Source organism: Mizuhopecten yessoensis, unplaced genomic scaffold, assembly GCF_002113885.1.
Source record: "Mizuhopecten yessoensis strain PY_sf001 unplaced genomic scaffold, ASM211388v2 scaffold4033, whole genome shotgun sequence".
Taxonomy (NCBI): Eukaryota; Metazoa; Mollusca; class Bivalvia; order Pectinida; family Pectinidae; genus Mizuhopecten; species Mizuhopecten yessoensis.
Window position 1 is genome coordinate 1189551 of NW_018405342.1, and position 58936 is coordinate 1248486.

Here is a 58936-nt window from a genome sequence, read left to right on the forward strand (position 1 = left end):
TGATTCATTGTTGCTGCTTTATGTAGACTAGATACACGATTTACTGTGAAAAGCATTTTTTGCTTTGTCTTTTTCATACATATTTTGGAATTTATCAAGGTGGAAAAGGTGTTGTATCAGATGTTTGGAAAATCTTTCATAAATATGACTTACATGATGCATTGTTGGCCTTCTTACAAAATGGATCATTTCCTCCGAAACAATCTTGGAAACGTTAACGAAGGGTGTTCTAAAGCATAAATACACTTCTAAGTGAAGGCAGCGTCTCCTTCTCAGCAGAGACTTTCTAGATTTATGTATCTGCAATATGATATCAGTCCTTCGATTATTTTGTATTCATCTAAACGTTTTTCCTGCTTTTGTAGAACATGCGCTTATGTTGGAAAACTTTGGACTATTTCTCCAGATTGTGAATTAGCATGTGCACAATGCAATACGCTTGTAGCTGATGCAGTTGCACATTGTATCTTGGACTGCTCTGGCGAAGAGGTGTAAGCTTTACGCAATAACCTCTTCTCCTCCAAAGTTACCAACGACTCCCCTGTTCATGTCTACGTTGCACTGGACCAAGCGCGTCGGGACCTTCAAATAGCCACGCTTCTTGGCCCCTCTCCTGATTTTATTAGAGTTATTTTGGATAGGACGGCGATGTTTTCTTGTCTTTTGTACTAAACTGTTATATTTTTGTGGAGAAAGCTTCTGCTCTAACCATCCAATGATACTGGTTGGAGGCTGGGCGGCAATTGCTAAATGTATAAGTTTGCATCTTTCAATTAGCTTATTTGTTCAGTCATTATACTGTATTTTGTAACGGTATTAATGTTCTTATATCTATTGTTTATTTAAAATATGTATTTTATATAACTCTTCATGTTTGGAGGCATAAATATATGAATGAATGTCTCAATTGCATAATGAACCATTGAAAGGAATATAAAATTAACTGATGATCGTTTGTCTGTCTGTGTTTGTCTGTGTGTATATCTGTCTGTCTGTCTGTCTCATGTATATATGCATGTCTGTATGAGTATAAATGTGGATGTATTTGCATGTGTATTTTGTCTTTTGTGTATACTAATGCTATGTTTATCATTGTTTGTAATATCATACTGCATATGGAATTTGTTAGGGTGTGAAAGAAGTATGTTTTGTGTTCTTGTCCTGTATTTGCAAATATTTTATTTTCCCATCGCCCTTCCTATTTATTTATTTGTTGTTTGACTGATGGATGTTGAATGAGAACCCTCCTGCGTGAGGACACCTTATTGTTCAGGGGCTGACTCCAGGGATCCCCAACCCTGGCATCCCCTATCAAAATATTCAAATATGTATATATTTATATCTGCTTGGAAGCAGTATATGTAATTACATTTTTGGCAGTGAAATATCTGATTCTATCAACTTGATAAAACTGATATTTCTCACACTGTGACAAAAATCAAAAGTGATATTTTCTCTTTTTGATATTGACCAATCAAAACGGTATCTCCTATTCGCTGCATTCAAAGGCAACGATGTTTTGTTCATATTCAAATGAAGCGACGGTAGAATAAGAGGTTGTTTTGGTAAATGTTTGGTACACACACTTAAGTATATACATATATATACCAGTAATGACATTTCTAAACGCAATCATACCAGAAAATAGCAGAAAACGTCGGAATTGCGTTGAGAATCCCATTCAAAATGGCGCGCAGCCTTGTTGTCGAGTGTGACGTCATTAGAATATGGCGCTAATAATTACGCTTCTGATTCCCGCCCTTTTTTAATGCATTATATTGTTCATGTTTTATGCTTTAAAAATGTAATAAATAGAACATTCAACAGTGTCTTCAGTAATAACAAATATATTTCACTTGTGTGGCTAATGTTTTGATATTTTTTACTCGTGCTGCGCACTTGTGAAAAATATCAAAATATTAGCCACACTCGTGAAATATAAATATACCATCAAATATTCTCTATATATATATTTATGAAAAAAACGGCTGGGGGGAATAAAATATAAAGAAGTGTGTTTTTTCTTGGTGTAATATGAAGGACTTAGATTTTAAAGGCGGGTGTCGTCGATAAAGCAGAAGACGCTTACAAACATGTTTGTGTCATTTTAGGACGTGTCTCCATATATGTTAAGTAAGCGTTTATGTGTGTATGTGTGCCAGAGGTAGGGCATGTTGGTGTGTTTGCCTCTTTGTCATAGCGCGGATCTAATGCCAAATTTATAGTGCTCTCTCACTGAATTACCATGCCGAAGGCACCCATCACAATATTCCACCGATCGCATTATACTGACAACGCTGAACGTCAGACAGGGAATACAAACTTCCTTATTTAAGACTTTGGTATGTCTCGGCCTGGGGACGTAGCCCATTCATTCCTCACCTGGGCGAACCCTCAACATTAAAGCCAGAAGGGAGGTATTGTCAAAGCAACGCTCTATGAAATAATAGGTAGTCAGAAGTAGAAAGAAGGAGAAAGTTCCCATGTATTGCAATGGGTGCAGCTGATTTATTTTAGTCGCATTTGTGTCCGCAAGAAGAGGGCACAAAGTTCCCACATTAACCGCCTTTTACGATACATGCTGTTCGTAACAGCATGCGTATTATTTTCTCGATCCCCGACCTGAAGGGATGATTGTATTTGGAAGACGCGATTTACTTGTGACTGTTAATTTTTGTTCTATACAGTAAATTAATGATGATGATTGCATTTGTAATTTACACGTTTGAAGTACACATTGGGTTTTCATTGAAGTTTTTTTTATACCATAGTGTATTGTGGTTTCAGTATATGTCTGACTCGTGCTTTTCATTTACATTACAAAACATAGACAAATGACAGGACACCCGTATCACTACAGGCTTGTAACACTATTTCAACATTGAAAATCATTTCAACGTGAAGGCGCGGTAGTCTAGTGGTAGGACGCCGGGTTCGAGTCACGGCAAGCCACTGTGTTGTATCTTTGAGCAAGATATTGTTGTATATAACGTACATTTTTTAATATGCTTGACCATATGGGAGACGAGTCTTTGACTCAATGTGTAATTAAGTTTAAAGATACTTTACTCCGCTTGTTCCAGTCTACTCGGCTGTAAATGAGTATGTGGTTGGGCAGTGCTAGAATTGTTGAATGCTAGCTGTGAGCGCCGAAATGGCAGCACCGGCTGTATGCTCCCAAGGGAGTCGAAAAAGTTATTGGCTAGTTGCAAAGGCCCGATAACCACGGATAATAATTTTTGAGACGACCTACGAACTAGGTTGTGATAAAGCGTTATATAAGAACCTCGAAATATCATTATTATTAGTAAGTCGACTAGGCCATTTATATTCAATGATTTATCAATTAATTATTCTACTATACACAAGTTATCATTTTGTGGACTAGCGACATGAGCTGGATAATGTTAAACGTACGTACATACGGTAAAAGCCGTTAAAAACCCACACGTATCATAAAGTATATCCTCCCTACCCAGCATGTTAATCATTTGCTTCATTCGCGTAAAAACGCGTGTACGTTTTCCGTGTATGGAGACTGCGATTTCTTTAATAAAAAATATCAATTGAAATACAAAACTTTTTCAGCGGATGTTTGTCTTTTCTTTTTCACTTTTTAACCTTTTTGTGAACGTATTGACGTTTCTTGCCAATATCTGCACTTGGCAAAAAGGTGGTAAAACCAACGGATAGAATTAAGCAGCGTACAACGATATCGATCAATTCTGACGTCATTATCCATAATTATCCTTTCAACCCCCCTCCCCTCGCAAAAGTAACGCGCATATTGAAGCTTTATTTTAGCAGATTCAAGTGCCTCCCGTTGGATCCTGTACTAACCCTGACCTCTCAAGATAAAAGCATATGTCCATGTCTTACATAATTAACAAGTAAGACAATGGTTGGATGAGTCAAGTATTGTTTTCGTGTGAACACTATTGTATACCATGATCGTTATAATGTGGTCGGTGTCAGTGGTAATTATTTCTGGCGCTGTTTGGTACAAAATACGTTAAAATACCGGCCATAATATGGTTTATAACATATATACAAGGTTCACTTCACACAGGTCATTAACAAACATTGTGTTCTTGCCAATAGACCTTCCTTTTGAGAAGTCGCTTCATACCACATTGACCAAATTCCTTGTTCCGTAGTTTGCTGGTTACTGCCTACAACAAGGGATAGTCGTCAGTGCCATACAATAGTATTTGATAAAAAGATATTACAAATTAGTTTGCTCCTTGAGAGTTTTCGTAAAAATCACTCCTACATGTAACACACACAGGTGATTGCACCTCCAAAATCTGGCACTATGTCTATATGACCAAACTAGTCAAACCGAATGCAGGTAAACCCGTTGGCATTGTTCTAGAAGTAGTTGGGGTAGGGTAGTGTGTAATGTTCAGGGTCCTGATACCCAAGAACCCCATCTGAATACCCTGCTGATCTATCGTAGAGCTCTTTTCCTGCTATGTGTTTGTACCTTTGTGTAATAATATGTTGTTACATTAAAGTAGCCCAAGACTGGAATAAGTGCATAAGCCATAGCACATATTTCTGTGTTTTTCCCCATTTTGGTAATTTCATTTGCATTGAAATCACAAGCTGAAACGAATTGAAACGAGTTTTAAAATGGCGGCCTCTATAAACGGAAACGTGCACGTGCTTTTATCAGAATTCACTGATGTAGATAATGCTTTTAGACAATACCAATGTTCGTTTCGTTAGCATCACCATTGACTTAGCAAAATAAATAAAAACATGTATAAATCCATGAAATATTGAGGACAAACGATTGTGACCTCTAATTTGGCACCATGGGTGAAACCATGCGAAAAGTTATTTTAATTTCAAATACAACATCATGCATTTGAAAATGGTATTGCCTGGGAAAGAGTTTGCAATTTTGCAAGAATATAATAAAAAAAAAATGCCTATAAACGAGCGCACATAGGTCAGTAACCTTTGTGATGATAGTGTTGATTTCGGGCGTCTGCGGCGCCCCAGCTAAGAACTGTAAGGTAACAAAACGAACAGAATCCCTCCTTAGGTCATACGTGCGTTGAATATTCTTCCATGAAAATGAAATTAATGGTAGTTAAAAAAATGTCCTTGTTCACCAAATCTGGTTACTCCAGGTGAAATAACATAGAAGATATGCCCCGTACAAATATTTTCAAAAGTAAAAGTCAAAGGTCAAATCATACGTCACAGTGACCTAAATCTTGCACTCTGCTCTCCTCCATCCCAAATTGTCATTGGACATCAAATCTGGTTACTCCAGGTGCAATAGTAGAGACGGTATGCCCCGGACCAACATTTTTCTAAAGTAAAGGTCAAATGTCAAAGCATAGGACACAGTTAGGTCAAAGTGACCTTTTTCTTGCATTCTTCACTCAACATTCCAAGGAAGTCCTTGTACATTAAATCTTCGGTAAAATAGTAAAGAAGATATGCCCCATTCCAACTTTTTCAAAAGTTAAGGTCAAATGTGAAATCATATAGGACACAGTGAGGTCAAAGTGACCTTGCTGCACTATTCACTCTGCCATCCAAAGATGTCCTTGTACACCAAATCTGGTTACTCCAGGTGAAATAGCATAGAAGATATGTCCCTGGCAAACTTCTCGGGCTGACGGACGATGTGCAAACCTATATTCCTTTGGGGACTGAACAAAATATAAAACAATGTACTTTTTTCAGTTCATGAACATCTACATGTTTGCCTAAATTGCCAAGCCCAATGCCCCAGGCTTGTAAAAAATGTCAATGTTTTCTTTGAAACATAAGTTGGGCTTGTATTTGTTTTTTCGAAACAACCTTCAAACTATAGTTCACTAATTACTATGTTGTATATCTCGGCCATGTATGACCCCCTCGAAGGGGCGAGCATGATTGTATTCCTGGGTGGTAACAGAAATGGGGAAAACTTTGGTAGTTGTCTATGGATTGCCAGAAGGCGTTTTTCATTATAGGACACTAATTTCAACCATTTCAATGTTATAAGGTCACCATGCTGGAGTGACAGGACCCTAGGAGCAATTACAGTTAGTACGAGTGTGTTCATCTTTTTATAACCTGCAAAGAGCATGGTAATTTCTAAGTACACACAGACAAACAATAAAGAACTGATGATGTTACAACATCTCTCATTTCCAAGCTTTACCTGGTCTGGAGGTGATATGCAAACGCAATAAAATTAGCTCAAAGATGATTCTAAATCAGTATAAAGTAGTTATGAAAGATTATTCTAAATCAATATTTTAAAAGTAATTAAATTATTCCCATTTTGTAACTCTAAACCAGCATTCAGTTTCTCAATATTCAAATATTGGAGAATCAATGGCTGTAATATTCATTCCTTTTGAATAACTAAATGATAAAACAATTTAATCATTTACGTTTTAATGTAAGAAAGCATTATATCGTGAACATATTTTGAACCTAAAGCATGATACCACAGTACCAGTATCTTCATCCACAATAATTTCTTCAAATTCTTTTATAGAACATTGATTCACAAAAATTGTAGAAATAGTGCAGCTAAACACACAGGGGATTGAGTGAAGGGGAAAAAAGGGGGTTTAATATTGCCATATCAACATTGCTTTAAATATATTCTTTTTTAAACTATGAGAAGGATAATGGAATAGCATCCATATTTGCCTGGAAGCATTGTGAGGAAGTGGGAATTCAAAATTGTACAAATAGAGGGGCCAAAATCCCCACAAAAACTCCACATGGCTGAGTGGCCTTCTCCTAGCATAGGAGCAATTTGATCAAAGTGGTTCAGTGTTCAAACTTAACGGTTAAGACCCATAGGCAATCATAATGGTGTGTATATGGTGACTGAGTGATTTAACTGAATTCTTCTTTTGATCTTGGACAGTGATTTAAAGTATATATAGTCAACTTACCAAAGGTCAAGGTAATATGGTCAAAGGTTAATCATAAGGCCAAATTATGTTTATGTTTACAAAGTTCGTCAGAACTAATTCGGGATCTGCGTATGCAATTAGTAATGATGTCCGTCTGTTTGTCTGTTACCACTTGGAGATTAACTCGGGAATCAGAAGTTCAAACTGAAATTTCACATGGTTATACATTGTGATACAGATATGCTATAGTTTTTTTTTAAATCCTAATGTCAATGCAAGGACTAACACTAAAATATAAAAAAAGGCTATGACCGTCTTTTACACAATGGACTCCAGCTAATTTTTCAGATAAAATACCAAACAAACATGAATTTCTCTTAGTGTTTTACTTTATATAATAATGCAATTACTTTTAAGGTTGTCAAAGCTTTGAAATCACAAGTTGAATAAATAAATTTGACTATAACTTCTGTTCTATAAACATAATTTTGTTCATACTTTTAATGCATATGGAAGAGGCTACACTTCCGCATATGTGTGTGTGTGTTTGTGTGTGTGTGTGGGGTGGGAGGTGTGTGTGTGTGGGGGGGGGGTAATCTAAATAATCTAGTGTTTCTTCAGGCATATTCTTTTTACTTGGAGTCTTTTCTAGAAAAAATAGCTAGAGGTACCTCATCTGAGTTTGAGTTACAAGTTGATGAAATAGAAAACAATGGTGCGGTAGCCAGATTTATCTTCACTGTTTTGTTATTGTTCTACATTAGTATATAATAAAGTTATTTAGTACTCTTGCATTAGGGAAGAATGATGAATGATACTTGTGACTTGTGTATCCCTACAAGGCCACAAAATGTATAATATGGGGGAGGGGTTATTATGTTGTTAGGTTGTCTGTCAATGCATCTATATATCTGTCTGTAGACAAAATGAATATGAATAAGAACACGAATTGGTACCTCCTCCTAAAACACTGCACCAATTTTAATCATACTTGGTACACATACTACTTAAATGAAGGATGTGTTACTAGAGTATGTAAAATGGATTACGTTAACCCCCTTTAAAAGCACTGTTTGCAATACTAAAGAAAACATACTTCACCAATTTCAATGATACTTGGTACATATAATGCTTACATTGATCATGAGGGGACATGAGTATTCGGGAATATAGAACAGAGAACTCTAGCTCCAAAATTTATGGAGTTATGTCCCTATGTTGATATACATTGCCTGAGCTACTAATTCTAAAATAATGTACTAATTTGATTGATCCACTTACACAGAACCCTTACAGCAAAAAATAGCAATTTTAGTAAACCTCTCCTATATTTCCCCACTCAATAACCATGGAGAGACAGTTATGATGCATGTGCATGGCAACTAAGTGTTTGGATCAAATCATGGAACGGTTGAGACCTCAACTCTTTGACCATATCCGTGCAGGCTTGGCTTTAAAGGACGAATACACTCATGCTTTTATGATAGCCTGCTGGTTATGCTGATCCCTTAGGATTCAATCTCTTGGTCATTGCTTTTGCATGGAAATCTCTTGGAAAGAGAGTCAACCATTTATGTAATTGCTGGTCATGAAGATATGGATACTCTAGTCTACAACAAGTACTTCCAGGGTGCAGTCCCGCCCATAAGGCCTTAGTACAGGTTTATAACATTGAAATACATGCATTTGATATTCATGCAACCATACAACCAAACGTGTGCTAGCATGGCATAAAGAAACAAACACAATCATGGATGCAATCTTGGGTCTAGCCCCATTATCAGATAATTATTTGCCTAGACTGGCTTTTAATGAAAACGTTTTATCAGGATTGCTTAAAAATCACAGCCATCTTACTTTTGTTAACAAAAACATATGGAAAATACAATAAAGGAAATAAGTTATTTCGGACAAACTCTGAACGATCACCGCAATGTAAGCACACATTAGTGATGACCAAATATGCAAAACGCTGAGTAATCCTAAATGCGGACGTTCTGTAATTCTTTAAATACCTCTTTTTTGTTAAGGCTAAAACTGGCCAGACAAATGATCACTGTGGCATTTGTTTACAAAAAAAATAAGTGCAATTACGCCTTCATTAAATACAGTAACAAATAAAGGGTAGAACAAATATTAGAAATAATAACGTTAATGGTAAAAGACATTGTACCGGTAAATGTAGCTGCGATAACGACGCTTTCTGACCACGAGAGAATTTTTTAATATATTGCGTCGTCCGGGGCAGAGGAGGCCGGGTATTAATATTAGTACTAAGGTAAAGGGGACTTAATGGAATGCTTGATTTTTTTCATCTTTTGTAAGTTTAGTTTTTTTTTTTAATCAAATAGAAGAGACAAAAATGATGAAAACGTTAAACAAGCAAATTCGTGATATGTATATCCCCCGCTTGCAGGACATATTGTAGGTTAACATTATTGAGGTAAGGTGTAAACATGTGAGTATCGTGCTGTTGAGACATAATGTATAGCTTGAAACTTGAAGAAAAAGCACTATACCTCATTGATTATCTGCAAGTATGCACAAATCACATCGGTTGGCAAATCTAGCATGAGTCGGATGTGCATACGGAATTTGGTTGAAACATCTGAACAATATCTAGAGCAATTATCACACGAAAGCCAAAGAGTGGCGGAGATGGGTGGAAAGTCTGAGGAATACAAACATTGTTATCAAGTTTGTAGGAATTTGGCTAATATTTGCTAGATTTATTAAGCAGAAACTGCAGAAAATGACGTTTTTCATTATTCGAGGGGCCATAACTCTGCCACATGGAGTCAGATTTAAGTGGTTGTCAAACTTGGCCGAGCCTTTAATGCGTTGAACCCTATTACCAAGTTTGAATGAAGACAATCGGATAATATTTGCGAGAGTTAATGAACAGAAACGGAAGATAATGACGTTTTTCGTTATTAAAGGGGCCATAACTCCGCTAAATGGGTCGTCATCGAACTTGGCGGAGCCCTTAATGCATTTAACCCTGTGACCAAGTTTGAAGAAAAACGGTTAACATTTGTTGTAGTTATTGCACGGAAACTAAGCGCGGCAGATAATGACGTTTTTCATTATTCAAATGGCCATAACTCCACCAAATGGGGTCCGCTGACAGTGGTCATCGTACTTGGCCAAGCCCTTAAGGAATTTAACCATGTGACCAAGTTTGAAGAAAATCGATTAACATTTGTTGTAGTTACAAAATGGGAATAATATAATTACTTTTAAAATATTGATTTAGAATCATCTTTCATAACTACTTTATACTGATTTGGAATCATCTTTGAGCTAATTTTATTGCGTTTGCATGTCACCTATAGACCAGGTAAAGCTTGTAAATGAGAGATGTTGTAACACCATCAGTTCTTTATTGTTTGTCTGTGTGTACTTTGAAATTACCATGCTCTTTGCAGGTTATGAAAAGATTAACACACTCGTACCAACTGTGATTGCTCCTAGGGTCCTGTCACTCCAGCATGGTGACCTTATAACATTGAAATGGTTGAAATTAGTGTCCTATAATGAAAAACGCCTACTGGCAATCCATAGACAACTATCAAAGTTTTCCCCATTTCTGTTACCACCCAGGGACACAATCATGCTACCCATTCAAAGGGTCATACATGGCCGCCGAGATATACAACATAGTAATTAGTGAATTATAGTTTGAAGGTTGTTTCGAAAAATCACATATAAGCCCAACTTATGTTTCAAAATAAACATTTACATTTTTTACTAGCCTGGGGCATTGGGCTTGGCAATTTAGGCAAACATGTAGATGTTTATGAACTGAAAAAAAGTACATTGTTTTATTATTTTTTCAGTCCCCGAAGGGTTCTCGAAGGAAGTTTTTCAGGGACATATCTTCTATACTATTTCACCTGGAGTAACCAGATTTGGTGTACAAGGACATCTTTGGATGGCAGAGTGAAGAGTACAAGAAGGTCACTTTGACCTCGCTGTGTCCTATATGATTTCACATTTGATCTTAACTTTTGAAAAAGTTGGACTGGGAAATATCTTCTTTACTATTTCACCTGGAGTAACCAGATTTAATGTACAATGACATCCTCGTAATGTGGAGTGAAGAGTGCAGGAAAAAGGTCACTCTGACATAACTGTGTCCTATGCTTTGACCTCCGGAGCATGTCCTCTCTACTATTTCACCTGGAGTAACCAGATTTGGCGAACAAGGTCATCTTGGGATGGTGTAGTACAGAGTGCAAGATTTAGGTCACTGTGACGTATGACTTGACATTTGACCTTTACTTTTGAAAATATTTGTACGTGGCATACCTTCTATGCTATTTCACCTGGAGTGACCAGATTTGGCGAACAAGGACATCTTGGGATGGTGTAGTGAAGTAGGTCACTTTGAACTCACAGTGACTTATATGCTTCCTGACATAAGTGTACTGTTTGTGTATAGCAATTCTTACCGGTTGCCATTGGGGTCTATGAATTGCCTTGTAATACTTTGCCTTGTTAATAAATATTTTCTATGCACAGTAGATTCTATTTCTGTCCTTTTGTCTTGAGAAAATTTTGCCCTAAATGGATCAGGCGATATATTGACAAGGGTGTTAAAATAATATTAATTTAGCAACAACAAAAAGGAAGGATTCTGTTCGTTTTGTTACCTTCAAGTTCTTAGCTGGGGCGCTGCAGGCGCCCGAAATCTACACTATCATCACAAAGGTTACTGAACTATGTGAGCTCGTTTATAGGCAGTGCCTATTTCATATCATGGAGTGAAAACAATGTGCTGAACCTTTTTCATATTTAAGGGACAAAACACAGCTTAATAGTACCTTGTTCAAGTTTTGAGCAGGTTTTTCAGATCGTGTTAGAACTTCACAATCAATAGGTTGTTGACTATTATGAGGTTAAGGCATTTGTATGGAGTGTAAACAATGTACTATTTTTAGCATATTTTATGGCAACACAAACAGCTCAAATGGATTTGGTTAAAGTTTTTGAGCAAGGATTTTATGCAGTGTTGGATCACCACACTCAAAAGGCTGTTGAATATTATCAGTTTTATATACAGTGTATGCAATGTCCAGAACCATATTTTATATTTTTAGGGCCATAAACTGCTTGAGTGGATTAGTCCAAAGTTTTGAGAATGCAGCTTTTGTGCAGTGTTGGATCACAACACACAATTAGCTGTTAAATATTACAGGATTGAGGCTTTTATATGGAGCGTAAGCTATGTGGTGAACCATTTATTTATATTCTAGGGGCCAGAAGGGTTCTCTTTAAATTCAAATTTGTGTGGAACATTTCCTAAGACCTTGAAACTTTCAAAGATTACATTTACTTTATATTAATTTCAAAGCTCTTTTATTATAAAAAAATATATTCTATGATACTCAAAATAACTCATTTTAGTAAATCACACCATGTTAAGATATTTTCTAACTAAAAGATATCACGAGTTATGCTTTTCCTCAACAGCTACTGTTGTTCATTTGGGTGACTTTAAAAAGGCCCATTGTTCAGGATAATCTTGGACTGAAAATCAAATGGAACTTGTGGTTCGTTTTTGCCAATGACAAAGTAGTTACAGGATCCAGATTTCCCGTCAAATTTATTTAAAGATTGTTTTGACAAAGGTATTTGTCCACTCTTCTACACTCTCCGTAGCATCAACATCATCACCACAATATAAATCGGATAAAATCATCAATCAGGTCAATCTAGTAATCGGCATTCCATTCGGATAGTAGCGAGAGGAATATTTTATCTTCGTAATCGTCCATTCATCTGATCTTTCATCATCTTGTCGTTGCACCATTTACATCTTATAGTTGTGTAAAGATTTTATGACTTCTCTGTCAAATTCAAATTCCACACCAGAATTATCGCTTTCGAACCGTGAATTTTCGTTGATCGCCATGTTTACATTTATGCGCCTAAATAAAACTTTTTCATATATTTACCAATCTGGTTAAGTAAACCTCCTCTGATTGGACAAACATGGGGTTGCCTTAGCATTGCTGAACTACTTACGTCTCTTAAGCATATTATAAAGTGTTTTTATGGCTGACTTTTGAGCATTCGAAATTAATTATGTGCGCCATTTACATCAGGAGAGTCCGTCATGTATATCTCGTGTTCGTAGTATTCGTGTGTGAATCCCTTATCTCACTCTTTTTAATAAATCAATCTATCTGAAGTTCTGTCTATATTCTATAAATATGGGGGTGATAAGGGTTTCTTGATGGAATTTGTATCTCGTCAGATATTTTGTGCACCTGTGCAACACAGTTGAAAACTTACTACAAAGGTGTTTTCTTGACATTTAAACCCCTTCTTAGTAAGATTTAAGACAAAATTATCTCCCTTCCCTTCGGGGTAGCTATCAGTGATTTTGCTAACATCAGCCCCTAGTAGGGCACAAGCTTCGTGGGTTCAACTATGTCCAAATCACTTTCAATCTCCCCATAGACTTACCATGTAACCTGCAAATAGTACTCAAAATATAGACAGAGTATGACACACTTATACGGGCACACCCACGTCAGGGTTCTGTAACTAATTATAACACTGTGGCATGTTCGTATAACCAATATCAGTTTTCCTTCATGTCCAGAGAGAAAGTAGATATCCGAAATACTTTGAAAACCCTGAAGAGTATCGCGCATAGTTTGGTCTTAGACCACAAATAGAGGTTAAAAACTGTCTGAAATAGAGGACAAAGATAATGTTTTCAATTTCTTTATTAGTCGTAAGTGATACAGCTAATTTATGTTTTGCACTGTTTATATATAGAGAGAGAGATGAGTGATGTCTTATAGTCCAAAGCAGAGTTGATCACAACGTAAAATAGTCGCTAGTATGTAAGCATCTTTAGTAGACGTAGGTAAAGTATCTCGATTCTGATGGGGGTTTTTTTTTAAAGAGGAAAATTGTTATGACAAAAACTCAGCGTGATCCAGAAAGGACAGATGCAATTTAAGAGTTGGACATATTTTTTATATTAAAAATTCGTTTTGCCTCTCACAATTAATTACATGTTATATCATCGTATCGTAACTTTGTTGTATCAGAGTGAAAACATACATGTTGCGTATTAAACGTTATGGAGTGATAGTTTTATTAACAAGATATACTTTTTATTCATTTTTTCCGATATATTGTCACAACACAATTGACCAAATGTACGAAGACGATACATTACGTTAACGGACAAATAACATGCTTAACTCAGTTTCACACTTTGACAAAGTATACTAACCACACACACATGGAACATACCTTGGCAGTACACACATACATATTAGAAACAATAGGTAAGGCATATAATATATCATACATCACCCTCAAACACACAAAATTCCACCCCAGTAGAATCGAGTATGGTTTCTTCCTTGTCTTCTATTTAGGGGCAATTGAATAGACCTGTTGCATCCCTTTGCATGTGTATCGAAAAGGCGACTAATGATGGGCCCTATTCAGAATCCAAGGGTTTCTTGTAGCTTCCACAAAGGGGACTTCCCAGCTTTGTCTACCCTAGAGATCCGTCCTCATATCACCCTGACTTACGCGAGGACGTAAAACCTCACAATTGCCACACTCGCATACGTACATGTATCCAAAACCGTGACCGATCTTCAAAACCATTCATTCAACTAACAGGAAGCAAACAAGGATTGTACACAATCATGAGTCTATAATCAATAAACCATATGATAAATACATGATAAGTAACGGTTTAATATGACATAAAGCTGATACCACACTGTAGATTTCTGTGACTCTTCAGTATTACTATCCAATGATCTGATACAGGGAACATTGTCATATCAATTATGCAACTGTAATACATAACTAGATTTAACGTTCGTTCAGAAAAGCTAACAATGAGATCAGGCATCAAATACCAGCAGACGACGAAAACGAAGTCCTTTTACAAAACTTGACAATAGGGATGGGTTTTTTTCAATTTTCAAAATCCTTTGGGAAAACTCGTAGTTTCTTCATCTCCCTGCCTCTTCTTTCATATGTGATGGTGTTTAAGTGGATAGCGTACCCCCTCCCCCAAAAGTGAAACATGGAAGCTGGTAGATTTTGTAAATCATGTGAAAAAGATATAAAGTTTAACTCTTGATCCTTCCATATTTTTGAAAGTTGGCAAATATACTGCAATATGTTTCTAAATACCCACAGAAAAATGCAATACTGAATTTTAGCAAACGCTTCTATAAATTGTTTTATCATGATCTTGTATTCCTCATCATATTGCTGATTGTGTAAGAGTGCCATGACATCAACCATGTACAAAAGGTCCTTATTACTCACTCATACACGTATCTCATTCCATCGTTTCTTGATGTTTTGAGTGTTTTATCGTCGAATAACAAGCCTTTTGAGGGCTTCTTAATATCATGTATCCTACAACGGTTGAAGTAAAAGATGTAATATACCAGTAGTATGACAAAATGTCTGATTCAGCGATAAAAATGATTGAATTTGAAATGATATTAAGAAGTACTTAACGTATCAGCCCTCATGGTTATTGCATTTTCATTTCACTGATATTGCATAACCCATCGAGGTGTAAAGTGGGTTTTTTCAAGATGGATGCAGTAAACCATTTGGATATATTTTCTTCCTGACGTGCTTCAGTCGACGCTGGAGAACATATTGTTGACGTCATCATTAATCGCCAACCTGACATGATTTCATACAGGTGTTAGCGTCCGCAATTACGTCAGGGTTCGGCTGTTCGTGATTCGTGTTCATGTTGTCCACGTCGACGTGGGATTGACCAACTGTGCTATCATAAACTGGATTATCTGAAATACAAGATAAGGTATCTATTTATCTATTTTCTTATTTGTCTCATTATTATTAAAGATAGAGCATGATCAAATGTATGATATTTTCTCTCTCTAATCTGTGATATATTATTTATTCCATTTACAAAAATAAATATTACAATTCAAAGTGTGTCAATTGGCTGAGCTCATTACCATATGGCTAGCATCAGTTCAAATACTTACATCATGGTAAGCTTTGATTAAAATAGCTATCACATAATTAACATTAGTTAAAACAGCTATCACATAATTAACATTAGTTAAAATAGTTATCACATCGTTAACATTAGCTAAAATAGCTATCACATCGGTCGTTTAAGTTAAAATAGTTGTCACGTTTTTCGTATAACTTGAAATAGTTATCACATTGTTAACGATAGGTTAGAGGTTTACATATAATATATACCATGTTTCTAAGAGAAGCATAAAATTATTCAAAAAAAATAAACGAATATTTCTACTTAACTTTATCTATCATGCAACAATAAATGTTATTCGAATGAAAAAAAACAGTAAAGAAGCAAAATTCATATTTACCATGTGCATATGCTTGTCTTTCACTTGGCCTAAAAGGATATGAACAGAACGTTTGGCACGTCAATCTTACAAAATATTATTTAGAAAACATATATTGATATATGTAGAATATACGAAAAAACAATTATATATTTATATTGTCACAATTAAAGTATGATTGAAATAATAAACTGATGTAGTAGTACAAGTTTCTTCAACATCTTGAAATTATATCCATGCAGCGGCAAATAAGAGGTATTTGTTGTAAATTTTTAGCTCACTGGGTCGATCGAGTTTTCCCAATTTTGAATAAACGGAGTGTGTGGCCCATTGGGGACACCCGGCAGGGCCCAATAGGGGAGTATAGTAATAAGTTTTTAAAAGTCTTCTACATCAGTACGATTTTTTAGGCCAAATATGAGAAATGTTCATAAATGTTACAAATTATTCTCTTTCCGTACGAATGGTGTTCTAGCCAACGTTTCGTTTAAAGTATCCTAGGGCAAATTGAAATCAACGTTTTATAGACAGATGGTGTGTTCCCACCCTTAAAGGGTCAGAAGGGTGGGGTCCAAAAGGGAAACATGGTGATAAATGTTTAAAAGTCTTCTACTTTTAGGTGAATGGAGGGAGTTTACCCAAATTCGGTGTATACAAGAATGCAGCATCCTTAGGCAAAGGGAACTCAATTCTTTATGAATGGAAGGAAAGGATTACTTTGAAAATAGAATATATTTAGTTTTTCCTCATGCCTTTCTGCCCATGTTAATTAACTTAAGAAGCGGGCGAAATGCCAAGACTAACTCTTCAGTCGAATTATTAATTTCCGTTTGACATAATGCTTTCAAAATATCTTTTTAAAGTTGAAAGTTCTGTTTCCTTTTCTCACCACCTTAATAAATACAAAATGAGAAATTGCCATCATAATATTACCTTTTCTTTAAACATTCCAGTTTGAAGATTACGACAATGACAGTTATCAACACAACTGCTCCCACTACCGAAAGTACTATCATTAGAATTGTTAGTTTCTGTGTTATCTCCCTTTCCATGATACCCGAAGTTTTGTTTGATATGGCAGTGGAAAGTTCTGCAAAGGAAACAAAACAATAAATAATCATTTCTAGCAAACCTGTACTATGAACTGTTTATGTTGCAGGTATAAACAAAATCTTTGGCGTTAAAAGAAACTATAAGGCACACTTTTCCTTTCTTGTGGATTCTGAGCTGAAGATATGACATCCAAACTGATAATCTGAGTGTTAACCTGACACTAGTGGTGGCTATAGTATATGTAAAACATGGACACAATTCATTGAGGTAAAATTAATTCTTTTTCAATGTTGTATTCTCCATTTATAAACACTGTCGTCACCTACGGGAGGCAAAAGTTAATTAAATACTCCGATACTGAGACGAATCTTTCATAATCAAGAAAACCATTTGTGTTTAACAGAATATTTTCATTTTTTGTTTTAAAATCCATGCAGTATTGAAATTTAGACCACAATTATATGGCGCTGCAGAGTAAAGATAATAATATGATATTTTCAACAAAATAGAAACGTTTTTAGTGATTAACTGAATCAATAATATGCAAAACGATTGTATCTGCTTAATTATTGACAAAATATTTCATTTAATTGATTACGGAAATAACTTTACTTAAAAGTATATTTTTTGTGAAATATATATCTTTTTTTTAATGTTTAAAAAATGAGTGTCTCTAACTCATGTTTTTGAAAGGTAGCCAATAGGTTACTGGTCAACTTGTTGCATATGCCTACTGATGGGAAGAACGTTGACTTGAAAGTAAACTAGAAAGGGAACACAACACCTTTTCCTATGACTTATTACTGTGTGCCGGGATATTTTCACGTGATCGAACTTTTGACTTTCGCCTGGTTAAATCACATTTTATTGTTATGTAAATCATGTTGTTACCTTATGCTCCTGTAATGATAAATTCAGCCTCGTTTCAGAGGGCAAAAAGGCGAAAATAAAACAGCAGCGAAAATTTCCCGGTATACAGTATTCCGTCTTTGCGTATTGCAGAGTTATCTTCTCTTGTGAGCAGGTATTGATTGTTACGTCACTTGTTTGTGAGAGTAACGTCATCACTTTTTGAGAATACGACGTAATTTTCTCACACGAACCAATGACGTAACAATCAATACCTGCTCCCAAGAGAAGATAACTCTGCAATACGCAAAGACGGAATAACATTTATGAAATCTTACCTTTGATGCACTTCCCACTCTCGTTTTTGAAGCCATCACAACAAACGTGTTCTGACCTCCTCTCTGTTACAGTCAAGTTCCTGTATCTTACTGATCTTACCCACCTACAAACCACGAAACATACTCAAAAGATTAACGTATGTGCGAGCAACATATGTTGGTCGATACAGCATTGTAATATGCTTTAAAAATATAAACTGCCTTTAAAATCACTGTCATATGTCGATATATAGTATCTGCAATGTCTGTGTTGTCACTCGCGAGTATATTTCGGCGGGTATTTTTGGCAGCCCTAGTTCAAATTACCGTAGTTTACTGACCAAAACATTCATGGTGGTCTACTTCAGAACTTTAGAGCTTTACTTAGAGATCCACAGTACCATATTCCTTTTTCCATTTTAGAACTTAACTTACTTGTATCCGTCTTTGTTACAATCCTCCGACGAATTCTGACATTTTTTTCTCGTTTCAACCCTGAATGTTATAAATCTTGTTATATTGGATCTGAAAAGAAAAGATTTCTTCGTGCTACATTTCTTAATTAAGCAAATATAAACCATTTGACTTGAAGGTGTGTCTTATTAAACCGTTATCCCTTATTATCTGTATAAATGTGTCATCAATTCATGATATGTCTCTATGCCATATCAGCCTGTCTTGTCAAAAATAACCCTGTTAATCTGAATGGAAACTGCTAAACAAACTAGATCCAAGTTCACCATAATTATTATAGGCAATATGCATCGAAATCAATTGTGGATTTCATATGCTTATTAGAAACATCTTCTTGGAGTATATTAAGTGATCTCTTATGCAAAACACTAGAGAATTGCAATGTAGGTTTTTTTTGTTTATAACAACCTCCCCCTAGGTTTGTTTTATGGTGTATATTTAGCACTCCTGAGCTGTATAGTACTGCCGCTGGCCAGACAGATCAGCTGATTATATCCAGGACTAAAGGTTTTGATTGTTGGGTTACCACCAACAAAATTCAATTAATGAGTAGAATAACTCTGAAATGCATGGAAGATGAACGTATCACACACATACTTGACTGCACCTTTAATTAAACGTTTGGTAATAGATACAGTATGTCAAAAAGTTAAACACACTGCATCATTGCACCATACAACAGTTGCATACTTCTAGGACTCAACGGTGATGCTGGGGACAACACATTTGCAATCCGTATTGGTCTCTACTACTGTTGAAAAGGAGAGAGAGTGCATAAAAAATCAATGATTATATGAATGTTAAGGCAGATATGTGCTGGAATCCTGGGACAGATAGATACCGTGCCGCTTCTTGAATATATATATACGAAATATTAATTTGTAAATCAGCTTACATTACAACTCTCTTGCAGATATTTTCTGACTCCACATCGGTAACAGGTTCGCTGTCTGTATAAGCATCCAGATCATCTTCTTCTGAATCCATCGCAGTTGATAATGAACTCTCATTTGTCAACGTTTGAATGGGATGCTGCGATACCGCTGTTGTTGCCAAGGCGATCATGATTATTGGAAATATCATCTTGTATAAATGCCAGTACCTGCAACAAATGTACACAATCTGTTTCTTACAGTAATAGATCATATTATAACGAGTTATAAAACATGTTGCGAATATCTAAACATGCCCACATATAACCATGTGCAGTTTCTTAAGTATCTGTCATTAGTTTCTCTTAGAAAATTTCTAAACAACATGGCGGGAGGGAAATAATGAAAAATATAAGCTTTTTGATCTTTGGTAAACGATAAGCAAAAGGACAAGCAAAACTCTAAATTTATTCCCCATCCATTCCATACAATTCCATATCACTTAGTAATTTCCATATCCTAATCCATATCAACCCAGGGGCCCAATATCCAAACTTTAATCTAATTATGATGAATAAATTACCCTATTGCAAGGATGAACGTAAAAACTTGTGTATTAAATGGATGAACCTAGGCCACACACATGTGATTGCTCCAATAACATGGTAATAGATGAAGTAGGCTAAAATGACTTGCACTGCACATACAGCCGTTAAGTCCTTCTATGACTCATCGGTGATGCTAGGTACCAAAAAGGTGGAAATCCAAATAGGTAAAAACTACTATTTAAAAACGGTTTATCATATAGTGCACGCTACCGTCAAAACTTATTATTAGCAAATGCGATAGAGACAGCTGTGCTTGTGTCAGTAGTCTTGTTAACTTTGGTGTATGAAGAAATGTATCGATATGAACATGCACACATATCCCTCACTCGACAAAACTCAATCAAAGAAAATTCCCACGTGTCAATAAAACCGTAATTAAACACGTATTTCAAAAAGCAATGGTTCAACGTGAGCAGAGGAAAGAGTTGTAGTGAGACCCTGTGTAAATAAGCTTGGCCTATTGAGGGTAAACGCTTGCCTGTACATATCTAAACGTTTCAAACATGCATGTAAGCAACCATTTACAGTCAATGTTATGATTTGTTGTGCTGATTTCAAACAAATGCGTGACAGACTATGATGTACCCTCTCTGAAAAATTTCTGTGCAGTCAATTATATGCTTATTGACACTCAATTGATCTTTACAGACATATTTATCATATCGTACAACAAATGCGTTTGCTATTGATGATTCGTTTATGTCTGTTACACATTTTTACCTTTTTTATAGTGTAATGTAATATTTTTTGTGAATTCCTGTTTTTAGTGTTGTTTGGCCCTAAATGACAAACATTGTCGATGAGTCGTGAAAGAAAACAATATCACATGGAATCATTTCCAAATAAACCAATGTTTTAATGTCAAGAAAGTATGTCATCAGCTGTGATGTTGCCTTCTGTTGAAATGAAGAGAAGAAATCATTTGATGTTTGCAATGCACCCGCAAAAGAACAGACAACATTTTAGACATACATGTGATAGCACGTTTTTAATTGTGTAATAGAAACTATATGCAAAAAATGAATTGAACTGCACCATCAGCTGACTCTACGGTAATGATGATGTTGGGTCAAAACGGTGAAAGTCTAAACTGATCTAAACTACTGTTGAAGCGTTAAACTCCTTAATTTTGTGAATTTCACAAAATAGAAGAAGGGAACTGGTTAAACTCAAATTTATGATGAGTAAAGTGTATATATTACGAACTCTGTCACTACTGAAAACAGATAACTGTGGTCGTCAAGGTTACGGAAGATTTCGAGGATTTAGAAACCCATCAGCAGAGTCTACTACCGTGTATTTAGAAAGATGAACCGATATGGAGCCTGTAGTGAAAGGAAACGTTATTTTAACAAAACAGTGACATGTTATACATATTTATTACATACTTACTTATAAATACGGGTTTTTTGTATATGCGATACGACACAATTACCCTTACCCATATCAGCCCTCGCCGTATCACACCCCAAAAGCCGTATCAGCCCCCGCCGTATCACACCCCAAAACCCGTATCAGCCCGCAAAACCCGTATCACACCCCTTTTGGAAATTTTTCGTTTTTCAATATTTCAAAAGAAAAATAGATCATAAGAAGGTAGCTTTTATTAGTAAGTATGTAATAAACAGAATAAAACCTGCCTTTTTCCATATCACACCCAGTATCAACCCTCGACCAAAATCAGCCCTCGGGCCTTCGGCCCTTGGGCTGATATTGCAGTCTCGGGTTGATACTGGGTGTGATATGAAAAAAAGACATGTATTATTCTCTATTTATAGATTGTATGTTTTGTTTCTACATAATTGTTCTCAATGATTTAAAGGTCTATTACGACACTTTGAAAATGTTTGATATACGTTTAATTTGCGTTTAAAAGTTAACTGTAATATGTCAACATTTTATTGTTTTATTACATTCAATTATGTAGATTATCGCTTCTAAAATCATATACCCCAAAATGGTTGCTTGTCTCGGAAAATATTTATGAATAGTGAGGCTAGTTTTTCATATAAGTATTGTTTTGCTTGAACAATTCAATCACACATCTTACCTTTTGTTTATGACTCGATCCTAATACTCTAATCAAATCGTCAATTAGGTAACGTCCTGGTCTGTCCTGTCCGCTTTTACCATCAATTCACCCAAGATTAACATATATACGTCCCCCACAAACAATCATATAATACGTTTATGAATCACTTTACTTATATATAAATGACTTACCGGAACTCCAGTGTCAAATTTGAAGTGCGTACAGAGTGCAGTATCTCGTTTTCGCACCAACGAATATAAGTTTAATTATTAACTTAAAGGAAAGACAAACCATTAATATCATTTCGTTTCAAATCAATTCCATATTACCAGTCCATTAATATTCGTTATGTAATGATTTTGAGCACGTGACTTTAAATTAGTTTTAAATGATATGACAATAGTCTGATTTCATGAATGACACTCTATGTTAATAAGACTACAGTATAAAGTACAAGGCATTCTTTATGTTAATGATGTCCATCCTTTGTCACTGCACTGGGGGAAGTCTAATGTATCTTTATGTATATGACAAGCTCTTACGATTAATAAGTGTTTTGTACTTGACATTTAATGTAGTCAAGACACGATACTCTTGTATAGTCAGCATCAACCTCTTGTACCAAGACGAAGACAGATGAGCGAACACAAAATAGCCCTTCAGATGCATATAACGCAAGCATAGTGTAAACAAAAATCATCGATGGTACTTAATTTTAAGTGGCTAGTTTGAAGTATACTACGAAAACCTCGGAATTGTCTGTAGATACTGTAAATAAATCTCACTTTTGAAACCGATGGGTCAAAAGACCAAAGGTAAGAAAGAACTTGAACTGGAACCACAACTTTTTGAAATTTCGTGTGTTCTTACTAAATTTACGCCGTTCATATGTAAATACCAGTAACCGGCATGCGTTCATAACCGCATCAATATTGACAAAAAGTAATATAAACAAAAATATGTTTCCTAATAATTGCGGTATTGTAGTGTCTGTACCGTCAGTGAAAATAATATTTCTGTAACAGCCTAACATCATCTACCTATATATAAAAAAAAATATGGAACAATGACTTTACAATGACTAAAACAAGGCATCACGTTAGTTGTTCGAAAAAGTTATGATATGAAGTGTCCTAATTAAATCTAGTCAAACATATGTACATAATATACAAACATGGTTGTTATCATGGATGAAACGTGGATTAGGCTATTCCGTCTTTGCGTATTGCAGAGTTATCTTCTCTTGGGAGCAGGTATTGATTGTTACGTCACTTGTTTGTGAGAGTAACGTCATCAATTTTTGAGAAAACGACGTAATTTTCTCACACAGAATAATGACGTAACAATCAATACCTGCTACCAAGAGAAGAAAACTCTGCAATACGCAAAGACGGGATATGCACGTAGGAAGACATTCAGCCTGAGCAATACAGTTGTTAAAGGGCTGGTCAAGCGCACCCCAACCTGGCGCACACTACAAAGTGAAAATAGACCTTGAGAACTGACTTTTTTTTAAGAATCAGAAAGTAAATTAATATTTCAAATAACGTTGATAATATTTTTACAAGAAACTGAAAATGCTTAAATCCAAAAATGATATACAATATCATCAATACACTGGCAGAGCCAAACCTATATTAAATTGAAAAGATAACAACAAAAACTAAGATGGCTCCACACAGTTCACAGGAAAGTTAAGCTGATCCTGAACCACATGTGGCACCCCTCAGTATATCTTCTGTCGCATCTAGGAAACTATTTGGGCCATCAGAGCTCTAATACACTACACTACACTTTAATCATTGCAGTCTGAAAGTACATGTCTGGAAATCAAATCAAGGCGATGGCAGCAAAATTCCCTATGTGAAGCTTATTTTGTTAAAAATCCTGCTTAATGAGTTGTAACTTTGCCAACAGGAGGCATCTATTTCATCCTCATCATACAAGTCTGTCGATAAACGTGTTTTGTCTGAACCCCTGGAATTTAGTCACGACAAATTCAAATGCTCGTAATAACCGATTTGATTGATGTCAGGTATAAAACCTGACCAATCGCTACTAGGCTAATACTGTCCTTTGAAGTTTACAGATGAGCTACACCAAACTTAAAACCTGTCGATTTTACAGTTAAGCTGCCGCGCGATTCGTGTAATTCCCTGCAACGTGTCGCGTATATATAGCTTTTAATTTTGCTGTAACATAGTAAAAGGGTACAGAGAAGATATATTGTATTGAGATCGGAATTCTTTGTTTTCAAGGATGCATCTATCTAGAAAATTCCAGTACTAATATCTCAAACAGGGTCAGAAAAAAATGTCAATACCAGCAAGTTGGCCAGTGTGAAGCATGCAAGAAAGGAAAATGATATTTCCTAGACATAAACATCAGTGCGGGTAGATATTGCACACTCGTATCATAAAAACTTTCGCTTATTAATCAGTGAAGACCAGCCTCCCTGCGTAGAATGTTAACCATTTACAATAAAAACACTTATTAGATTGTGTTGACCTTTAGAGTATTTGAGAACGTTTCTGTTATAATGTTACATGTCTTAAATCTCTTTCCGAAACAATAAGTATCCCTACAATTTAAAACTATTTAAAAGCTGTTGGTCTGATAAAAAATACATGAGTCACCGTATACACTTTAAATACTCATTTCCGTTTGTTTGATGTCCTTTTCATTTAACATTTGCTTTTATCGACCAGGTATTGACCCTAGTGATCTTTCCTGTGTTGATGGGCCGACAAGGACGTAATACTAATAATTTAAGCACATTCAATCTTCACATGTTGTTTGTGCGTGATATATGTTAAGATATTCCAGACACTCACTTTAGTTGTACTAACACAGTCCCTCCGAAAAGGAGAAATTTGAGAACGGCCAAACTAATCACAGAAAAACAGTAATTGAATTTTACCACAGTTAGCCCTGTTTATAGACTCCTAGATCATACATAAAATGACAGAATTGGAAAAATACCGAATGTATGCTTTTAAAAATACTATAAAAGTGTGTGCTCTTGTTTTTACGATTTAGGATCATTTTCTACATTATTTAGTTTAAGTTGATGAAAAATATGCATCCCCCTTTTGCTTCTCTTTCTCGGATATATCGTTACATATGCAAATTCAATTAACAATTTAGACATGTTTTATTCCAAACAGGTTCCTTTAGGTTTAAAATATTTAAATGCAGGAAAGGTGCATTTCCTCACCTCACTGAATTATTGGTAGCCATTGAAGTCACTTGGTAATGTTTAGTCACCATCAATACAAATGTGTGGCCCTGTAATCGCATGGGAATGAGAAAATGAAACCAATGCCATTCCATGTGTATTTTGGCCCATTTTATTTAAATAAATAAAAATCGAAAGAATACTATCGTGCGCAATCGTAAAAATGGTCATTTAAAAAGCTAAAATCTAATTGAAATTCAAATCAATAGATAAAAGTATAACCTAAGATAGACAAACAAACAATAATGATTTGTGGAAATTCTATTTATATTGTTATCAACTGTATGGAAATGAAGCAGACAGGCAGTTGAGTACATGAGGTAAAACTATTTATTAGCCTGTTAGTTAAGTCCCTATACCACTCGCCGATCGCTTCCATCCGCGCAGAGTTTCTTGAGTGCGTTTTTCCTACATACTTCCTGTATTGTCATACGTATTGGATCAAGTTCACGTTTGTTGTTCCTAATTTGTACTCATTCTGAGCTGATTCATCCCCGTCGTGTCTCCAAGTCTATATATGTTGGCGTCAAACACTCCCAGTGTACTGATGCTTAGCAAGAACATAAAGTCTTTATTTATCACCGCTTATAAAACGTTCCATGGCATGAACAGAAGACATTGAAGAAATCTATAGTTTCCCACTCTGGTAAGTACCGGTTTGATTGCAAAAGTCGTACTGCAGTAAATATTCGCTATATCTATTTAATGAAATGAAAATTGTGACTTTAATGTAAGTAGGAATACATATCTATCCACTAATTCCCATCATATATCTGCAATTGAGGTGTTATTCATTGAAATTAAATAAACTTTTAATATGCCTTTAATTTTTAATCAATAGTTTAGGTGTTATTTAAATGAAATTCAAATTAATGTATGTAACATTGATTATTTATCAATATTAACAGTACTGACAGTAGACAAAAAAAGCTTCGCAAATATCTTGTTTATTAATGCCGATAACTTTGATTTTATGGAAATGAATATTTGAAGCACTTCAATCTTCTATGAAGTGATAGGAAGGCATTTTCTCGCAACGAAGTCGCAGTTTAACGTTACATTGTAGAACAACCTTACGGTTGTTATTAATCTCCACCTCTAAAAAAATATATTATTCGTAAAATAAAATCATAGATCTCACTTACTTTGGGAGCGAACATTAGCAAGACTGAAATATGCTTTTAATAACAAGTTAAACTATATTATCAACATGGTCATTATTGTGAAATATTTGTTTAAGTCCTTTTTAAATGAAGTATTTCATAAAAATCACATGAGAAATACATTATTTGACATGGAAAATTGCTCTTAAGCCAGAATAAACTTTTCGTTGCTTAAACAGGGAACTCGTCTATGCGATTATACACGTAACTGGTGCAGTGATACCATCTACCTAACAGATCGAATAGTTTGGATATTAACGGCTAATTGCTTTGGTAGAGCTTTAATCATCTCGTTCTCCTGCAAACGAGCCGATTTACACTATCTATTATAATGTCGATATAATTCCATTAGAAATAACTACTTTATTGACGTTTATTTGAATTGCATTCTGAATTGTTTACTAATATATGATCCCGGAACCGGGTCTTATTAAAATTGTGATCAAATGCATATTACGAAGTATTTTATTTATAATTGAAGTATTTTGACAAACAATATGAAATGCCTCTACGTGAAATAGACTAAAGCAGCGATGAAGTATCTGAGGCCAGAGTTAGCCACGCTGTTGTTGATATACCTACTAAAGCTAACAGACGCACAGTCAGCATGCCCAGACGACCAAATCAGGTAGGCATAGTTGATTCTACAGTCAATCAAGAATTTACAAATGTATATATATATAACTTGTTCACGTTTTTCTATTGGTCAGTTAAGAAAACAATTTTATTTTTCAAACGTTATAGTCTGATGGACGATTTCGAATTCTCCAGCATCATGAAAACAATTGATTGACTGCTTTTTTGGTTTACTGCTTTGTGTTGTATCTTCTGTAAAATTGGCAATACGATACTTTCTGTTTAATAAAATAATTTTCACATAGGTTTTGGTTTTAATGTGCTTAAATTATTCGCACAGCAACACGCGCGGGATGGAAAAGTTTGAGTAGAGCCAACAAGGTGCCCATTTTAAACGTTCATGACTTGGCTTCGATATGGCTTTTCGTGAGAGTTTTCGAAATCGTTCATTGAGGCAGAGTATGGACCATAAGCCAGATAATAGAAAAGTGTTGTCATTTAAACAGGTCACGTTCGGCTTACAGTAGAGAACAATGGAATTTAAAATAGATAATCATTTATAGCACAATTAGCTGGTCTAGTTTTTGGGAATCATGTATGTACAAATATTTTAGATTATAACTAGCCACAATGTCCAATCATTTATGTATTTATTTCATAGCATTAATCCAGTTATGAATAAATTGTCACACATTGTTTCAATGAAGTTACAACTTACATGCATTTGAATAAGCTACACAACTTTGTTTACCCTGTTAAAGCAAATTGTCCCTTATAGCAAGTTTGAAAATAACGAACGTACAAAATTTTGAGTTACAAATTGGTAATGATTAATTTACAAAAAATATTTAAAGTAGAGAATTTTTCACGTGGAGGATAAAAAAGAGGATTCATGAAGTGTTGCATTTATTTATTTGCAGAATATATGTGTTAATTAACAAAATCCGGTTTACCTGTTGCGTTCCACGTGCAGTTAGAACGGTCGCACGATGTACTAAAAGTAAGTACTCGTTTTGTGCATTGAACTACTTTCAAATGACATTTAAATTAAATCTCAATGGAGGGAAACCATTTATTTAGAGATCTCCGTACCACTGCCAAACACTCTAATAACGCATTGAACACTTTTTTTGGGGGGGAGGGGGGGGGGGGGGGGTTTAANCAATCATTTCTAAAAAGAAAACCAACCCTTACGGGGAAAATAATAAATATGACATAAACAAAATATATCAACAACAGTGTTGCAGCTGATCTAGACCGGAATTGGAACCCTTGACTTCAGACTGTTATACTGCCGCTCTGACCTACTACTGAGCTACCTGGTCAACGGAAGTGGCCTGACCCAACTGTGCTACAGTTATATCCAAAACGAAAATAAGGGGATTACAGTATATACTAATATAAACTATGCGGAAGAACTTCTTTAAAGAAATACTCATATTGTTGAATAGGAATGACTGACATAAGTGTGACTCCTGCACACCCTACAAATCCCCTTTTACAATTGTAACTGGTTGGGATAAATGAAAGGGGTAATCAGTCCAAATATGTATATCCTTCTAGTGCATGTGTATTTATCGTGACATACATAGCCTAATAAACCTTTGACCTGTGTTGCGGGGTATGATTCAGAACAGTCACGGCCACTGTGTCTGTTTCTCCTTGTATATATATATCTGGTCGAGAGAATGAAGGTATACATAATACCCTCTAAAAGCTCCATATTATGGTGTTATCTGATTTTTGTGATTTAACTTACAAACATTTTAGTTATTATTCTGTCAATGTTAGATGTGAGACATTGCGGATCATACTTCCACATAATTTATTTGAAAACATAATAATTTCTTAAAAGAAACACATACATTGCACAATTTTCATGGGGGAAAAAAAGAAACAAATAAACAAACAAAAAGAATCAATAACAATGTGCTGAGTGTAATAATGACACGGAGCCAGACCAGGATTCGCACCCTGGTTCTGTTCATTATACTGTCAATTGACCCAATTGCGCTTCCTGATCAACGGTAAATATAATGCCAAGACAAGCTAGAGATTCATCCAAAACCAAATTAAGGAGAGGTTACTTCATATACGAAAACTAAAGCTGTGTTTTGCCTGCATTGAGACAGGGATCCTTAAAACTAAAGCCATTATCTTAATATATATTTTCAGCTGGCGGTTATGTCACCGTAACCACTACTCCACCCATGACTACACTTAGACTGATTACAAAAGACCAAACATTTATTACTAGACCTATAGTGACTGCAAACATCCTTTCCACGCTCAAACAAACCACTACTACTAATACACCTACAATGACCACCCAAACCACGCAAACCACACCAACCACCATCACAACAATCCCAGAAACCACTACTTCCGGAAACGACGAAGACGAGGGGTCAGGTGATGAGACCAACCTAGGTAACGTAGGGGAAGGACAGGACGAGCCGGACAGTGCCTCGACCGGGCTGTCTATAGGGATACCCCTGGCTGTACTAGCGGTTGTCGTTGCGGCAGTACTGCTAGTAAGGGTCAGGTACAAAAGAAAGAAGGAAGTCAATGGGTGAGTACATGTTACACACCGTGCATGTTTAGGGACAGAATAGGCCTACTGTATCCCACTATATGATCGTAGGAGGCGACTCATGTGGACCCCCACCAGAATCGGGGGGTTCTCTTCCTTGTCTACCATTTATGGAAAATTCAGAAACCAAAAATAAACCTGCTGGTCGTTTATCTTTCCTGTCTTCTTTCTCTCCTACCTTTCTCTTTAAGAGGGTTCTCCCTAAGCACCTGTCCTTATATGACCCTGACTGTTGCAAGGACGTTAAACCACGAACAAACAAGAAGAGGTTGCCACAATAAAACCCTACCAAACTGATATTGCATTTTTATAAGTGCCATTGTTGTAACATTGGATACCACTGTTCATCCATCTAAAACCGGTTAATACAAGCATTGAACTGTACTGATATGACATTTAAAGTCTGTGTGAATGACGCAGCTTTGCAGGCAAACTGTATCATGCGCTGCATACCTGCAAAGATGTCAATCATCTAAATTGTGAAAGTCATATCAACAAAGTTCATAACTTAATTAACTCTCTATTGCTAGTATGTATCTAAAAAGGACCACGATGAGCAAGATAGCACACAGAGGTTGTTCAGTTTTTAAGGCTTTATGTGATAATTTACAAAAAAAACAAATCTGCACAATTGATGTTTATTCCGAAATCCTTGATTGTACTATAGAGGTGACCTTTCGTGTATTTTCGCCGTCCGACGAAGCCACTCAAAGCATTTCACAGACATTTTGCTAACATGTCTACTTCAATGTTGTCTTTCGCTAACTAATGCTTTACTAAATACAATACTAACAGGGAGAAATATTGATAAATAGCTATACTTAAAATCTAGAGGAAAACGCAATAGTACTAATTAATATCATTTTCTGACCATATACCGCTCTAGGTAGCTTACCAATTAGTGATATCCCTATGTTACAGTAGGCATATATGGATGAAACGGTAATGCTGTTTCTGATAAATTTGAATGAATTGTGATACATTTACCGATTGTTTTCCAGGGATACAAACAAACTGACAGCTAACGGTCGGGTATTCGTCAAACACCCGAAGGGAGACAACAGTGCCGCAAATGATGGTGAGTTGGTTCTTATTGTTGTGTATTTTGCAGACCCATGGAACGTCCGAGGAAAATATAGAACATAGATGAGAATATAGAACATAGTCAGCTATGTAATACCATATTGAAAGTATGCAATAAAAACAACCTACAAATTGCCGAAGAAATTTATATTATCGAAGTTTATCTTCTACAATTCAATTACATATATGTAGGCATGCTTAATATTCGCACTATCGATATATGTTTTTACATATTACGTATTTCTTATTCATCCCTAGCCCGAACTTTCTCTGGCCCTGACACCCTGACTGTCAAAATGTGTAAGTCTGGTGCTAGGGCCAGAGGAACATCTATCTGTTAAAATGTCTAGGTCTGGTGTTAGGGTCAGAGGAACATCTATCTGTTAAAATGCCTAGGTCTGGTGTTAGGGCCAGAGGAACATCTGTCTGTCAAAATGTCTATGTCTTGTGTTAGGGCCAGAGGAACATCTATCTGTCAACATGGCTATGTCTTGTGTTAGGGCCAGAGGAACATCTATCTGTCAAAATGTCTAGGTCTGGTGTTAGGGCCAGAGGAACATCTATCTGTCAAAATGTCTATGTCTTGTGTTAGGGCCAGAGGAACATCTATCTGTCAAAATGTCTAGGTCTGGTGTCAGGGCCAGAGGAACATCTATCTGTCAAAATGTCTATGTCTTGTGTTAGGGCCAGAGGAACATCTATCTGTTAAAATGTCTAGGGCTGGTGTTAGGGCCAGAGGACCATCTATCTGTCAAAATGTCTAGGTCTGGTGATAGGGTCAGAGGAACATCTATCTGTCAAAATGTCTGGGTCTGGTGTCAGGGCCAGAGGAACATCTACCTGTTAAAATGTCTGTCTTGTGTTAGGGTCAGAGGACCATCTATCTGTCAAAATGTCTAGGTCTGGGGTCAGGGCCAGAGGAACATCTATCTGTCAACATGGCTATGTCTTGTGTTAGGGCCAGAGGAACATCTATCTGGCAAAATGTCTAGGACTGGTGTCAGGGCCAGAGGAACATCTATCTGTAAAAATGTCTAGGTCTGGTGTTAGGGTCAGAGGACCATCTATCTGTCAAAATGTCTAGGTCTGGTGTTAGGGCCAGAGGACCAGCTATCTGTCAAAATGTCTAGGTCTGGTGTCATGGCCAGAGGAACATCTATCTGTTAAAATGTCTAGGTCTGGGGTTAGGGCCAGAGGAACATCTATCTGTCAAAAGGTCTAGGTCTGGTGTTATTGCCAGAGGAACGTCTATCTGTCAAAATGTCTAGGACTGGTGTCAGGGCCAGCGGAACATCTATCTGTCAAAATGTCTAGGTGTGGTGTTAGGGCCAGAGGAACATCTATCTGGCAAAATGTCTAGGACTGGTGTCAGGGCCAGAGGAACATCTATCTGTCAAAATGTCTGGGTCTGGTGTCAGGGCCAGAGGAACATCTACCTGTTAAAATCTCTGTCTTGTGTTAGGGTCAGAGGACCATCTATCTGTCAAAATGTCTAGGTCTGGTGTCGGGGCCAGAGGAACATCTATCTGTCAAAATGTCTAGGACTGGTGTCAGGGCCAGCGGAACATCTATCTGTCAAAATGTCTAGGTGTGGTGTTAGGGCCAGAGGAACATCTATCTGGCAAAATGTCTAGGACTGGTGTCAGGGCCAGAGGAACATCTATCTGTAAAAATGTCTAGGTCTGGTGTTAGGGTCAGAGGACCATCTATCTGTCAAAATGTCTAGGTCTGGGGTCAGGGCCAGAGGAACATCTATCTGTCAACATGGCTATGTCTTGTGTTAGGGCCAGAGGAACATCTATCTGGCAAAATGTCTAGGACTGGTGTCAGGGCCAGCGGAACATCTATCTGTCAAAATGTCTAGGTGTGGTGTTAGGGCCAGAGGAACATCTATCTGGCAAAATGTCTAGGACTGGTGTCAGGGCCAGCGGAACATCTATCTGTCAAAATGTCTAGGTGTGGTGTTAGGGCCAGAGGAACATCTATCTGGCAAAATGTCTAGGACTGGTGTCAGGGCCAGAGGAACATCTATCTGTTAAAATGTCTAGGTCTGGTGTCAGGGCCAGAGGAACATCTACCTGTCAAAATGTCTAGGTCTGGTGTCATAGGCAAAGGAAACCCGGGCTCATTCATCCTATCATATGGATTTCACTGAAATTGACAATCATTTTTTGCACATTTGAAGAATTACTCGCTATAGTCACAAAGTATTATTCTGAGGCAATATCAGTATATGACTGTCATACCACTTCACGGCTTTGGACACAGTGCTGACGTACTTGACCTATAACCTGTATTAACCCCTGTAGCGATGGCTAAAGTCTCTCATCTCTGGTATGTGTGATGCAGTCGCATCTTTTTTGAAGCCATACCATTGTTTTTGCATTTTGATTTTGATATTTCATTCAAATGTTTATAGAAATATATAAAGATCATGCATGAAATTCTGTTTTGTTTTACATATACTACGCTAACACTATCACACATTTTGTTTTCATTTTAGAGGATATATATATGGGTCTTCAAATGTCTTTCGTATTAATTTCAGCCGAGTATCAAGATTTTGAGCAGAACGTGCGCACTTCTCCACCGCAGGATACCTATGACAGTCTCCATCTCTATGGAAATACGGCTGAAACGCCTCATGCGTATGAACAAGTACCCGAAAAACGGGACACGCTCCCTTACGAGTCTTTGCACGTATACAGCAACTCCCATATGGGACAGCCGGACTACGATACTCCCACGTCTCGCGTTATGTACGCAAACCTGAAAGTTCAGTTTCAAACGTGAAATCCTGTATGTATGCGTGTTCAAACTTGCCTTCACAGAGAGTATACGTGTTAAAACAGTTTGTAATAAATCACGTTTGGAAGGGAAACGTCTCAGGAAAACTTGCAGTAAATCCCGTTCATTCTCGAAAGGGAACGTTCTTTGGGAAATACTCTAAATCAGATCATTTCCGAAGAGTTCGTTTGCGAACAATTACTGTGAATCAGTTCATATTCGGATGGAAACGTCTTTGGGAAAAATACTGTAATCTCTGTTCATTTTCAAAGGGGAAACGTGTGTGGAAATATAGAGAATCACATCTATTTTCGAAGGGGATACGTCTGTGGAAATTGCTAATATCAGTTAACTTTCGCGCATCATCGCGTATTCTGTATATGATCCGTAGTAAGATTGTTTTGAAACACGGTTATCACCGAACATGTGCTATATGGTAAGTTAGTCATTTGCTAAAATGTGAGTTAACAATATACTAAAATGCGAGTTAGCGATATACTCAAATGTGAGTGAGCGATTTACTAAAATGTGAGTAAGCGATATCCTAAAATCTGAGTTAGTAATATACTTTAATGCGAGTTTGCGATACGCTAAAATGTGAGATACAAATGTAGCTATATACTATAATGTGTATTAGTGATATACTAAAATGGGAGTTAGCGATATACTAAAATGTGGGAAAGTTACAATTTTGTATATACTACAATGTGTATTAGTGATATACTAAAACGTGAGTTAGCGATATACTAAAATGCGAGTTGACTATATACTATAATGGGGTGCTATAATGTGAGTTAGCTATTACTATAATGTGAGTTAGCGGTAATACGTATACTAAAATGTGAGTTAGCTATATACTATAATGTGACTTAGCAATATACTATAATGTGAGATAGCAATATACTATCATGCGAGTTAGCAATATACTATAATGTGAGTTAGCTATTACTATAATGTGAGTTAGCAATATACTGTAATGTGAGTTAGCTATTACTTTAAGGTGAGTTAACGATATACTATAATGTGATTTAGCTATATACTTTAATGTGAGTTAGCGATATACTTTAATGTGAGTTAGCAATGTACTAAAATGTGAGTTAGCTATTACTGTAATGTGAGTTAGCGATATACTAAAATGTGAGATATAAATGTAGCTATATTCTATAATGCGAGTTAGCTATAACTATTATGTGAGTTAGCGATATGCTAAAATGTGAGCTAGCAATATGCTAAAATCGTGAGTTGGCGATAAACTAAAATGTGAGTTGGCGATAAACTAAAACGTGAATTAGCGATATACTTTTCAAGTGAATTAGCTTTATACTTTAATGAGAGTAAGCAATAAACTATGACACGAGTAATCAATATTCTGTTTGAATCAGGGATTTACTATGATGTTAATGAACTTAAACATGTTTACCTCGCAACGTATATATCAATGCCTTTTGTATTTTAATGGTATATTGTATAGTGACGTGAATTGTATAGTTATATTTCAGTGTTGCATGGAATACTGACATATTATCAACTTGACAAAGGTTTTTAATTTGTTTACAAAGTTGGCTACCTACGCAGTTACACATTCGCCAGTGGCTTTTAAAGCGAGTTTGACTTGTCTGCAAAAAATAAGATGCACATTAAACAATGCTTCCATCAGACTGTGGATTTTGAAATCACAACTACATGGCATTACAATTTAGTCTTCAATGTTTTAAGAAAATTAGTCCATAAATTAGAAATGTCCCCAAAGCATATTAAATTGCGACATAAAAAAGGCATATCAAAAACGCACAATTCTGAAAGGATGTACCGTATGATATATAATTTTCTCTCATACCAACCACCAGAATAAGCTCAGACCCACGAAAATGCGTTTGGACTTGCCACTGGCTAGATTTAGCATATTCCATATTGGCAAACAGAGTTTGCGCAGGAAAATTAATCACATCTCCCTAGGACGTTTACGGTAAATACGTATATCGTAAAAGGTTTTTAAATTCTTCACATCGCCTTTTCGGCATTGCGCCATCGGAGTGTTCCAAATTCGTGACGTTATTGTCCAGCCATTGTGACATCACGGCACGTGAAATGGGGTGTAAAAAAGAAATGCCCTACACCCCTTTCTTACCCTGGACAGCTCTATCTTACACGCAGGGAAATGAAAGAAAATACTCTTTCATGCTTAGGGGTGTAGGATAGGGAAATTCCACCCCGAGGATTTTCAAATTTGGCAAAACCAAATTTGAAAACCCCTCGGGTGAAATTTCCCTTTCCTATACCCCATGAGCATGAAAGAGTCTTATAATAATGCATGTGACCCCATAAGACTGGCATACAAAAATTAAGAGAGAACAATTTTCCTAAAAAAATAACAGGCCAAATAAAATGAAAATATTCTAATATTTTATTGTTTGCAAAAATATACAAAATATGCATACATATATATTTCTCTATAAAACCTCGCATATTTAAGTAAATAATAGCACACCTTTCTAAAAAAATTGCATCAAGTCTCAACATGTATATGATTTACCTATACAAACATACGAAAGTAATGTATTATAAATGTAACTTAAGTGGATATATTTTTAAGCGTTTGCTGGCATGCTAATTTAGGTACAAAATTGAAACTTGACATGTTGTTATGATGTAAACAACTGTTAACCTATATACTTCTCCAGATGATAATAGAAAGCAGGCGTGCTTGACTTATCCTAGTGACTTAATATAATTAAAGTAACATTGAGACATATTTAAGTAATTATAAAGCACAAGCTGATTGACCTTTGCTATGGGCTATGTCTGTAGGTAGATAAAGATAATATATGACCACCCTTTAATAATAATAAGTATAATAATTTGAGGTTCTTATATACCGCTTTATCACAACCTAGTTCGTCTTATAGTGGTTCACAAATTATTATACGTGGTAATAGGGCCTTTGCAACCAGCCAATATCTTTCTCAACTCCCTGGGGAGCATTTAATGGCATCTATTGGTCATGAACATGCTCATGATATAGCTGTGGGGCACTTTCATAATGATATAACGGTGCCTTCTTATTATATAAACAGTCAAACCTTGATATAATGCAACTCATTCCATTTGCAACCTTGCCTACCACCAACTTGCTTCACTGTCCAATTTTCTCTCTTTTTAAGAATTTCTGTACAAGTTTCCCTCGATTAATCGCCAAACATGTTTATAACACCAAAATTCCTTGGGGCAAATCATGACAGCATAATAAGGTTATACTGTAAATTATATGATGGCCATGACAGTATTATTAACATCAGAACCCTGTGGTTACCTGAAATGCACTGATGCAATACAGGAAATAGTATTTGTGCAAATATGCCATACATTCATACGCATCGTACAGTGCTCCAGAAGTTGATTACATTCATGAAAGTTCATTAACATTTATATTATTGATCAGTTCATGAAGTTATGAAATATTTATATGATAAATATGGTGGAAAGTTTTCTAAATAAAGTATCAACCATCCAAAAAGAGTGTCTTAAAGGTATTTCATTGGTCCTATTTCATGTATGTATCTATTTTGTTAAAGAAGCAAAATTCGTCTAATACAGGGTATATATATGCAACTACTTCATCGACGGAGATATTGACAGAAACAGTTCAGAATGAGTGGCAAGAATGGTGTGTCAACATTTTGTTTATAGTTTTGTTTACGATTTTGTTAAACTTTTATTTACACCTTTGTTGCCTCAATTATCTCTCGATGCCGGATAACGACTTACAGATTCATATATGATCATCATTCTTACACTCATTATCACATAAGGTCAACAGTGGCCTTACATTGGTGACCACACACAGCCAATCAAATCTTCATGTCAGGTTACCATAGTGAGCAGTCAGTCCCAGTTCATCACATGTATCGGTACTTTTTCTCTTTTCTTATAAAGTATATCAGTACTATCGGCATTATAATCAGGAACAACTGCAAAAAGAAACCCGAACATTACCTTCAGATGTCTCAAAAAAATAGAAACCCGAACATTAACTTCAGATGTCTCAAAATAATAGAAACCCGAACATCACCTTCAGATGTCTCAAAATAACAGAAACCCGAACATTACCTTCAGATGTCTCAAAATAATCATATTAAAGCAATACAAGTTTTGACTATTCCATTTTTACATAAATCCTATGATCTATACAAATATATTTATGTATTACGAGAAAAACATGTTTATAGTCTTGCATTTAAAGACAAAATATAGTAATATTTACAGGTTATTTATGATTGTTGAGTGTTATTTTTGTCCTTCACATATAATTAATACTATATACAGTATTCTTTGTACTATTCACTGTCGCGATAAATTTGCAATCATCTCAGTGAAAATTTTCCAGTATACATTGTTTTTTAATTATAGATACATATTTAAACACTTTTAAAAAATATGTGTATCATTTTATTTTAGTTTATAAATACAAGGTTTACTACCCAAAGGAGCTGACTATGAATCAAATGACATTACAAATTTCTATGAATAGAATGAATCATCCTTGATACTCCAGGGGTTACACTCACTTACGCTCTCTTCAACCCTGGAATATGTCATAGCAAAATTGAAGACTCAGTGTACACCACCTTTTAGACGAGACAAGAAGACTAGTTCAATCCTTTGATGTACATCAAAATAATCTTGTGGTCACGTAACGGTAAAACTTATTGGCTTTGAAGTCGGGTGTCGCTCCTTTGTAGGTAGCAGTCTAGCGATTGGTCAGGTGTTTTTTTACCCGAGACCAATCAAACAGCTATCTTTGTGCCTTCAGTTTTGATATGACCTATTCCAGGGGTGCAGAGAACGAAAGTGAGCGTAACCCCAGAAGTATGGCGGATGAGAATTAGTAAAATGACTTTTGTACCTGCAGTACAGCTTCAATCACAGCCACAAGGACGATAGTTAAGTAGTTCATCTCCAGCCACTCCTTAGCATCCGCAAAACAACCCTGAAATACCAAACACAAAAGTTGCTTTTACATCCTCAAAACAGCTAGGCTATACAAAACATGTGAATGCTTTTCTCAACACCCTGAAAATACAGCCCTGAAATATGGAGCATGTGGATGACTTTCCTTTTACAACCTCAAAACAGGCTTGCATAGCAAATACATGTATGGTGTTTTTATCATCTTCAAAACTGCCTGAATTTTTAAAGTAATTTTTTTTCTGTACAAATATTCTCAAGTTCAGTAAGGTAGCTAGCACTTCCCATCAGAACTGCACTATAACAAGAAGGCAAATTCCTCGAACTCGCATTACTCCAATACCCCTTGTTCGTCAAATGGTTTGCTTGGTCCTGACCGTGTCTTATATATCCTTCGTAAATAAACTTTGGATTGATGGAACTATTATTGTTCGAAATAATACCCTGTGTTCCTCAAACTCTGATTTATCCCTGACCACTCAAAACCTTAGCATCTGAGGTTATAAAGACGAGGTATAAAAATATATCTTATTAAGTGTTGCCATCTTTGTTAAACTTATTTTTTACTTCTATCATCTATATTTGAGACATTTGCAGTGCTTGTGCTATCTGTCGTCCCACCTGATCAAAACATGATGATGTCATATGTACCTCGGATTCCTCAAATATCATGTCTTCCTGGAACTGCTGATCTGGACACCCCACAAGCTCCAGTTAATGTCTTACAGTATAACAAAGCTCAGTAATCTACATCTTTTAACTCATACACCCCTGAAGACACATTTGAACTCTTCAAATTCAAAGGTTGGAATAGTCCATTATGAAATTTCAGGGTTTTTTTATGTGGATATCTACCATATACATTGGAGACGAAGCAACCAAAAAGACTTTTTCCTGGCTTTGAGTAGCTTTCCCTATCAACTTATGCATCATTCAAAGTCCTTTTAATTTCATACATTTTGCAGCCCATAAACTAGACCTCTCATTTTGGTGCAGGTGTCTTATTTTAATTTATATACACATTTTATTTTAAAGTATCTGCTGTACTTACAATAGTCCATGCCACCTGTGTCCCAGTTGTGCCACAGTTTTCAAAGCCACAGCAGGAGTCTGGAATCCAGGTTGGATTTCTGGGGTCAAACACATTATTCCAATCTGTGGCATTGTGTACACCACAGCATTCATACTACAAGAAAGAATAAGAAGTGAAGAAAGTAAAATCTAATCTGTATCATAGGTTTTGCAAAATGAGTCCATTCCAACGTTAATTACTCATAAGGAATAAATGGAAGTTCAGATAAATCTCTGATGTGTTGTGAAAAAATTGTCCAACCTCCATACATTACAGGTCACAAAGAAAATAAGAAAAAAATTGGATACATTTGGGGCTGATTTCAGTACTTTCCCTTTGACAATTTAAGCTGTATTTTCATATCTCCCCAAATAATCAAAAATTTGCACAAATATTTCCTTTATCTTTTTTTTTTAAAGATTATCAAAGTGTCTACATATGCCCTTCATCAACATCAAATAAAATTTCAGTAAATTTAGTTAATTACAGTCAATTAATACATTTCCAAATATTCTGTTAATTGTTAACATTTTGAGAAAATAGACATATTTTTCTGGTTTTGTGAAAATACTGACACCTTTCCCCACTACAAATGGTAAAGCCCCCTTGTGGAAAGATGTAAGAAAAAACACTGACATTAGCATTTTCCAAACTACATCTCAAGTATAATGGGGTTTTTCGTTTTTGTCAGTACAGTCGAACCTCGTTATCTCAAACTCTTTTAACTCGAAGACCCTGTTTATCTTGAAGTATATCTCCGGTCAAATCTCTTCTTTATCTTATTAAATAAAACTCTGATAAGTTGAACCCAGAAAAGTCGAAAAACTTGGATACCTTGAAGTAAGATATTGGTTTTAATAGCTTAAATCCAACATCAAAACATTGTCTACTTCATAGTGTTCAAATTTCATTTTGTCACTTATTAATTTTTTGACATCTCTCCATTCTGGGTAAACTTTTGAACATCTTTCACGAGTAAACTAAATCAGTAAAAAGAATTTACGATAAAGCATCAGATTGTAAAGTGTGCGGACTGTCAAAACCATGTTGTTTAAAATAAACAAATGGCCCAGAGGGCCTGTATCGCTCACCTGAATATTTAAGCAGTCATAACTAAATATTCTCATTAAATATGATCCTGTACTACAAATATTTCACTCGCAAACTTTGTTGGCTCCATCTGTTGAAAATAGCACCCAAATATTATTATATGATTCTATGTTTTTTGGGGGTTTTTTAGAAGTTGTTTGACATATTTGAGCCCTGTGACCTTTTAAGTAGATCTAGGTTATTTTCATTTTCAAACTTTGTCAGGGGCCATCCCAGGACGCTACCAGCTAAATATTGTAAAACTTTGCTCAAAGATTATTCAGAAGTCGTTAATTGTTTGACATATTTGACCCCTGTGACCTTGTAAGTAAGTCAAGGTCATTTTCTTTTTTTACACTTTGTTGGGCTCTATCCCAGAAAGCCAACAGCCAAATATGAAGATTCTATACCTTTCAGTTCTTCAGAAGAAGTCATTTGAAGTGTTTGACACATTTAATTCCTGAGACTTTGGAAGTAGCTATAAAGGTCAAGGTCATTTTCATTCTCAAACTTCGTCGGACTCTATCCCAGAAAACCACCAGCCAACTATGAAGATTCTTTATATTTTAGTTCTTCAGAAGAAGTCATTTGAAGTGTTTGACACATTTGACCCCTGAGACCTTGAAAGTAGGTCAAGGTCATTTTCATTCTCAAACTTTGTCAGGCTCTATCCCAGGAAGCCACCAGTCAAATATGAAGATTCTATACATCTCAGTTCTTCAGAAGAAGTCGTTTGAAGCGTTTCACATATTTGACTGCTGTGACCTTGAAAGCAAGTCAAGGTCATTTTTATTCTTAAACATTGTTGGGCTTTATCCCAGGAAGCTACCAGCCAAATATGAAGATTGTATACCTTTCAGTTCTTCAGAAGAAGTTGTTTAAAGCGTTTGACATATTTGACCCCTGTGACCTTGAAAGTAGGTCAAGGTCATTTTCATTCTCAAAAAATGTTCAGGCTCCTACCAACAAAGCTTTCAGCTCAATATTATGACTCTAGGCCTGTTCGTTCTTCAGAAGAAGTTGCCCTCGGGCAGGTGAGCTAAAAAAACAAACTTCATTACTGTTGATTAACAGTGTTCTGTACTTACTGCGAGTCCGTTTAATGATTTGTACACCCAAACAGACGACAGTGCAAACCGGAAATTGGTCACAAAGCGTGGTCATGCATAAAAGAGGTCCACATTTAAAATCACAACCTACGACAGCTTCACAGGTTCATGTTTTTACAGGAGCCAGTATGGCTTTGAAAATCGATCGAGAGATTTAAGAACAATACGATAGTTACTGTTGATTACATCGAGCTGAGGAGGTGTCAGGTGTCACATTTAACTTTATGAATTAATGTGTTATATGAACGATATAATATGTTTGGGTGTGTTTTCATTTACAGAATCAACTATGTGTACACTCCATTACAGTGATTTGTTTTAGACTTGCGCACTTTCATTTCCGCATTGTATAGTACGAAGACGAAGACAGCTGGATAGTTCAACTTTTTTATGTAACACTTCAGAAGTAAATCTTGACAAGACTTGCAAATACAAATGCAGACCTGGAAAGGCTTTGCTAAGTTTTAGACTAGCCAGAAGAAAAAAAAATCACTAGGCCTGTCCATATTTAATAACGAATTCACAATATGGTCCAACTGTTTTGATCGCGTTAAATGAAAGTAAGTTTTTCGGAAATAACTTACTCTACAGTATTTTTGTAAGCATGTATATTGTAAAATTACATACCTGTATTTGTTATATTGATTATGTATATCATTCATCGATTGATAATAAGCATTGGTTATTAATAAAATCAACAACTGTTGGTGCTATTTCCAACCGCACTTCATACCAAATTTATAACTCAAATACTCGGATAACTTGAAATTTTCCCACAACAACGTTGACTCTTCGAGATAACGAGGTTCGACTGAAGTTCATTACTCTTTCTCGGAATGTGTCCCAAATATTACATTTGTCTGGTTGTGAGTAAATATGTTACCAATTCCTGTACTGTGTCCCAAGCGTTACGGTTGTCTGTATTCTTAAGTCCATTCAGCATGTCGTTCTGCAAGGCTGCTTCTATCTGTAAACAATATAAAGCACCATGTCTTACCTTACTTCAATTTAAAACAGGTTTGATGCTTGTGTGAAAGATTAGAACTATTTCTTGGAGCAGCAGTTATGTCAGATTTTGAAGAACAGACCAAGAACTAATTTTGAAGACAAACAAGACATCACAAGTGATACAAATCCCCTCACAATCACACATCGTGTGACATATGTATGAGGAAATGAACAGAAAATTCAATGATGTAACAGTTACTGCTTTAGTGACTGCATCCGTAGAAGGTATTGTCATGGCAAACAATTCTATCAAGTTTCATGAATTTCTGTTGAAGAATGAAGTCGATAGAGTTACAAAAAAGTTTTTTCTAAAAACAGAAACATTGACCTTGAACTTCAAAGTAGAAACCCGAAACGATAACATGTTGAAGGCATTGCCATATAAAACGCTAGTATGAAGTTTCATGAAATTCGATTTAATTATGAAGTTGCTAGAGCGATGACAATGTTTTTTTTCTAAAAAATAGTAACAGTGACCTTGACCTTCAATATAAAAACACAAAATGAAAACTTGTTCAAGGCATTGCCATACCAAATACTTGTATGAAGTTCAATGAAATTCCGTTGAGAAATGACGTCACTAGAGTGATGACAAAGAGTGTAACATAAGTACGGGCAGAATCCTATGTCATATATAAAATTAAATAGTGTTATTGCCAGAGGCAACCATTGTATGGTTTTGTACAGTGAGTTATTTACGCGGCCTTAAATATTCACAATTTTTACCAAAAAAATAGAAAATTAAATCTAGGCTTGTGAAGGAATTCAATTTTAGCAATGTTTTAAAATGTTAAAAAGTCAAATGAATACGCTATATAACAGCTGCATATTGTGCAACAACAAGTAAGTGTATTTTGTTAAACAAATTATCAACAAATTATTGATGTGTGATATAATGTATTTCCAAACATCGTATTGTATTACTCTTGACATATATGAATGGTTATAACGACATGCTCCCTATTTCATTGCAACATTATGGTTATGAAGTTATTCATCATGGTCAATTTTACTTGTAATATTATTCTGCAGATCAGATTTTGTGATCACATTATTGACCTGCGGCATCGTGAATATCCTGCTCGCGGAAATATCCTGCTGTATGGTATATTGATACAACACTGTTTATCCACTAACCCTATTTCTGTAGATAGCTCCAGTAATACCAGCTGCTAGTTCCAAACAGAAGATAAGTATAACACAGATCAGGTACTGAAAATACACAAAACAGCAAGCACAATTAAAAACAATAACATCTAATAACAAACCCTACAATTAGAATCATTCCTGACCATTAATCCTAAATTGCTACATTCACAATAATTGTGACAATTTATCACAATATCAATCCAATCTGTTAACACAGCAAAATTAGTTTGTCAAAGTGAAGTCAGAACACTTCATGATGGGGTATAAAAATTACAAATTTACCTGAGTGCATGTCAAAAGTAACCGAAAGAAACTGTTTTTTAACAGTCACCTTAAGAAACAAGTAACATATCTTTTAGCAACCTCAATACTTCAGGGGTTACGCTCACTTACACTCTCTGCACCCCTTAAATATGTCACAGCAAAATTGAAGGCACAAAGATAGCTGTTTGATTGGACTCGGGTAAAAAAAAAATACCAGGCTGATACCTGTCCTTGAAGATAACAGACGAGCGATACCCGAGTTCAAAGCCAGTCAATTTACCCGATAAGCGACAGCGAGATTCATTTAATGTACATCAAAGGATCAAACCAGTCTAGCTTCTTGTCTCACAAACAAGGTGGTGCACACCGAGCCTTCAATTTTGCTATGACATATTCATGAGGTGCAGAGAGCGCAAGTGAGTGTAACCCCTGGAGTATCAAGGATACAATCTTTAGGTTTCTTTCTTTGATTAGAAGATGAAGGCAAGTCACTTACTACTCCTAGCACGCATTGGTTCTGTAGTCGCTCTCCGATCAGTCCAATAATGGCCACCACCACAACTATGATCCCAGCAGAGACCATCAGTGCTGTGGCAAAGTTAAATTCCTTACTGTCCAACACCTCGGTAAAGTCAGCGCGGGAGACCTTCAGGTAGATTCCTGCTATGAAGATTCCGATCCCCATTATCTGCAAATGAAGAAAAGAAATAATTAACCCTGTTCAATTTGAAGTCAAATTATTTAGGTTGAATTTATACTCTTATTTTTTATGAAATTTAATTAGCAAAACAGTAACTCAAATTTTGTTGGAGCACATATTGTACGAAAAAACATATAAATGTACCTACTTACCAAGAAGATAAAGTCGCAAACCAGAAAAATCACCCGTGCTGTCTTGTTTCCTGTCGTCATCTTGCCCAAGCCTGGTAAAAATTAAAAACCATAAAAGAAAATTGTGCTATACATCTAAATCTGGTCTACCATGTACAACTGCTCAAGATAACATCTACGTAGGGTAAAAATAGTGTGCAAACTTCAAACAAATCTAATATGCATGCCTATATATCTTCTAACAGTAGCAATATAGGATTTAAGCATCCCTGCCCCACTGCAGTCTTCATTTTTTTTTAATGAACAGTAATCTCCTTTTTATCAAAATCATACAGATCAAGCTCCCTTAATTTGGTCTATTATAAGGAATTATGGCTGATGTCTTCATAAAAATAGTACACCAGCATTATAAAAATATATGTCAATCAATTTTACCACCCTATCAACAGGTACATGTATAAATTTGGAGTGATTTTACCCTCTTTTTGGAGGCTTGTAAATCAATCACTATTTTGGGTGTACCTCTATTTATTGGATTGTAGTGAAAGATTGACTGTACCCTTGTGAACTAATAATTTTGATAAGAATTGTATGTGTTTTCATTTTACTTTATTCTCCATTTCTGTAATAAAATTGCTGTAGTAACTGTTACCCAAGTGAAGGATTATTACCCGTACATGAAGGATTGTGTCAAACCTGTCTGCCTGTTCAAGACAAAAAGCTGTGATCATGTATTAAAAGCAATGATCATATTCAAATACGGGTAGTATTATTTATATATGTTTTAAAATAAAACTGAGATTACGACAAAGTTAACTAAAATGTGATGATGCATGTTGTTCAAAGCAGCCCGTTCAACGTTATGAATGTACTGATTTCCAAAAGACAAAATCATTTAATGTATTTGTCAAACCGGGATAAGCTTGTGAAAATGTTAAAATAACATACTTACTGTTTTAAGTTAACTCAATTATTACGAAAATCCAAAAAATATCACAACGAAAATGGTAAACAGGTTGAGCGTTTACGTACCAGAATAGACCGTTCCCGGTGTTGACGTTTGCTAAAAATAGAAATCTATTCAAGCAATGCAAAACCTGTTTGACAAGTTTCTGACAGGTAGACTGTACATTTCTTTAAACTTGCTAATAACGAAGTGTTGAACATACGAAACAAGAAATATATATTACAAAAGGGGTATTGTTGTTATAATGCATTTCAATCTTCATTGTCAGTGGCGAGAAAGTGTTTTCTAGGATCCCGACTGGACAACAAGTTGGCATTCGAGAAAAAAAAACGTAAACAGGAAGCACATGGTGACGTGTAAACAAATAATCGAATCCGGACCGAATCGGAACAAAGATTAGAGGAAATTTAATCTATTTAAAGACAGTGCATGCAAAACATATAAAGTATTCTATTTCTTTGCATCATTTTGGCAGTAAATTTTCTCATGTGTATTTAGTTTTTGGCATCCTTAATTAAGTTATTCATAATTATAATGTTCTGACAAGTTCATAGCTATAATGTAGCGAGCACTAGCGCTCTGCACATAATCATCACCAACGAAAAAAGGTCATAATTTAATTTATTTTGTTTTATTTTTCTTGGAGTTATTTGCCCATTTAACATAGCAAGCAGTGAAAATATATGTTAGGTCAATATTTTTCTGTAAAATTACGGATACATTTCACAATATTCTTATTTTCAAAAAACAACCTAGACTACTATATATTTATTTTGGGCAAATCAATAACAGAATAAAATTAATCTTCAAGACTTCACGATATATCATCAAACCCTAACTCGAATATTTTTTCTTTGATACAATACACACAATTTATTTCATCTTACTAAAAGATGATGCTAGATCATAACTAATTAAGTGACTGTAGTTAAAAAACTAAATTAAATGAATGAAAGCTCCCAAACTACATGCAATGTTTAAATGATATGATAGAAATTACATTTTTTTCTTTATATTCTTTTAACACGGCACAAAAAAATATGCAAATTATCTTTGTAAGAAATCATTTCATCATTTTTTTTTGGCAAGTTTGTTTACTTTTTTCTCATAAAGGTTATATCAGCTGACATTCATTTCTAATGGTGATATGGAGGTTTAAGGGTGTATCCTACCTTTCTGTGATATGGAGATTTAAGGGTGTATCCTACCTTACTCAGAATACAATTTCTGTGACATGCATATGAAGACTTAAGGATGTATGCTACCTTACTTAGAATCCTCTGATATGGAGACTAAGGGTGTATTCTACCTAACTGTGATATGGAAACTTAAGGATGTATGCTACCTTACTGTGATATGGAGACTTAAGGGCGTATTCTACCTTTTTGTGACATGCATTGTTAAGAATGTCATGCATGTAGCTGTCTATATGCTGGTATGCAGGTGAATCCACGAAATTTTCAAACAGAGAAACAAGACAAAACACACTGTTTGTAGAACCCTTTGTCTCCTTACCAAGGCCATGTCCTGGTCCCACTCCAAACTTCAAACGACCCGACAAAGGACTAGCTACACTCCTGGATGTATTCTGCCTTACTTTTACATGCATCTTTGCTAGCCAAGGGTACGACTGCCATGCATAAATTGACAAAGTGTCATGACAGTTTACACTTTATATAAAATGTGTAAAATGCCCATTTATAATTTGACAAACTGTCAGACAGAACACTTTTTACTAATATGAGCGTACAAGGGTTATGATCTGGTACGATCTACATACTCTTAAATGAACCTAAACACTTGGCTAGCAAACATATGCTACGAGTATGCTACCTTAACTCAACATGGAGACTTAAGGATGTATGCTACCTAACTGTGACATTGCATTGTTAAGGATGTATGCTACCTAACTGTGACATTGCATTGTTAAGGATGTATACTACCTTACTGTGACATTGAATAGCTAAGTATGTATGCTACCTTACTGTGACATTGCATTGTTAAGGATGTATACTACCTTACTGTGACATTGTATTATTGAGGATGTGTGTTGCCTCAGTGTGACATTGCATTGTTAAGGATGTAGCTACCTTACTTTGACATTGAATTGTTTAGGATGTATGCTACCTTACTGAGACATTGAATTGTTCAGGATGTATGCTACCTTACTGTGACATTGTATTGTTAAGGATGTATGCTACCTTACTGTGACATTGTANAACATCGTATTGTATTACTCTTGACATATATGAATGGTTATAACGACATGCTCCCTATTTCATTGCAACATTATGGTTATGAAGTTATTCATCATGGTCAATTTTACTTGTAATATTATTCTGCAGATCAGATTTTGTGATCACATTATTGACCTGCGGCATCGTGAATATCCTGCTCGCGGAAATATCCTGCTGTATGGTATATTGATACAACACTGTTTATCCACTAACCCTATTTCTGTAGATAGCTCCAGTAATACCAGCTGCTAGTTCCAAACAGAAGATAAGTATAACACAGATCAGGTACTGAAAATACACAAAACAGCAAGCACAATTAAAAACAATAACATCTAATAACAAACCCTACAATTAGAATCATTCCTGACCATTAATCCTAAATTGCTACATTCACAATAATTGTGACAATTTATCACAATATCAATCCAATCTGTTAACACAGCAAAATTAGTTTGTCAAAGTGAAGTCAGAACACTTCATGATGGGGTATAAAAATTACAAATTTACCTGAGTGCATGTCAAAAGTAACCGAAAGAAACTGTTTTTTAACAGTCACCTTAAGAAACAAGTAACATATCTTTTAGCAACCTCAATACTTCAGGGGTTACGCTCACTTACACTCTCTGCACCCCTTAAATATGTCACAGCAAAATTGAAGGCACAAAGATAGCTGTTTGATTGGACTCGGGTAAAAAAAAAATACCAGGCTGATACCTGTCCTTGAAGATAACAGACGAGCGATACCCGAGTTCAAAGCCAGTCAATTTACCCGATAAGCGACAGCGAGATTCATTTAATGTACATCAAAGGATCAAACCAGTCTAGCTTCTTGTCTCACAAACAAGGTGGTGCACACCGAGCCTTCAATTTTGCTATGACATATTCATGAGGTGCAGAGAGCGCAAGTGAGTGTAACCCCTGGAGTATCAAGGATACAATCTTTAGGTTTCTTTCTTTGATTAGAAGATGAAGGCAAGTCACTTACTACTCCTAGCACGCATTGGTTCTGTAGTCGCTCTCCGATCAGTCCAATAATGGCCACCACCACAACTATGATCCCAGCAGAGACCATCAGTGCTGTGGCAAAGTTAAATTCCTTACTGTCCAACACCTCGGTAAAGTCAGCGCGGGAGACCTTCAGGTAGATTCCTGCTATGAAGATTCCGATCCCCATTATCTGCAAATGAAGAAAAGAAATAATTAACCCTGTTCAATTTGAAGTCAAATTATTTAGGTTGAATTTATACTCTTATTTTTTATGAAATTTAATTAGCAAAACAGTAACTCAAATTTTGTTGGAGCACATATTGTACGAAAAAACATATAAATGTACCTACTTACCAAGAAGATAAAGTCGCAAACCAGAAAAATCACCCGTGCTGTCTTGTTTCCTGTCGTCATCTTGCCCAAGCCTGGTAAAAATTAAAAACCATAAAAGAAAATTGTGCTATACATCTAAATCTGGTCTACCATGTACAACTGCTCAAGATAACATCTACGTAGGGTAAAAATAGTGTGCAAACTTCAAACAAATCTAATATGCATGCCTATATATCTTCTAACAGTAGCAATATAGGATTTAAGCATCCCTGCCCCACTGCAGTCTTCATTTTTTTTTAATGAACAGTAATCTCCTTTTTATCAAAATCATACAGATCAAGCTCCCTTAATTTGGTCTATTATAAGGAATTATGGCTGATGTCTTCATAAAAATAGTACACCAGCATTATAAAAATATATGTCAATCAATTTTACCACCCTATCAACAGGTACATGTATAAATTTGGAGTGATTTTACCCTCTTTTTGGAGGCTTGTAAATCAATCACTATTTTGGGTGTACCTCTATTTATTGGATTGTAGTGAAAGATTGACTGTACCCTTGTGAACTAATAATTTTGATAAGAATTGTATGTGTTTTCATTTTACTTTATTCTCCATTTCTGTAATAAAATTGCTGTAGTAACTGTTACCCAAGTGAAGGATTATTACCCGTACATGAAGGATTGTGTCAAACCTGTCTGCCTGTTCAAGACAAAAAGCTGTGATCATGTATTAAAAGCAATGATCATATTCAAATACGGGTAGTATTATTTATATATGTTTTAAAATAAAACTGAGATTACGACAAAGTTAACTAAAATGTGATGATGCATGTTGTTCAAAGCAGCCCGTTCAACGTTATGAATGTACTGATTTCCAAAAGACAAAATCATTTAATGTATTTGTCAAACCGGGATAAGCTTGTGAAAATGTTAAAATAACATACTTACTGTTTTAAGTTAACTCAATTATTACGAAAATCCAAAAAATATCACAACGAAAATGGTAAACAGGTTGAGCGTTTACGTACCAGAATAGACCGTTCCCGGTGTTGACGTTTGCTAAAAATAGAAATCTATTCAAGCAATGCAAAACCTGTTTGACAAGTTTCTGACAGGTAGACTGTACATTTCTTTAAACTTGCTAATAACGAAGTGTTGAACATACGAAACAAGAAATATATATTACAAAAGGGGTATTGTTGTTATAATGCATTTCAATCTTCATTGTCAGTGGCGAGAAAGTGTTTTCTAGGATCCCGACTGGACAACAAGTTGGCATTCGAGAAAAAAAAACGTAAACAGGAAGCACATGGTGACGTGTAAACAAATAATCGAATCCGGACCGAATCGGAACAAAGATTAGAGGAAATTTAATCTATTTAAAGACAGTGCATGCAAAACATATAAAGTATTCTATTTCTTTGCATCATTTTGGCAGTAAATTTTCTCATGTGTATTTAGTTTTTGGCATCCTTAATTAAGTTATTCATAATTATAATGTTCTGACAAGTTCATAGCTATAATGTAGCGAGCACTAGCGCTCTGCACATAATCATCACCAACGAAAAAAGGTCATAATTTAATTTATTTTGTTTTATTTTTCTTGGAGTTATTTGCCCATTTAACATAGCAAGCAGTGAAAATATATGTTAGGTCAATATTTTTCTGTAAAATTACGGATACATTTCACAATATTCTTATTTTCAAAAAACAACCTAGACTACTATATATTTATTTTGGGCAAATCAATAACAGAATAAAATTAATCTTCAAGACTTCACGATATATCATCAAACCCTAACTCGAATATTTTTTCTTTGATACAATACACACAATTTATTTCATCTTACTAAAAGATGATGCTAGATCATAACTAATTAAGTGACTGTAGTTAAAAAACTAAATTAAATGAATGAAAGCTCCCAAACTACATGCAATGTTTAAATGATATGATAGAAATTACATTTTTTTCTTTATATTCTTTTAACACGGCACAAAAAAATATGCAAATTATCTTTGTAAGAAATCATTTCATCATTTTTTTTTGGCAAGTTTGTTTACTTTTTTCTCATAAAGGTTATATCAGCTGACATTCATTTCTAATGGTGATATGGAGGTTTAAGGGTGTATCCTACCTTTCTGTGATATGGAGATTTAAGGGTGTATCCTACCTTACTCAGAATACAATTTCTGTGACATGCATATGAAGACTTAAGGATGTATGCTACCTTACTTAGAATCCTCTGATATGGAGACTAAGGGTGTATTCTACCTAACTGTGATATGGAAACTTAAGGATGTATGCTACCTTACTGTGATATGGAGACTTAAGGGCGTATTCTACCTTTTTGTGACATGCATTGTTAAGAATGTCATGCATGTAGCTGTCTATATGCTGGTATGCAGGTGAATCCACGAAATTTTCAAACAGAGAAACAAGACAAAACACACTGTTTGTAGAACCCTTTGTCTCCTTACCAAGGCCATGTCCTGGTCCCACTCCAAACTTCAAACGACCCGACAAAGGACTAGCTACACTCCTGGATGTATTCTGCCTTACTTTTACATGCATCTTTGCTAGCCAAGGGTACGACTGCCATGCATAAATTGACAAAGTGTCATGACAGTTTACACTTTATATAAAATGTGTAAAATGCCCATTTATAATTTGACAAACTGTCAGACAGAACACTTTTTACTAATATGAGCGTACAAGGGTTATGATCTGGTACGATCTACATACTCTTAAATGAACCTAAACACTTGGCTAGCAAACATATGCTACGAGTATGCTACCTTAACTCAACATGGAGACTTAAGGATGTATGCTACCTAACTGTGACATTGCATTGTTAAGGATGTATACTACCTTACTGTGACATTGAATAGCTAAGTATGTATGCTACCTTACTGTGACATTGCATTGTTAAGGATGTATACTACCTTACTGTGACATTGTATTATTGAGGATGTGTGTTGCCTCAGTGTGACATTGCATTGTTAAGGATGTAGCTACCTTACTTTGACATTGAATTGTTTAGGATGTATGCTACCTTACTGAGACATTGAATTGTTCAGGATGTATGCTACCTTACTGTGACATTGTATTGTTAAGGATGTATGCTACCTTACTGTGACATTGTATTGTTAAGGATGTATGCTACCTTACTGGTAAATTGCATTTTTCAGGATGTATACTACCTTACTGAAACATTGAATCGTTAAGAATGTATGCTACCTTACTGTGACATTGTATTGTTAAGGATGTATGCTACCTTTCTGTGACATTGTATTGTTAAGGATGTACGCTACCTTACTGGTAAATTGTATTGTTCAGGATGTATGCTACCTTACTGAAACATTACATTGTTAAGGAGGTATGCTACCTTACTGTGACATTGTATTGGTAAGGATGTATGCTACCTTTCTGTGACATTGTATTGTTAAAGATGTATACTATCCTACTGCGACATTGACTTGTTAAGGATGTATACTACCTTACTGTGACATTGTATTGTTAAGGATGTATGCTACCTTACTGTGACATTGCATTGTTAAGGATGTATGCTACCTTACTGTGACATTGCATTGTTAAGGATGTATGCTACCTTGCTGTGACATTGTATTGTTAAGGATATATACTACCTTACTGTGACATTGCATTGTTAAGGATGTATGCTACGTTACTGTGACATTGTATTGTTAAGGATGTATGCTACCTTACTGTGATATTGCATTGTTAAGGATGTATGCTACCTTACTGTGACATTACATTGTTAATGATGTATGCTACCTTATTGTGACATTGGTAAGGATTTATGCTACAATGTACCTAACTGCGACATTGTTAAGGATGTATACTACCTTACTGTGACATTGAATTGTTAAGGATGTATACTACCTTACTGTGACATTGAATTGTTAAGGATGTATGCTACCATACTGTAACATTGCATTGTTAAGGATGTATTCTACATTACTGTGACATTGAACTGTTAATGATGTTTGCTACCTTACTGTGACATTGTAATGGATGTATACTATACTACTGTGACATTGCATTGTTAACGATGTATATTATCCTACTGCGACATTGTATTGTTAAGGATGTATGCTACTTTACTGTGACATTGATAGTTAAGGATGTCTGCTTCCTTACTGTGACATTGTATTGTTAAGGAGGTATGCTACCTTACTGTGACATTTAATTGTTAAGGATGTATGCTACCTTGCTGTGACATTGTATTGTTAAGGATGTATGCTGCCTTGCTCTGACATTACATTGTTTAGAATGTATGCTACTTTACTGTGACATTGATAGTTAAGGATGTCTGCTTCCTTACTGTGACATTGTATTGTTAAGAAGGTATGCTACTTTACTTTGACATTTCATTGTTAAGGATGTATGCCACCTTACTGGTAAATTGCATTGTTAAGGATGTATACTATCCTACTGCAACATTGTATTGTTAATGTATGCTACCATACTGTAACATTGCATTGTTAAGGATGTATTCTACATTACTGTGACATTGAACTGTTAATGATGTTTGCTACCTTACCGTGACATTGTAATGGATGTATACTATACTACTGTGACATTGCATTGTTAACGATGTATATTATCCTACCGCGACATTGTATTGTTAAGGATGTACGCTACCTTACTGTGACATTGCATTGTCACGGATGTATGTTACCTTAATGTGATATTGCATTGTTCACGATGTATGCTACCTTACCTACCTTACTGTGACATTGTATTGTTAGGGATGTATGCTACCTTGCTGTGACATTACAATGTTAATGACGTATGCTACCTTGCTTTGACATTGTATGGTTAAGCATGTATGCTACCTTGCTGTGATATTACATTGTTAAGGATGCATGCTACCTTACTGTGACATTGTATTGTTAAGAAGGTATGCTACTTTACTTTGACATTTCATTGTTAAGGATGTATGCCACCTTACTGGTAAATTGCATTGTTAAGGATGTATACTATCCTACTGCAACATTGTATTGTTAAGGATGTACGCTACCTTACTGTGACATTGCATTGTAAAGGATGTTTACTATCCTACTGCGACATTGTATTGTTAAGGATGTACGCTACCTTACTGTGACATTGCATTGTAAAGGATGTTTACTATCCTACTGCGACATTGTATTGTTAAGGATGTATGCTGCCTTGCTCTGACCTTACATTGTTAAGAATGTATGCTACTTTACTATGACATTGATAGTTAAGGATGTATGCTTCCTTACTTGACATTGTATTGTTAAGGATGTATGCTGCCTTGCTCTGACCTTACATTGTTAAGAATGTATGCTACTTTACTGCGACATTGATAGTTAAGGATGTATGTTTCCTTACTGCGACATTGATTTGATAAGGATTATATATGCTACCTTACTGGTAAATTGCTAAGTTCGGGATGTATGCTACCTGACAGAAACTTTGAATTGTTAAGGATGTATGCTACTTTACTGTGACATTGATAGTTAAGGATGTATGCTTCCTTACTTGACATTGTATTGTTAAGGATGTATATTATCCTATTATGACACTGCATTGTAGAGGATGTATGCTACCTTAATGTGATATTGCATTGTTCACGATGTATGCTACCTTACCTACCTTACTGTGACATTGTATTGTTAGGGATGTATGCTACCTTGCTGTGACATTACAATGTTAATGACGTATGCTACCTTGCTTTGACATTGTATTGTTAAGCATGTATGCTACCTTACTGTGACATTGAATTGTTAAGGATGTATGCTTCCTTACTGAAACATTGAATTGTTAAGGATGTATACTACCTTACTTTGACAATGAACTGTTAACGATGTATGCTACCTTACTGTGACATTACATTGTTAAGGATGTATCCTACCTTACTATAATATTGCATTGTTAAGGATGTATACTATCCTACTGCAACATTGTATTGTTAAGGATGTACGCTACCTTACTGTGACATTGCATTGTCACGGATGTATGTTACCTTAATGTGATATTGCATTGTTCACGATGTATGCTACCTTACCTACCTTACTGTGACATTGTATTGTTAGGGATGTATGCTACCTTGCTGTGACATTGTATTGTTAAGCATGTATGCTACCTTACTGTGACATTGAATTGTTAAGGATGTACGCTACCTTGCTGTGACATTGTATTGCTAAGCATGTATATTGTTAAGCATGTATGCTACCTTGCTGTGATATTACATTGCTAAGGATGCATGCTACCTTACTGTGACATTGTATTGTTAAGGAGGTATGCTACCTTACTGCGACATTGAATTGTTATGGATGTATGCTGCCTTACTGACACATTGCATTGTTAAGGATGTATGCTACCTTACGGTGACATTACATTGTCAAGTATGTATGCTACCTTATTGGTAAATTGTATTGTTCAGGATGTATGCTTCTTTACTGTGACATTGCATTGTTATGGATGTATGCTACCTTATTGGTAAATTGTATTGTTCAGGATGTATGCTTCTTTACTGTGACATTGCATTGTTATGGATGTATGCTACCTTATTGGTAAATTGTATTGTTCAGGATGTATGCTTCTTTACTGTGACATTGCATTGTTATGGATGTATGCTACCTTATTGGTAAATTGTATTGTTCAGGATGTATGCTTCTTTACTGTGACATTGCATTGTTATGGATGTATGCTACCTTATTGGTAAATTGTATTGTTCAGGATGTATGCTTCTTTACTGTGACATTGCATTGTTATTTATATATGCTACCTTACTGGTAAATTGCAAAGTTCGGGATGTATGCTACCTGACAGAAACTTTGAATTGTTAAGGATGTATGCTACTTTACTTTTACAATGAATTGTTAACGATATATGTTACCTTACTGTGACATTGTATTGTTAAGGATGTATGCTAGCTTGCTGTGACATTGTATTGTTAAGCATGTATGCTACCTTACTGTGACATTACATTGTCAAGGATGTATGCTACCTTATTGGTAAATTGCATTGTTCAGGATGTATGCTTCTTTACTGTGACATTGCATTGTTATTTATATATGCTACCTTACTGGTAAATTGCAAAGTTCGGGATGTATGCTACCTGACAGAAACTTTGAATTGTTAAGGATGTATGCTACTTTACTTTTACAATGAATTGTTAACGATATATGTTACCTTACTGTGACATTGTATTGTTAAGGATGTATGCTACCTTACTTTGACATTGAATTGATAACGATGTATGCTACCTTACTGCGACATTGAATTGTTATGGATGTATGCTGCCTTTAAGGATGTATGCTTCCTTACTGAAACATTGAACCTTACTGTGACTCTGCATTGTTCAGGATGTATGCTACCTTACTGTGACATTGAATTGTTAAGGATGTATGCTTCCTTACTGAAACATTGAATTGTTAAGGATGCATGCTACCTTACTGTCATATTCAATTGTCAAGGATGTATGCTACCTTACTGTGACATTGTATTGTTAAGGATGTATGCTACCTTGCTGTGACATTGTATTGTTAAGGATGTATGCTACCTTACTGCGACATTGCATTGTTAAGGATGTATGCTACCTTACTGGTAAATTGCACTGTTCAGGATGTATGCTACCTTACTGAAATATTGAATTGTTCAGGAGGTATGCTTCCTTACTGTGACATTGAATTTTTCAGGAGGTATGCTACCTTACTGTGACATTGAATTGTTCAGGATGTATCATGTATGCTACCTTGCTGTGACATTGTATTGTTAAGTATGTATGCTACCTTGCTGTGACATTGTATTGTTAAGCATGTATGCTACCTTGCTGTGACATTGTATTGTTAAGCATGTATGCTACCTTGCTGTGACATTGTATTGTTAAGCATGTATGCTACCTTACTGTGACATTGTATTGTTAAGGGTATGCTTCCTTACTGTGACATTGAATTTTTCAGGAGGTATGCTACCTTACTGTGACATTGAATTGTTCAGGATGTATCATGTATGCTACCTTGCTGTGACATTGTATTGTTAAGGATGTATGCTACCTTACTGCGACATTGCATTGTTAAGGATGTATGCTACCTTACTGTCATATACAATTGTTAAGGATGTATGCTACCTTACTGTGATATTGTATTGTTAAGGATGTATGCTACTTTACTGTGACATTGTATTGTTAAGGATGTATGCTCTACCTTGCCGTGACATTACATTGTTAAGGATGTATGCTACCTTACTGTCATATTCAATTGTTAAGGATGTATGCTACCTTACTGTGATATTGTATTGTTAAGGATGTATGCTACCCTACTGCGACATTGAATTGTTATGGATGTATGCTGCCTTACTGTGACATTGCATTGGTAAGGATGTATGCTACCTTACTGTGACATTGCATTGTCACGGATGTATGCTACCTTAGTATGCTGCCTTGCTCTGACATTACATTGTTAAGAATGTATGCTTCTTTACTGTGACATTGATAGTTAAGGATGTATGCTTCCTTACTGTGACATTGTATTGTTAGGGATGTATGCTACCTTGCTGTGATATTACATTGTTAAGGATGTATGCTACCTTGATGTGACATTGTATTGTTAAGGATGTATGCTTCCCTACTGCGACATTGAATTGTTATGGATGTATGCTGCCTTACTGTGACATTGAATTGTTAAGGATGTATGCTACCTTGCTGTGACATTACATTGTTAATTATGTATGCTACCTTACTGTGACATTATATTGTTAAGGAGGTATGCTACCTTACTGTGACATTGAATTGTTAAGGATGTATGCTACCTTGCTGTGACATTGTATTGTTAAGGATGTATGCTGCCTTGCTCTGACATTACATTGTTAAGAATGTATGCTACTTTACTGTGACATTGATAGTTAAGGATGTATGCTTCCTAACTGCGACATTGATTTGATAAGGATGTATACTATCCTACTGCGACATTGCGTTGTTAAGGATGTATGCTACCTTATTTTGACATTGCCTTGTTCAGGATGTATGCTACTTTACTGTGACATTG

General features: G+C 35.6%; 4 protein-coding genes across 9 annotated transcripts; 1 reads left to right on the top strand and 3 right to left on the bottom strand.

The window, feature by feature from the left end:
- Positions 1–13611: 13611 nt before the first annotated feature.
- Positions 13612–22593, bottom strand: LOC110448427. The gene is made up of 7 exons (XM_021494654.1): positions 22464–22593; positions 19829–20035; positions 18895–18984; positions 18481–18584; positions 17174–17330; positions 16262–16290; positions 13612–15700 (listed from the first exon to the last, which is right to left on the bottom strand). Exons 2-7 carry the CDS (start codon positions 20014–20016, stop codon positions 15564–15566), a joined length of 705 nt encoding a protein of 234 aa, XP_021350329.1. The 5' UTR covers positions 20017–20035; positions 22464–22593; the 3' UTR covers positions 13612–15563.
- A 3568-nt stretch (positions 22594–26161) lies between these two features.
- On the top strand, positions 26162–35974 carry LOC110448428. Of its 2 annotated transcripts, none has more exons than XM_021494657.1 (6): positions 26162–26329; positions 27328–27474; positions 28343–28422; positions 29598–29994; positions 31017–31093; positions 33647–35974. In XM_021494657.1, the coding sequence occupies exons 2-6, from the start codon at positions 27380–27382 to the stop codon at positions 33889–33891; spliced, it is 894 nt and encodes a 297-aa protein (XP_021350332.1). In that variant the 5' UTR covers positions 26162–26329; positions 27328–27379; the 3' UTR covers positions 33892–35974. The 2 variants fall into 2 exon arrangements, with proteins under 2 accessions (XP_021350332.1, XP_021350331.1); XM_021494656.1 differs by having other exon boundaries at positions 27368–27474.
- Positions 35975–37446: 1472 nt separating this feature from the next.
- LOC110448429 (tetraspanin-9-like) lies at positions 37447–46669 on the bottom strand. Of its 3 annotated transcripts, none has more exons than XM_021494660.1 (8): positions 46563–46669; positions 45394–45464; positions 45038–45229; positions 44266–44340; positions 43004–43087; positions 39902–40036; positions 38789–38872; positions 37447–37853 (listed from the first exon to the last, which is right to left on the bottom strand). In XM_021494660.1, exons 2-8 carry the CDS (start codon positions 45451–45453, stop codon positions 37782–37784), a joined length of 702 nt encoding a protein of 233 aa, XP_021350335.1. In that variant the 5' UTR covers positions 45454–45464; positions 46563–46669; the 3' UTR covers positions 37447–37781. The 3 variants fall into 3 exon arrangements, with proteins under 3 accessions (XP_021350335.1, XP_021350333.1, XP_021350334.1); XM_021494658.1 differs by lacking the exon at positions 46563–46669 and adding an exon at positions 46325–46509; XM_021494659.1 differs by lacking the exon at positions 46563–46669 and adding an exon at positions 46405–46506.
- A 2093-nt stretch (positions 46670–48762) lies between these two features.
- On the bottom strand, positions 48763–51199 carry LOC110448399 (23 kDa integral membrane protein-like). Of its 3 annotated transcripts, none has more exons than XM_021494618.1 (4): positions 51087–51199; positions 49918–49988; positions 49562–49753; positions 48763–48864 (listed from the first exon to the last, which is right to left on the bottom strand). In XM_021494618.1, exons 2-4 carry the CDS (start codon positions 49975–49977, stop codon positions 48778–48780), a joined length of 339 nt encoding a protein of 112 aa, XP_021350293.1. In that variant the 5' UTR covers positions 49978–49988; positions 51087–51199; the 3' UTR covers positions 48763–48777. The 3 variants fall into 3 exon arrangements, with proteins under 3 accessions (XP_021350293.1, XP_021350292.1, XP_021350291.1); XM_021494617.1 differs by lacking the exon at positions 51087–51199 and adding an exon at positions 50929–51050; XM_021494616.1 differs by lacking the exon at positions 51087–51199 and adding an exon at positions 50849–51045.
- Positions 51200–58936: the final 7737 nt, after the last annotated feature.

Bases quoted from the DNA above. Each gene is read 5' to 3' on its own strand.
- LOC110448427 (XM_021494654.1), bottom strand. From the start codon at position 20,016: ATGATATTTCCAATAATCATGATCGCCTTGGCAACAACAGCGGTATCG. The intron at 17,331-18,480 runs GTAAGATTTCAT...TTTCCTTTGCAG, and splicing joins GAGTGGGAAGTGCATCAAAG to AACTTTCCACTGCCATATCA. The intron at 15,701-16,261 runs GTAAATATGAAT...CTTGTATTTCAG, and splicing joins AAGACAAGCATATGCACATG to ATAATCCAGTTTATGATAGC.
- LOC110448428 (XM_021494657.1), top strand. From the start codon at position 27,380: ATGAAGTATCTGAGGCCAGAGTTAGCCACGCTGTTGTTGATATACCTA. The intron at 27,475-28,342 runs GTAGGCATAGTT...ATTTATTTGCAG, and splicing joins TGCCCAGACGACCAAATCAG to AATATATGTGTTAATTAACA. The intron at 28,423-29,597 runs GTAAGTACTCGT...ATATATTTTCAG, and splicing joins GGTCGCACGATGTACTAAAA to CTGGCGGTTATGTCACCGTA.
- LOC110448429 (XM_021494660.1), bottom strand. From the start codon at position 45,453: ATGACGACAGGAAACAAGACAGCACGGGTGATTTTTCTGGTTTGCGAC. The intron at 45,230-45,393 runs GTAAGTAGGTAC...CTTCATTTGCAG, and splicing joins TTTGCGACTTTATCTTCTTG to ATAATGGGGATCGGAATCTT. The intron at 37,854-38,788 runs GTACAAAAGTCA...TTCTTTTTGCAG, and splicing joins TGATTGAAGCTGTACTGCAG to TTGTTCCTGATTATAATGCC.
- LOC110448399 (XM_021494618.1), bottom strand. From the start codon at position 49,977: ATGACGACAGGAAACAAGACAGCACGGGTGATTTTTCTGGTTTGCGAC. The intron at 49,754-49,917 runs GTAAGTAGGTAC...CTTCATTTGCAG, and splicing joins TTTGCGACTTTATCTTCTTG to ATAATGGGGATCGGAATCTT. The intron at 48,865-49,561 runs GTAAGTGACTTG...GTGTATTTTCAG, and splicing joins ACCAATGCGTGCTAGGAGTA to TACCTGATCTGTGTTATACT.